A 72,089-nucleotide genomic window follows, 5' to 3' on the forward strand; every position below is an offset into this window, starting at 1 on the left:
AATTTTGCTTTCATATTAGGTCTTCAGTGTACACTGGCTTTATTTTGTATGTGTAATAGAGACCCAGTGGTTAGCCCATTGTCCCAGTTACTGGAATCTATAAAATTTGGGGAGGAAAAATGACATCTTTGTCACACTAAGTTTCTCTGGCCCCATGCACAAATCTAATCCGTCTGCTTCTTTAATTGAGTATTTTAAAGTATGTATTAATTATTTTGGTAAGTTTCTTTCTAGACATCTTTTTAGTTACCGTGTGCAGAGTGTATCATTTCAAAATAAATTTACATTTTCTAAGTTTGGCGCTGAAACTTAAAAATTATTTTTGTGGTGCAGTGACATAGGAGAAGCTGGGAAAGATTCTGGGTGCCAAAAGCACTGCCCTTGATCCCCGGGGGGGGGGCGTAAAACATGGTAAACAGTGAGCAGAAAAACGATGGGATATAAACAAACTAAGAAAGAATCCGGAACAGGCTCTTGACAGCCTTCTAATTCCTATACATAATATTGGGTGCCAGAAGTAGCACGAATTCTAATGGATCTTAATAATAAAAACTCAGGATCAGATATTGGGGTTAAGCTGAACATCAGAGAAGCAAAGCGGTCAGTCACTAGAGCGTTCTTACCTCTACCAAAGCTCAGACCAAAGGGGTGGTCCTGTCCTCAGACTGCAGCCTCAGACTGCTTAGACTGTACCGAGTACTCTTCTCCTCCCGCCTTAAGTTCCTCTCCATGCCCAACCACATCACTCCTGTCTCCACCTCCCTTGTTCTGGGATTAAAGGCATGGGATCCCAAGTGCTGGGATCACCTTTGTGTGAGCTGTTTCTCTTTTAGACAGATTCAGTCTGGTGTAGCCCAGGGCAGCCTTGAACTAACAGAAATCCGTTTGCCTCTGTCTCCCATGTGCTGGGATTAAAGGTGTGTGCCTGGCCCCTGTGGATAAGTAGTGTGACTGATCTTCAGGCAAGCTGTATTTGTTAGATCATAAACAAAATAGCACCCCTGTTTTCCAAAGCACTGAAGAATAAGCAGACAGACAATGGAGGGTGGCAAGTGGTATTGGAGGGTGGGAACAACAATAGAATGTCTCCCGTTGTAACACTACACCACAAACCAGCACCCAGCCCAAATAATGATGCTATATTATATGGCTCAAAATTCTTGTGGCCTTTCTGGCACTAGAAGGCAGGATGTAGGAGAGACATGATTAAAGTAACTGGAAAGTGAAGGGGAGATCTTGGGAAACAGAGAGCCAGAGAGTAAGATGCTCCCTGTTCTGTGCATGCTACACACATGCCATTGACCGAATGTATCTGTGGGAGTAATTCAGCATTTTTTAAAGTGTTTTCTCTGCAAAGATTTTTATCAGCTATTTAAAAAGAAAATCTCTGCTGAGTTTTTTGTACTAAGCTAATAATGGTGAGCTGCACTTGGATTTCAAACTCTTAGTAAAGCATCTCCGTAGCACACACACGCTGCATGCATTAAGGAACCTTTCGTTATCACCTTTTCCCTCATCTTCTGGTGCTGGTTTCCCGTATTACTTTTGCCCTCAGCACGTTACGCGGTGGTATCCCTTTGTATTTCTTCAGTTCACCTGCCTTTTGCTCAAATGGTTGTTTAGCTTTGGCTATCACATCTCACCTAATTTTCCCCCCCAGTATCTTCAATAGACTTGGGGCAATTAACCTATAAAGAGAAAGGGCTTATATAGCTTACGGCCATGGAGACTCTAATGAAGCTCAAGAAGTCTTATTCTTATTGCTCTGGGGATCTAATACGGGAACCAGATGTCAGTAGTGGCTGGCGATTCTGTGCCAAAGCACACTGTTCAGTAGATGAGACACAGCCATAATTGTCCTTTAGAAATGAAATTTTTTGAGACCAAGGGCCACAAGGTCATGAACAGCCCTTGATGTGGGAAGGAGAAACTTAGACAGAGAATGGTATCATTCCTTGGGTACCATTCACCTGTGTGTGTGTGTGTGTGTGTGTGTGTGTGTGTGTGTGTGTGATAGAGAAAGAGAGAAAGAGACAGAGAGAGACAGAGAGAGAGTCTTTCAGTAGCCTGGAATTTGGACTAGTAGGTTAGGCAGGCTGGCCAGTGTGCTCAGGAATCCACCTGTCTCCACCTTCCCAGCACTAGGATTTTAAATACTCTTTAGTATGATGGGCTTTTTCATGTGATCTATGGGGCCAACTTGGGTTCCTATGCCTGCCATTTAACTGTCTCCACCCAAACACTTTCATATAAAATGTTACTCAAACAGTGATGCCAAAATTTTGTGGCCATATCACGCACCTCTGATGATTTTAAATTACCCAAGAAGACTGCCTTATTCACCTTTATCTTTCTCTCCACCCTCCCACTCTACTGTGAGTTGTTCTATAAGGAGAATGAAATAAACATTTACTTGCATGAATAAACTGTGCTTCCTTCTGTCACAATCCTAGAGTTCATTTTTTTTTAAGTATGTGAGAGTTATGGTCCATGATGCCATTCATTTGTCTCCCTGTTATAATACGTCTTCTCTAAAATATTGCTAATAATAAAATTATCCTGATGTAAGATTAGCAACATGCCTATGCTTCCTTGGAGTGTCTAGCCAAATCCTTCTCTGATCATCTATTCCTGCTGGAATTCCATTGCCTCTATCATCAGGCTTCTTTCTGCATGGATTATTCGATTCATGCTGAGAATATATCAGTACTTCAGATTGTTCGCTGTTCAAAGTTCCTTAGGTACCTGCAAGATCTCTAAGCTACAACACTCCTGGGTTACAGGTTTTACCTTCATTGAAAACTGACTGCACATTTTATCATTAATCATGAGCATCAGGTGACTTTCTGCTGAAGGCATGGTTCCTATTAGGCTAAAGCCTTTCCGTCTACACAATTAGTGTTTCATGGCACACTAGGGAACCTTTATTAATTTCCATTTTACTTGTCTTTTGAAGGTTATGAGGGTTACAGGTTCTAAGTTAGAGTTATTGAAACTTTAAAGGGTGTAAATAGGTAAATATTATGGTCCTTGGAAAAGTGAGAAATTTTCTCCCTTTGAGCATGTGATTAATATTACTAATAAAAATGTCATCGGCCCTTTTCACCATCGTGACACAGCTAGAAACTCTGTGTGTGTGTGTGTGTGTGTGTGTGTGTGTGTGTGTGTGTGTGTTTCTTTCTATCTCTCATAGGACCTTTTGAGAGATTGCTCAATATAAGAAACTATCTTATCTAAGAAGGTCTTAGTGCTTTGTTGATTTTCCATAAAAAGTAAATCTTCCTATGAATTTGGTAAAGACTTGTCTTACACTAAAAATCCGTTATTTCTTTAGTTGTTTAGATGAGAGTTTGAGACACAGGTTTTTTTGTTTATTTGTTTGTTTGTTTCATCCAGTAGAACTAACAAACAAACAAACAAGCAAATACCACTTCTATTAAGGGTTCAACTTTGGGAACATTGGAAAGCATATTCTTTTGTGGATAGAGCACTCATTTCTCTATTTTAATTTAGTTTTATTTATGCACTATTATGTAGCTTAAGTAACTACTTCCTTACAATATTAGTCATGGTACATAGAAACAGCCTCATTAAGACAATTTACTTCACCCAAGTAGAGTACAGGATTCAGTGCAATCAGCCTCATAACCTAATTTTGAAAACAAACATTTTTATCACCCTGAAGATAGAAACCATGTTCATTAGTAACCACTCCCAATTTTCTTCCTAATGCACCAGCCCTGTACCTCATTAACCGATTTTCTGCCCCTTAGATTAATCAGTGTTTAAAATTTTCATTTACTTTTTATTCATTATTTCTTTACTTATTTTTTTTTTTTTGGCATTCTGAGATAAGGTATGGTTACTTAACTTAGTCTGGCAGAGAAATCACAGTCTTTTTGCTCTATTCTGCTAAGTGCTGGGATTATAGGCCTGTGTCAGCGTGCACAGGATTACAGTACAACTTTAATTGTTTTACAGTCTTTGTGACTTATGGCCTTATGAGAATGAGTACATTCAACACCATGGTCAGATTATAGCATTTAAAAAAATCTTGTCAGGACTTTTCCCTTTCAAATGAAACACCTGATTGAAAACACTGGAGTTTATTAACTTGCAGTAATGCTATTCTTGCCTGTGCAATTCCTTTATTTGTTTCTCCATATTTATACTGACACAAATGCTGGGCTATTACTTTAGAAAGATGCCGAGTATTTGAACATTTAGCATGATCCACACTCAAAGGCTCAAAGCAAAATATCTCAGGCAACTGGATCACTCCTACTTTTTATTCAGATTCCCTCACCAATGAGAGGGAGAGATGGAGAGAGAGAGGAAGTCATTGTCATTATACATAGTGAATCTGTATTGTATATAAAAGCCATATAAGCCATACATGTTCAGTATAAATATATTTGTGTATATACAGTAAACATGCTATGTGTTTCTATTCCATGTAGATAGGATTTATTTCTACAAAACACTATTTCTACAAAATGTCACAAGACATTCTCTAGAGAGTCTAGAGGTTAGAGTCTAAACATGGAAAGCTGAAGTCTATAGACTTGTGTTCTAGGTAAGTGCTTAATTCTCCTGCTTTTATTTATGGCATTATTTGAAAAGCTAGGGGTCAGTTGTCCATTCACTCATTCATTCAACAAATATTTATTGATTAATGGCAATGTTAGGGCCTGGTTCAAGGGCCAGGGAAAAGCTCAGAGCTGTTTTATAGCTGCTTTGGAAAGTGTCTCCCAAATCCAGCACGTGAAAGGATGGGCTGTCTTCTTACAAGAAAAGAGCTTAAAAGGTCATGAATCGTCTCCTTTTTTTTTTTTTTTTTTTAACTGACTATATTTTTCAGGAAAATTCAGCATAATTGGTATATTCCCATCTTTTTTAGATGAATTAGGCCTTAACTGTCAGATAACCCATTTTGTTCTAAAATTCAACAAACACTCAGAAAAATCTTATTCCACACAATCATTTGGCTATGTAACTTGCCATTTGTAGTTGATGGCCTTAAGCAAGGAAAAAAACCGTAAGGTTGGGAAAAATATTAATGCAAGTTGATAACAAAGCCAAATTCTGTAAATATATAGCAGCTTACAGCAGTCACAAAAGCATGCAAAAGTCTTTCATCTGTTCAAAAATATGCAGTGCACAGAATGTCTGCTAAGGTGCATGACAAGTCAGAGTTAAATATATATTAATAAATGAATTAGCTTCATAAATAATAGCCATAATGACATTTTAGGAGACAATAAGTCTGAGGATTGTCAGAAAACGGTTGATGTATGAGCTTCACGTCTCAGTGGTTCTTCAAAATGAATAGGCTTTGCAAGATAGTTCAGACCCGCGACCAGCCTATTTCCTTGAATAATTTACTTGTTGTCAATTTGTACAGCCACATTACACATGCAAATTGTGCTGCCTGTGCAAACACCACTTGGAGATGATAAAAACAAATTTACGAAGGCTATAGAAGGAGGATTTATTTCACTTTCTCACCCAGGTCAAGCAATACATGTATCTGACGATTGTGTGTACCCAATTTTGTTGTAATTATATCAGCAAATTATTCCTTATAATCTTATTATTTTTAGCAGTCTCCTTGTGCTTGGGATAATTAGCTTTCTTCACTCAGTGTAAAAACAATTCAACTTGCCAGCCAGGCAGGGCATAGCTCCATTATCTGTTTTGGGTTTAAATTTATTCCCTATATTCTTGGACACTTTGTGTAAATTAAAAATTTCATAGTTCCTAATACTGTACACGCTGTTCATTCAGTGATGAATTAAGGCCCCTAAACCTCTCCGTTTGCTATTAGATATCTCACCCACTTTATATGTTAATCTGTGCTAATGAATTCCACAACCCCTAGCCACAGCGAGATGACTAAAATTATTACCACTTACAGAGATATGCCTTTTTCATTTAAAGTTCAATTCAAATTGCTCCCATAAACAGTCTGCCACACAAAGATACCTCCTATAAAGGAGAGTTACTTACCTATAAGTAGAGTTCTCTGAAGGTAGTATTATCTTCAGATGCACATTCCTAGGTCACGTGCCCTCAGGTCTGTAGCATGGTGAGGAGAGGATTCAGAGCTGATGGGTAGGTCTTTCTTTCCTTGGGGCTCTTCATTAGCTCTGTGGCCTGTATTCCTGGGGGTTACTGGTGCCACACCCCTTCACCGAGCCAATCCTGTTCTGTTCTGAGCATGGCAAGCACTGTGTTGATGACTAAAAAAAATAGAGTTGAAGGACTGGTTGTCTTGAGTAAATTGCATGTGAGCAAGAGGCACACTTACCGCCTTAAAGAAGTTACCTACAAAATTGTGTGCCTTGTCATCAAAAAATGAATGTGGGAAAAAAAAAATGAATGTGGGGGGTTTTTAACATATAGAATGACATTTGGCCTCTATATTACTTTTTATATGAATAACATTTTATTGTGTAAGTAATGCATCCTCCTTGTGGAAGAATTAGAATATATAAACATAAAAACAGATAAAAATCACACACAGTGATAGCTACAACTGCTGTCTGATACCTACTTTTATGTAGGAGTTTTCTCAGAATGACAAGAGACTGTTATTGGGACTTTTAGCAGTAATTCTGGCACTTAGGAGGCTGAGACAGGGGGATTGCTGAGAGTTCAAGGCTAACCTGGGCTATGCAGTGAGTTCCAGGTCAACATGGGATATACAGTAAGACTCTACACACACACACACACACACACACACACACACACACACACACACACACACTCACTAGTCTTATCATCTTATCACGTCCTTTTTCAACACATTCTAAGGAAGGCACACAGGAAGCCCATCCTGGTTGCTTTTAACTCTGTGACTTTGCCCACTTTCAGAATGGCGGCTGCGCCTTTCTCTTCGAGCCTATTGTGTTGAACCCTTAGATCCACTTACTCTTCTACCCTCAGCAGAACATTCAAGACCATTTTCATGTTGCTTTGGTACCAGTGTACTTGAAGCACAATCTGATGGGAAGGTCTTCGTGGTGATTTTATCAGATATTGGGTAGGCGGAGGGGTTGCTGGTACAGATGGTACTTCACATTTACTGTTGATCTTTCCATGCTTCTCAGGTTGGCTTTGTAGATGAGAACACTTAGGGTCAAGGGGATGATGTAATGTGCCCAGAGAAAAGAAGTAGTGCCTGGGTCTTTGCAAATCCTGGTGGGAAGACTCTATTTTAAATTCTTGCTCTTAATTGTCATTTGAGACTTTGGCACTGAGGGTGGAAGGGACACTGGAATGTTTTCAGTATTTCCCCTTAAAGGAAGATCATTTTCCAAGCTAAATCTTTGCAAACCTTTTTGGTTAGAAATTCAGAGCCTCGCACATAGTTTTATTTAGAAGCTCTTTAATTATTTATTACCTTGAGAAAGTGATTTACATAAAGCAAATATTTCACTTCAGGAGAGTTTATAATAGTCTACCTTTTATAGTATCCTCTGCTTAGAAGTCAAAACAACTTCTTGGGAATGATTTTTTTTTTTTAAATTTCTGTTCATGGTTGAAAAAATTAACCCCCAGATTAATTTCACGAAAGATCAAACTTGAGGGCAGAATGATGAGAACCTGCCCCAGACTTCCTGAATCTTTTCCTCGTGCCTTTGGGTCACTCATGGTGTTACATACCAACAGAGTTAAGATGGATATACATATGATGGATTATAGCCTGAGAGTAGGATCCAGTTAGAAGAACTGCCTAATATACCACATTCAACTATGAAGCCATCTTGCAGATGATAGATGGAACAGCTGCAATTAACCTGAGTTATTTGGCAGAGCCAGGTGGACAACTCTCAACACATAATCTCCCTCAGAGTGTGATGTGCTTTTAAGAAAGGATTAGGTGTGCTTCACCGTGGCTTCTTCTCTGGAACACAGTGTGTCTGTCTCATTTCCACTTATGGATCCCAAGTGTTTGATTCTCTCTAAAAAAACTAAGCTCAGAAGAATGTAAAGTAGGCAGAATGTAAAGTTCCTGTACATCAACAATGCTCAGGTCTGTCTCCTTATCTCTCTTTCCAGTCAACCCTGCCTCTTCTTGAGTGCCCTGTGACCATTAGTCCTCCATTACCTCATGCAAACCACTTTCCTGAAACAAGTTGGTCATTCAAACACGTTGTCATAAAAGTTGGCTAATAAATCTTAGTGTGCTTTCATCCCAGCGATATTTTAATTTTGGCAGGGATTAAATCCTAGTGCCAATGTTCGTGAGCCAGGAAAATGTTCATAATGACTGTCAAATGGAGCGACCTAGCTCAGAGTTCTCAAGCATTAGTGACATTGTAGAAATATTGCTTTGTCATGTGGAAGACTGTGTTGTTTCCTTGGTCCTTCATGTTACAGCTTACATTTTGGCCTGGTCTACTCATATAGAAAATGGGGATAATTAAGACACTCCCTCATATGATTGCTATGAGGGGTTACATCACTGTATGTATGTAAACACACGTAGATTAGCGCTGACATTTCTGAGGAACTCAGTCCATTTTGTAGTCTTCTTCCCCTTGTACTTCCTCCTCATTCTTTGAGGGAGATGGTGTGGTATGGAGGAACTTAACAAGAGCTTAGGAGCTAGGCATTCTGGGCACAAATCTGGACCACATGGCAGTGAGCACATAATATTTATGAACTTTCATTTCCTTTAGGGTAAAAAAAAGAAATGGTTGAAATATGTTTTGTTGTGAAAATTAAGAAGATAATGCCTACTTAGTAATGTGCTATATACCCAGTGGGTACATATTAATGAATTACGGTTATGATTCCAATATAGGCAAAATGCAGATATATAGGTTCAAAGGTACAATTTAACCAAATATAGATGTCAGTTTGATGACATAGGCTTCTGAGCCAGAATGTCATTTCCTTTACACAAATATCTTCCTGCAATCCAAGGCAAATAGACAAATAAAACAACAATGGTATTATTTGGAAAAAGTGTTCTGGGAATGTTCTGACAAGATGCTAGGGAATGGACTATCATGATAAAGAAAGGTTGAGTATTTGAAAAGTATGCTGGAAGACTTCAATAAACAAAAAAGTTGTAAAAAAAGAAAGAAAATATACAAATCCTTTAACTAAGTATAATTATAAAAATTTTATTTTTATATGTGTGTAACTGACTTTAAAAATTATTTTTATGACAGACAATGGTGGCACACACCTTTAATCTCAGCACTTGGGAGGCAGAGGCAGGCAGGTTTCTGTGAGTTCAAGGCCTACAAAGTGAGTCCCAGGAAAGCCAGAGAAACTGTCTCAGAAAACCAAAATTTTTATATAGTAATATATTTAATATTAATAATAGTAATTACTAGTAAATATGTTAAATATCTTAGTATATACATATATGCATGTTTATGTGCAGGTAAAACACAAACAAAAAAGTCTTTTTATTAATTAAATTTATTCATTTACTTTACATACTGATCAAAGTTCCCCCCCCCCAATTCTCTCTCCTCCCCTTCCCTCCCCACCATCCACGCCTCCTCTGTTTCTGTTCAGAAAGGGGCAGATCTCTCATGGGTGTCCACAAAGCATGGCATCATATCAAGTTGAGGTAGGAGTAAGATCCTCTTGTCATATTAAGGGTTGGTAAGGCAACACTGTATGAGGAATAAGCTCCCAAAAGCCTGCCAATGTGTCAGGGACAGAGCCTATTCCCACTGCTAGGAGTCCTACAAGTAGATCAAGCTGTACAATTGTCACACTTATGTAGAGGGTCTAGGTTGATCTCATCGGGGCTCCTTAGCTGTCCTTCCAGAGTCTCTGAGCTCCTGTGAAGCCAGGTTGGTTGTTTCTGTGGGTTCCCTTGTGTTGATCTTGAGTTTGACAATCCTTCCTCCCTCTCTTTAACGGGATTCCCAGAAGTAATAAGTAATCCACCATATAAACAACCTGAAAGGAAAAAAGTAAGTTTTTTATAAAAGAGATTCCATGAGAGAGGGGCTGGGGAGCTAGGTCTGTCAGTAGAGTGTTTGTTACCCAAGCATGAGGACATGAGTTTGTATGCCGAGTACCCATCTCAAAATGGATGTGGCACTAATCCCAGTGCTGGGTAATCAGGGGAGGATTTCTATGGCTTACTGAATTGCCATTCTATCTGAATTGGTGCACTACAGACTCAACAAAAGACTGTCTCTTATATTTTTTATTTGTGAGCCTAGCCTTTCATGGCTGATCCATCTCTCCAGTCCTAGAAAGTCCCAAAAAATAAAGAGGAGAGGGACTGAGGAAGACTCATGATGTTGACTTATTTCTCTCTCTCTCTTTCTCTCTCTCTCCCTCTCTCTCCCTCTCTCTCTCCCTCTCGCTCTTTCTCTCTCTCCCTCCCTCTCTCACAAACACACACATACACACACACAACTCCATGAGAATTGCATGGAAAGATGTGCCTCTGTATGCACTAGACGGCATTTCTACTTGTCATAGCCAAATAAGTTGCTTTCTGACCAACATCTGCAGAGATAACATTTGTACACTCTAGCAGAAGCAAAATAACTATGTGACAACATCAGTACTGGTTGACACAATAAAAGCAGGTGCATTTTGGAGAGGTCAGACTAGGATAGAGGATGGTAAGGTGTAAGTTCATAACTGTTGCTCGTTTTATTCGGAAGGTCAGCTGAAACCAGTGTGATGTAGGGGAGTTAGGCAGTGAGTAGAACTCTGGTCTTACTTGAAAAAGAGTTTGGCCCAATAACTATTGCTAGGAAGCACAGAAAAGAGTAGAATGTGATTGTAAATTTACTTACATGCCATAGCCTGACCTCTGGATTGAATATGAACTATGCAAGCAAAGGGCTGACTCTCAAAGAATTCAGCTAGGCAAACCCAGCAGAACTTAAATCTTCCCTGCCTCCTATTTCTGAAGAGATAGAGCTTATATTTGGTTCATTCAAGTTAACTCCCTGGTTTAAAGTGCTAATCAACTTCTTTTGGAGGAACATACATTAATCCAGAGTTTGTATGACCCAAGGTTCACAATTTCCAGGATAGAACTCAAAGTCATTTGCAGCGATAGTATGGGTTCTAGGGAATGAACTCGGGTTATCAGGCTTGACAATAAGTATCTTCACCTGTTGAGACATCTTGCTGGAACAAACCATTTTTAACATAAAAATCAATGAATAGTAATCGAGATTATCCAATGTTTGAATAAAAAATGAAAAATTTAAAATAATTGTGTTTTAGGGTGGAAAGGAAAATAAAACAATGAAAAGATAAGAAACCTCAGTTGAGAAATAGATCAGAAAATACAGAATAGAAAAAAACTAAATAGAAAGTACCAGTTCAACAATGCTGATATCAATTCTTCCCAAACTAATCTATGGATTTAATGTATATCTGATCAAATTCTCCACAATAACTTTTGTAGAATTTAAACAAAATCTCAAATTTGTATAAAAAGTAAATATAATCAAAACTATTTTGAAACAACAATAACAAATGGTTGTATTATAATACTGGTGTAACCAAGATGGTGTAATACTGGAGGAGAGACAGGCCAATAGAAGAGAATTCAGGGTCTAGAATATATATTCGCGTCTACATTATCAACTCAAGTTCCAATAAAGGTACACAACGACTTGAATGGAGGAGGTTAAAGAAATCTCTCTGGGACAACTGGACATCTGGGTGCCCAAAAAGACCCTCGATTTCTACTTAGCACCATATGTAGAACTGACAAAAATAGATCACTGTCCTAAAATCTAACAGCATAAAAATTCTATGAATAAAACAGAAAATATCCTTGTGACCTTGAATAAGGTAAAAACTTTTTAACACACACACACACCCTAATCCCACAAAAGAAAAAACAGTAAATATGAAATTTTCATTAAAAGAAACTCTGCTCTTTAAAATCCAGTGTGAAGAAAAATCAAAATCTCAAACCATAGAAGCCACAAAGCACTAGTGATATTAAAATCAACACCATACTTAGATATAACTGCATATCTCTGTAAACGGGTGCAAATGTTTTTGCCTGTCCCCAAACCATTGTTGATTACTGATGGGAATGTACAGTGGAATCATGTGAATGCACAGGTTTATGTTGGGAATGCAATTAGCAAACAGCTTGACAGTTCCCAAGCTTTAATGGACAGCTCAACAACCACCTACACAGGGATATTTACCCAAGAGAAGTTGAAACCTTTATCCACACACAACTTATGCAGGGTATCTTAGCATTTTTCACTGTTACTGCCAAAATTAAAAAAAAAAAAAACAGTTCAAATATCCTTCAACCGGTGAGTAGACAAGCTGTGTAGTCACTATTCAGGAAATGCTACATAGCAACAAAAGGTACAAACTTCTGTTACATGTGGCAACTTTGATGATCCTTCCCCATGTTAAGCTAAATAAAATAAGCCAGACCTAATAATCTACCCACTATTCAATTTTATTTATATGAATTCATTCAGGGGATGTTAAAAGTATAAAGTATTTGAGCTATTTATAGGAGCTGGAGGGTAGGAGTTCTTTACTACAAAGAAGCCATGGAGAATAACTACTCGTGTACTGATTGTCATGGTGGTAAGAGATTATTGAGACTCTGGCCACGCCCTTTCCTTTTGTTCCCTAGGCCTCCATGAGAGCTAATGCCATGCCATACCACAGCACAACAGGACCAACACATGGCCCGAGACCCCTAAAACTATGATCCACTGAAAAAATTTTACCCACATTCCCCAGAACTTTTATAAATTATATCAGATATTTTCTTATGACAAGAAACTAACATAGAAAACAATGTGAACTTTCTAAGACAGAGCACCGTAAGAGTAAGGTCATATGAGGCAGATCATTCAGGAGACCCTCAATTTAGCACATATGGTTTCTTCAGTAGATGCAGTTATCTGGGTGACCTGATTGTAGGCATTGCAAAACAACGCCATATCACAATAGAGCTAAAAACCTTGAGCAAGACATGATTTTCCTTTCCTTCCTCTGCTGCTTTCAATAGTGGAGACACTGAAAGCGTTTCTGAAGGGGTCTTCTGAAGGGGTCTTCTGGTCACACACAAGTCCCCCCCATTTTAAATTTACAACTTTTCTTTACAGGTACTTCTCTTACCACCATGATTGTCAAATATAGTTGGGATACCAGGTAGTGGTATTTCATGAATCATATTAACAGATGATGGAGAAGTGACACTAGACATACCTGATAGGCAGAGGTTTCCAGATGGTGTGTCTGCACTTAGCTGATCCCCTCCTGTAAGGAAGCAATTAGCTGACAATCGCTGTGGACTGCAAAAATGCAAGGAGACTTGGAGAGTAATTTTTAGATCTTTCTTTTTTCTATAGCTAAGGGAAAATGTATTGGCCCGGTCCCCAAAAGTACTACCAGGAGACTACTTGCATGATCATTAGTCATCTTACATAGCTTTATTGTGGTTTAGAACAGACCAGGGATATGGTACCGTGGGGAGCCAGTGAAACCTTAAGTAAATTTACAAGGAGTGGATAACGTCTTGAGTGAATGTGTATTGTTTGACATGGGCACAGCCATATCAAAAACCAAATTTAAGGCCATGGAAAATCATCAAAATCATACTAGGGTCCCAGTACAAGTGTCTCTGAATAACTGTCCAGTGTATACAAGTGTTTATGACTGACCAATATATGCAAAATTAACAACTTCCTCCTCCTGGATTTTTTCAGCCTAAGATGTGGTCTACAGAGACTCCCCTACCAAGACTAGCTAAGTCTTCCCCTCTGTGCTATAGAAAACAAGGATGCTGGGGTAGCTGGAACCACTCCATGAGAGTGCACGTAGACTACCTGACCCCAGCGTTTCTGTGTCCCTGTGTGATTTCTGTCATTTCCCTCGTCTCCCATTACCTTTAGTCAGGTCGACCAGACACCAAGCCATGCAAGTTATCAGATGGTACAGAAGGTAGAAAGCAGCTCAGATCTGGTGAACAACTGATGGGCTAGGGTGTTTTAAAGTCACATTTAACTAATGATGCTGTATGGGTATTTACAGTGAAGGAGGTAGCCTCCACGGCCAGGCTGAATTCATAAAACTGAAACAGCATGAGCAAAAGAAAGGAGTGTTCAATTACAACGTAGTGCAAAGAAGAACGGAAAGTAATAATAAAAAAATGAATGGGGAAATACTTAAATTGATGTTCAAAATTGCCCCTTACCCTTTATTCCCATTGACGTGTCCAGATGCTAATCATTCTTCTGTAGTGATCTAGCTATGCATGTTGCTCCACATAGCTCCAAGTCTACCTTTCAAATGCACCACGCTGTTGAGCACCTAAATCATTATATTGTTTTCTTGACCAGAATCCTATAAATCCTTCCATTGGATCAAGTAGACTGTCAGCGTTTGTCTTAGGAGATTCTCCAAGTCTGGCCCAAGAATATTTTTTTGAGATAGGGTCTCAACTATTCATCCCAAGATGATCTTGAACTTGCAATGCTTCTTCCTCCACCTTCCAGGTTCTAGTACAGGTGTGTATCACCATCCTAGTTCTAAGCCAATTTCTTATGTTTTTGTTAAATCATGCTTTTCCTGGTACTCATTGCTTGTTCACTTGATGTTCTTAAGCCACGCTCCCCATTTCTCTTTGTCTAATTCACTTTCATTTTTACCCCTGCCAAGCCTAACAAGTCTGTTCATGTGCTTCTGTATCCTCACACCTTAGACAGAGATGGCACCGGACATAAAGTAAAGATGATTCACTATATGGTGATAGGGAAGGAGAGAGAAAAAACACCAAAACCTCTCTTTTCATGACATCCTACTGGTTATGGCATTTCGCTGGCCATCACAGATGTCTTCTCTGACTGTTCTGCCCTGGAATTATTAAGGAACCTCTCCCATGAGTCAGTATGCAACATGGCGGGTGGGGGGTGGGGGAGCAGTAACTCAGTGTCCAGTGAGTCCGTTGTGCTTATCTGTTAGCTTTGTATGCCTTGTCCTGGTTCTGCACATCCTGGGTGTGTGGCATTAGACAAGTGGGTTCAACTCTTATCTATAAAGGCGATGCACCCATACCTACCTCATAGGATTGCATAAGATACTAGAGGCAAAATATAAACGTGCACACATGCTCCATAAATGCCCCTCTTCTGTTTTCTTTCCCCATCAGACCTGAAGAATTTGAAAGTACTAGACATGGACAAAAAGGAAAGGTGCTTCTCTTCACCAATTCCCTATGTTGTGGAAAATTTCTTTCCTCAAATGTCAATTCTTGCTCATGTCACAGTGTTAATTGTTGGTTGTTAAGTATATTTTTGGAAGACTTAACATTTTTGATATATGTTCAACTCTAAAATGTAAAAAAGAAGTTCATATAAGTTATAATTTCCCAATCATGATGGATAGCAACACAATTATGAAATTCAGAACTCCCTGGTTTCAATTTCTCTACCTAAGTCACTAGACCACATTTTTGCAATTTCAAAAAAGAAGTACATTGTATAGAAGGATATTAATTATTCTTTCTCAGTTTCAGCAAGAAGTACATTTATTACATACTCAACAAAGTTGTATTCACTTTATCCAAATGAGAAATAGTTGAGAGACTTCATTATATTTGGAGAACATTTCCATCAATCAGAGATTTAACAGCCACCAAAAAGAATTCCACAATTAATCTTTTATATCATGTATGTGACTTATAATTTCTACACTAAAATATTAAATATGAGGGAGAACTGTTCATAAACTTTAGGGTTCCTTAGCAAAGAAAAACAGCTTTGTCTTTTTGAAGATATGAAGAATTTAAATGAAACTTACATGCTCGAAATCAGTGCCAGATGCATTACAATTCCAGCACAACTCACTAGCTGCATGGTATATTTCACTATGATTTACTAAAAAGTATCCAACAATTCTATGTTTCACTGAAATCTCAAAAATACAAGTATTTCATTCACAAAACACATGGCTTGGCAGGCTTCCAGGTTGGGATTTTCTGAAGCAAAGATAAATTTATTGATTAAGATAAATCAAATAACTGACATTTTTCCTTAGAAAACTTGCAAAACATAAAATGCAGAAGTTGACAGTCTTACTGTCTGAAGCAGAACACAACTCTGAGATATGACTTATGATTATTATCAAGCTTCATTAGTGTCATAAGTAGATTTTAAGAATTTCATGTTAATATTGGGAAAATGTAACTATATACATATATAAATGTATATAAGCTAACAGGCATAAATCTTTGGAGTTTTTATCTATTTCTACCCAATGTACAATAATATGCAGTAATTAATGAACATTTGTGAATGGAATGTGTGTAGAGGTAATTCAGGTACTTAAACATGCACCATAATTTCTTTCCACCCCATGCTATGGCTTTTCTCCTGGTCTCTCTCTTCTGGCCATACTTCTGCCTTTAGCAGTTGTTATGGGTTAGATAGTTGTGTGCTTTCCCCAAATTCACATCTAAGACTTACGCTACAACACAGTTACATCCGTACATGGGGCCTCTAGCAAAGTAAGTAAAATAAGACCAAAAGGTTGGGTACCTGACCTGATACTGTTAGTGTCCTCATGAGGACTCTAGAGAGCTCTCCTAAACTGTGTTCCAAAGAGGCCGAGTGAGCACACAGAGATAGTAGCTGCCTACAAGCCAAGAGGAGACACCATGCGAGCAGACTTTACAGTATCTAGAGTGAGAGGAATGCATTGATTATTTAAGCCACTCAGTCTAGCTACTTAAGCAACTCACAGCAGAATAGCACAATTAGGCCTCTCAATGATGACAACTATAAAATTTCTATCATGAAAAATAAGAGGAACAAGAGACTGGTATTGGGGTTCAAACTTCAAGCTGAAGTTTAGAAAAGCAAAGTAGCAGGCCACTAGCTCTTACCACTACCTCAGGCTGAATGGGCTGACCCTGCCGCCTTTCCTCAGCATGGCTGGAGAATCCTGAGACTTTTAAAGTCTCCTGTCTTCCTGTCCTCAATGAGTCTGGAGAATGAATGTCTTCGTATCCTCAAGGTGGCTGGAGAATGAATCTCTCCTATCTTCAATGTGGCTGGAGGATCAATGTTTCCTATTCAATACTGAAGACCCTGATTGTATCTTCTATGCCCCTCTAGTTCTGGGATTAGAAGCATGTGATCTGTCACTCTTTTAGACTGATTCAATCCTGTGTATCCTAGGCTGGTCTTGAATAGAGATCCATTTAACTCTTAACCCCGAGTCCTAGGATTAAAGGTGTGTGCCTGGATTCCACGGCTTGTGGCTGACTTTGCTGTCTGAATCCTCAGGCAAGCTTTAGTAAATCATAAATAATATATCACCACACAAAACAGTTTCATATACTTTCTTATCTTAACATTTTAAGGATTCAAGTAGAAGGAACCCCCATTTAAAAGCTGGACAGTCTTGGCATTGAGGAGTTTCATGTGAACCCTTGAATTATTCATCTTTGCTTTTCTCTAGGTCAAAGAATGCTTGAGGGGGAATCTCCATCATGCAAATTATCAAGTTAGGACATGTCACTGCCACATAAACTTGGCCTGTCTTCCAGAAATTATTGGAGGTTGCATGGCTGTACTAGGTGTTTAAGTATTAGGATTAACTATCTCATGATGCTAAATCCAATCACACTATTAAATACAAACAAAAAAATTGTGTATCAGAACATTTTTAAAAGGCATGTGTTGATAATGTTAATATGTGAAAATTGCTGGGTGGTGGTGGCCCATACCTTTAATCCCAGCACTTGGGGGGGGGATTGATCTCTGTGAGTTTGAGGCCAGCCTGGTCTACAGCATGAGTTCCAGGACAGGCTCCAAAGCTACAGAGAAACTCTGTGTCAGAAAACCAAAAAATAAAAAATAAATGAAAATTATTTTAGGTTAAGCAGTGTGTACACTGTTTGGCCCACAACCAACTCCTTGCTTTGAATAACTAAATACCTTGTATTACAGCCTAACTTAAGAGTATATTAGTAGTCTTACAATGTGTTGCTGAGTCTTAGTCAAATGATAGTAGCTGACTTTTATCCAGTCATTGTGACAGCTGGTCAGACCATATTTATCTAAGTTAAATGCCCAAATATGACCAACCATGCTATATATCAGATGAGAGATGTCATTTTGTAATATGTTTTTCTTATTGGTTAATGAATAAAGCACTGTTGGCCAATAGGAAAGCAAGGTAGGCGGGTCTAAGAGACAAGGAGGAGAGAGGAAGTAGTAGGGGGGAGATCCAAGATGGAGGAATGCAGGGTAGAATGCCAGCCCCTCTCTCCGGTAATTCACGTAGAAATACTTAGATTAATAGAAATGGGTTAATATTTAAGACAGAGCTATCCAATAAGCAATGATAACAGGCCAACAGCTTTGTATCTAATACAGCGTCTCTGTGTGTTATTTGGGGCTGGTGTGGCGGTAGGACCTGACCAGATGGCAGAGAAAAACCTGCTCATAACGTATATCCGTTTCTTTTATTTATTTATTTATTTTTTTACCTGCAAAGCTTGCTTGCTCACTGCTAGAAGTCCGAACTTTGACTGGATCATAGCACTACTCCATTCGTGAAACAGCTGTTTCAAATAAAGTCTTCAAAGTTTAATTTGTCATAGGTATTTTAGCTTGTTAAAGGCTTTGTACTTTGTGTGTGCTTATGCCCACAAACATGTCCCAGTGTATAGTGTTCGGAAGACAACTCCAAAGCATAATTCCTCTGGGGCTATTCACCTGTCTTTTGTGCTCACTGACTTGGTGCTTGCCCAGCAGGATAGTCTGGCTGGCCAAGGAGCCCCAAGAGTCTGCCCATCTGCCTCCTCAGTGCTGGGAGTACATGCATAGGTTAATACTCCTGGCTATTTACATATGGATTCTGGGGATGGAATGAACTCTAGTCTTCCCACTTGCTCCGCAAGCTTTTCACTGATTGAGCTATTTCCCTAGCCCTGTATTTTCTCACTTAACCACCACAGAAAATAAGAACATACACTTAATACTTCAGAAAACGGAAGCACTTCTGACTTAGTCCTGTACTTGTCTCGGTCTCCCTGCCTGGTTTTATTGTTGTCACATGGTGGTATTTTCTGATCGTGTCATCATTTACACGCCCCCAGGCGCCTCATCAGGACCTATGCTCTGTGCCAACCTAGTAAACAAACTTCTGACCAAGGGTGCTTAAGCCGGATTCGGTCATCTAGATGGCAGATGGCGAGTGCCTGGAGAACAGGAATCAGATTAAAAATTGCTTGAGGCCTGGAACACAGTGGGCACTCAAATATACGTATGAAGAAAGAAAGGAAGGAAGGAAGGAGGGAGGGAGGAAGGAAGGAAGGAGGGAGAGAGGGAGGGAGGGAGGAAAGAGAAAGAAAGAAAGGAAGGAAAGACAGGAAAAGAAAAAAAGAATCGAAGAAGGAAATGGGACTGATGAATGAAAACGTTCCGTGAAGAAAGCTTCTACAACGATTCTTGACCAAACTCAGGTAAAGCATCTTTCCTCAGCCAGATGCACCAGCACAGGCAAAGAGTGAGAAAAAAAAAACAAAGCTTAAAAACAAAAACAAAACCCAAAACCGAAACCGAAACTCGCTGGGTCAAAGGAGACAAACAGTGAGAAAGGGAGGGAAAACAAACAAACAAACAAGCAAACAAACAATCGCGCGCAAGCATCCTCCCGGCGGATAGAAGAGCCTAGGCAAGCCGGGCCGTTGCCTTGGCGACCGCAGAGCCAGAACGGCGGTCGCTGATTGGCTGAGACGCCTGAGCCAATGAGGAGGCGCGATGTTGACGGGTTCTAAGATGGCTGCTGGGCCGCCGCTTCCCGGCCGGTAAGTTCGGCTTCGCGCGGCTCGAGTTGGCGGCGCTCCGGCCGGGCTTGGGTTCCGGGCAGGGGAGGGAGGACAGCGGAGGAGTGTGGGCGGCCGGGGCCTCACGGCTGCTCCGCGGCGTGGCGGGAGCGGCCGGGCAGCCGGGGGCGCCGGAGTCGGGGAAGGCGACTTCGGCCGAAGGGGGTGAGGCTAGCTAGGCCTTGGGCGTCCCGGCGGGGACCCGGGGGTGGCGCGCACCCGCCCCCAAGGCCCCGGAACCGCGGAGTTCCAGGTCGTCAGCCGCCCGGTCGCAGCCCTCAACTCTGTAAGTATTCGCACAGTGGCGTGCATCGCATAGTTTGTAAATGTTAGCATACGAGGTGGAGGGGCTCCGGGTTGGGGAGCGGGGGAGGAGTAGTTACCGGGCCTCGGCTGTAAACAAACATTGTCTTAATTCCAAATCACCCGCTCTTGCAAACAAACACAAAATAAAAAGGAATCCCGCCAAGTAAACAGTTTAGCCGAAACAAATCCGAACGCACAGGCCTATGCGCGCCCGTGTGTTCTCTTGTGCAGTTTTGAGAAAAAGGAACCCGTTTTCTAACAATAAATAAGACATTTACGTTAATGTTGATATTTTAAGCCCCAGAGTATGGTAGTTAGCTGACTTCAAAGTTCGTGAAGTAATTAAGTACTTTATTATGGTCTTATAGATTAGAGGATGGTGGTTATAATTATTATTATTATTATTATTTTTACAAATAAGATTGAATTTGGGTGTCTGACTTAAAACGAATACAAAATTCGTGATAAAATATGGTCATTTGATGAACATGCAGTTTAAATTCTGTCATATTAGAGACAGGAAATGCTGATCCGTTGAGATGGTCAGATTTTTAATCTTTGGGTATTGCTTGTAAGCTGTTGGGTGGTCCAGAAAATACATTTCTTGGACTAACACTTGTGACTCTCAGCATGTTACTTAGTGTAATATCTTGTCTGGTTTAACACATGTAAAAACTGCAGGAAAAAATGACTACTAATTTTAGCAGTCTTATAATTATTACGTCCTAGAATCATTGTTTTGGCACTTCTACCAAATCTTTGTCTCCAAGAATGCTTCACTAACTTTGCCTTCTAAAAGTACATAATTGAAAGCCGTCAGGCTCTGCCTTTGTGGAATAAGTGGACCACAATGATTTAGGCCAGTTGTAAAAGGGTTGACGTTAATGTCTAATGAGTGTGTTGTGATGAGGATTACTGCCTGCCTCTCTGGTTTGTATGCCATGTGTGACATGGCCTGCTTTGTTTTTCTCGTTGCTTTTGTGTCTTTTGTGGTGACTGGGTTTCCTGTCCTTTTTCAGTAGCCTGGGTGCAGAGCCTCTAGAAGCTGGTAATCTTGACTGGATTGTGAGGTATGGGAAGAAAAGTGCATTTCCTGGGCTTTAATCAGGACTGCATGACTAGGGTAGAATAGGATCTTACATCAAAGAGTGAGGCAGTTCTGGGCATTTGGCACACTGACAGCATTGAGATTATAAACATTTTAAGATGGGAGACATCTTAGTGGTAACTGATGATGCTGATTTTAAAGCGTAGTAAGGAAATGCAATGACCTGCCCTCTCAGGGCTGGAAGTCATCTGAATTCCAAGCCTGTTTTTTGCTCCTGTAACTAGTGGTCTCCAATCCTGACACAAGCCAAAACTTTTATTATTGAGATTTGGCCATAATCTACATAGAAGAATTAATTTTCTGTCTGTTACTCCACATCTTTTGAGACTGGCTGAGTGAATTTCCTCAGTTAAGGGACTGATTTAGGGTTTTTCTCCCTTAAGATAGACATACATCCTGAAAGGAATGAAAGGGACTCTTCAAAAAAACAATTTCCCTTCAGAGAAGTCCAAACAGAAGTAATGGGGCCAGTTGGGCACGCATTGATAGGAATAGAAAGGCAATGCCTTCAGACAGGAGCCCATGGCAGAAATCACTCAGCAGCCTCTCTGTAGGCTGGTGTGCAGTTGAGCTGCTTTTTCGATGGACGGGTCGGTCTTGCAGGCTTATTACCAGCAGTTACCTGGGTTTATCAGCAGAGACCAGAATCTCCCTTCTATCTGTTTTTATGTTTCCTTTTTCTTTTGTACCCCACTCCCACCTCCCAGTATCACAGGAGACTGGCTTGTGGCTAAAGATTTTAAAGGACTGAGTTAAAAAATACACTTTATTTGAATTTTGTATTATGGATTTGGAGGTTCTTTTAACTTTTCTTCTTCAGGTACATTTAAGAAACTATCAAGCTAGAAAAATACCATATTGAGGACAGTTTTGGATACCATATCAGCAGTAGATAAAAGTAATTTTGAAAAAGTCCAGAAAGCCATGAAAACTGGATCGCAGCCTGAAGACAGATGAGGAAAAGCATAACTTGTGTAGGGTAACTGAGACTATTTTCTCTGGGGAAGATTGTGAAACTCCAGACGTACCGAAGCAGAGGTCTGCTTGTAGGGGGCACGTGCTATTGAAGGTCCAGGCTGAATGACATCTCCTTGCCCTGTGTACACAGATGTTTTGTGTACTTTTGTTCCCAACCTCTTAAAGAATATCTAGCTGACAGTGAAAAATGCCATGGGCATACTTTGTACAGTAGGCCCCAAGCATGCTTACAAAATTTCTGAAATGTGTTACAGTTTTAGTATCCTCGGATGCATAATGAGCCTAAAGATGTTTTGGAGGCTGTTACTACTCTGCTGTCCCTGTTGGCATATTTTACTGAATATCTCAAGAGTTCCTTTTTCCCAACTTTGAAAACCTACAGACCAAGTGTAGGGGTAGATGCAGGTTCTATAAGGCTGAACACATATAATTTGGGGACTTTACTTTGAGTACAACATAAATTCTGGATAGAAAATTACACACAATGATTAGAGAAGTCCTGTATAAATAAGGAGCATTAATATTCGAGTTCCATTAATGGTCTGGTAATCTGCCTCTTGTTTTATTGCCCACTTTGGAGGCCAAATATGGGGTTATTTGTAGAAGCTTCATGTCAGGCTGTGGAGATGAGGGAGGAACATAATTTGTATCATTTGATAAATGAAAATGAAGCACCACAAATATCAGAAACTTCAAAGGTACCTTGCAGGCCCTTCTATCCATATTAGGGGTGATAAAAATGCACTCCATGGCCACAGAAATAATAGCAAGAGCCACTGAATGTTTGTTTTTTTTTTTTTTTTTTTTGATGTGCAGTTCAAGTTTATTGAGCCCCTAGAACCTCCTGTACACTCTTTAAGTGTCTCATTTCATCCTCAGACTAACCAGTGTGAGTCTCCTGTGCTACAGATGAAGAAACTGAGGGTCAGAGTTGTTAAGTGATTTCCTTCTGCCTCTAGTGGAACTGGAGTCGGGAGTCTAGAGGGGTCCTTTTAAAAAGCCAAGAGAATGTTTCAGAAAATCAGGTCTGGTGGACGCAAAAAAAAACCTGTTTCTTTACATCTGAGAGGCAGTCCTTAAGAGAAAGCAGAAATATGTAATTCAAAGTGATGCAAAGATCCTTGATACCTGTGACCTAAAGAAAATGGGGGTTGGTTTCCTTGCTAGCTTTACTGAGAAATAGGGCAGGACACTCAACAAGACAGCTTTTTGTTCTTCTGTTCCTTCTTCCTGATGGTGAATCTGGAGAGCTGTAACTGTTTGGATTCAGTTCTGTAAAGAAATAGTCCTTACTGTGGAAAACAAATGAAATCTTCATAATCTTGGAAATGCTTACACTAATTCTAAAAGTCATTTTCATGAAACGTCATGACTATACCAGTAGGCCATACAGATAATGTCAGATCCCGTACTGAATTTCTTGTTTCCAAAATACATAGTATTGTTATTCAAGAAAGCCATGTGCTTGCTACATTTTAGAATTCTATTTCTTTTGGTTTATTTTAGCAAACTGTAAAATGTAAAACTAGGATATCTTTTCCACCTGCCACACCTTTTCTTTTACTGTTAGTGTTTTTACACTTATTTATTTTGTGTATGGGTGTGCTTGCATACCCACAGGTGGAAGTCATAGGACATCTTACAGAGGTTGTTTTTCACGTAGCATGTATGGATGGAACTCAGGTCAGGTCGTCATGTTTGGTGGCAAATGCCTTTATTTGCTGAGCCATCTTGTTGCCTGTACTACTTTATTACACCCTTTAAAACATGTATACAACTTAAAGTTCTTTTCTTTAATGTTAACCTACCTGCTCCTTAAACAATAAGCCCTTTGAAAGTTATGTGTGCTTCATTTAGGTGATGCCTTCACCCACCTTTATTTCATCCTTTAGTAGGTATGACATGAAGCACGGTATTGTAAGCTTTAAACTAGCTGTGGTGTTTCTTGCATACAGTTGCAGCACTTAGGAGGCTGGAGCAAGAGGATATTCAGGAGTTTAGGGCCAGACTGGGCTCCAGAGTAAGACCCTGTCTCAATAAAATTTTAAAAATACATTGTTTTAAATTCCTACAGAGCGTATTGTTAAGTGTTTGGCATTCTTGAGCTGTGAGAGCTTTACTAAGTTTCATTTAGACAGAATAATCCCTACTTTAGAAAATCAATAGTCAGTTTTATTTGGAGGCATGTGTTGTTGACGTACTTAAACTGTTAGATTACTTTTAAACTATTTTTCTTTTAACTTAACACAACTGATTGTAGCTATTTTCTATGGAGGGTTCATCTCATTTTAGATTATAAAGTTTAAATTGGCTGTTCCTAGATCATTGGTAGACATATTGGTCTTCTGGGATAGCTGTTAGTGGTTTTGAAATAGTTTCTGTGGTTACAATTTGAGTTTGAAGTCATCTTTCCCTTTCTCCTTCTAGAAGAAAAGATGTGGAGTGGGCTGTTACCTCCTGGATTAAATGAAAGCGATGTTGAGTCAGATCCTGAAGATGAAGCCACACTAGAGAATCCAGGACTTACAGAACGTAATTCACAGGAAGATGGAAAGACTGACAGCACTCAGTCAGATTTCCCAGCAGGCAGTCCAAACCCTGAAGCTGAGGCTGATGCAGATGCAGATGCATATGAAAAATGTCCCTCTGGGATTCCCCTGGACATGTGGAATGTAGGTTTTCTCTGCGTTGTTGGAAAGTCTGTGCATGAGCCCTCTGTTTCTGTGCGGTGGGCAGAATATGTTGGAATATAACAGATAGCAGAGGGGCTCATAATAATTTTCACTGTTCTTTTAGCTGTTTGGATACTTTGATTCTAGTTTTGTTTTACAAAAATAGAAGAAAAACTTTTATCTGTTTACTTTGCCTAACATGATAAGTGAGCTTATTTCTTTTTGTCTCATTTAGCCATGAGTCCCTGAGCTTCATTCTGTTATCACACAGCTTAAATCATAACCAGCGAATATCACAGTTCAGCTGAGAGCTGTGAGGACTGGAGTGTCTCAGGGTCAGAAATCCTTAGTGGAGCACAAGGTTTTTACTGAGCATATCTGTTCGTTGTTAAAATGTATGTTACCTCCAGCACACACATACACACATGCTTTTTCTTCTTTTTTTTTTTTACATAGAAATTCCAAGAATTGCATAAAAAACACTCTGAACAGAAAAATTCAGCATCAAGATTCAGACAGAAAAAGAGAAAACGCCACAGAAAAGGTGTTTATTTTTAAATTTAGATTTTTAGTTGTACTGACTTGACTCTAAATTGACTGAATTAATTTCTTAAAACTTGATTTTGAAATAACAGTTGAATAATTAAGTATTCTAAATTCCTTTTAGGCAAATTGAAGAATGAAAAAGAATCTCACAGGTAGGTGAAATTTAAAATAGTTACTATTCAGCAGTGTTGTCGAACCTTCTAGATTGTTGTACTACTTAGCTTGATAATGATCAGGTATGAGAAGTAGTCATTGAAGTGTACTTATTGCAAGCAGTTAAAAACAGTTAAAGAAAGTCATAGTTTGTGTACACAGACTTAATTTGTCTTCTTGCAGCAGTGAGCAGTCCTCAAGTGAAACCCAATGGGAGGAGCTTACTCAGTATTTTGGAGCCAATGATAGATTTGAACCCCCTGTTAAGCAGAAAAAAGTTGAGAAGGTAAGAACCATCTATTATTTTTATATTATTCCATTATATATTGGCTAACAGGATGTATTTGTGATTAGCCTTGCCTAAGATACTGGTTCATTGATTTATTTATATAATCATATATAAGTAGAACAAAATATCTTGCTGTGTTCCAAAAAGATGCTTTATAAACATGTAGATACTTAGTGTACAGCTCAATCAGAAGTTGTGAAGGCATTATTGTGAGGGCCTCACTCTTTTTGCCTTGGGTGGTGACAGAAAGTTGTTCTTATAAGAGGCCGACTCACTGAGGCCTGGAGGGTGGTGAAAGGCTATTTACATAAGTAATGGTCACTCACAGGCTGCTGAAACACAGGTGAAGACCCTAAAGGAGGACCCTCTGTCCTGTGACAGCTTCCAAATAATCACTTGGAGGATTTTATTAATTATTAATGCTCTACCAATAGCTCAGGCTCATTAATAGCTAACTCTTAAATTAACCCATATTTCTGTCTATGTTTTGCCACCTGGCTCAAGACTTTGTACCTCATTTTCAACACATTCTGCTTGTTTGATAGCTGGCTGGCAATCTCTCTTGACTCCGCCCATCATCAGAGTTCTTAGTTTAATTGTTCCACCTTATCCTGCTGGGCTGTTGTCAGACAGCTTTTATTATTATCCAGTGAGGGGAATATGTATTCACAGCATGCAGAAAGATCACCCCACAGCAGGGGTTAATGTGGGACTTTCTTGTGTTTTAGTGAGAAGGGTTGGCTGGCTGGAATTGGAGGAACAGGGTAGCTCAGACTTAAGGTAATCTTATAGAACTGCCAAAACTGGGTGACTTCAGAGCCAGTAAGAAACGGACTTCATTTGCGGTGCACTTGGCTTTTAAGAGAGTCACATGATCTAACTTAACGTTTTAAAGACTTCCTGGCTGTTCGGGGATAAAGCAGCAGACTGGGCACAAGGTGATGGTCTGTTGACTGACAGTGGTGTTGATGAAGGTGGGGTGCTTTGAGGGATTAACGGGAAAGTGGAATTGGTAGTCTTTGCTTTTGCATCATTTCTCAGGTTTTTCCTCAAGTGCGTTAGAAAGTAAAGTTAGGAAAAGATTGAGAGTAGAACCTATTCAGAATTCAGTTTGGGGCATAAGTGTTAATCAGAGCACTAGGAAAGAGTAAACAATTGCTGTATATGAGGTGGGGCTCAGAGCAGCATCCGATCATGAGGTATGCATTTGTAGTTGTTACTCTTCAGAAATTAGAAAGGCCTTGAAGGAACCGCATATATGCACGGTAGGGTAGGGAGTGGTGTTGGTGGAGTCTAAGAGTGTGAGGCTCCTATGTTCCGTGGTTGGCTGGAATCCTGTGTATCCTGTGCTGCTTTAGACGTACCATTTACATGGCTCACTGCTGAGGACTGCTCAGTATACCTAAAGACCTTTGCCATTTTCTGATCAGTTGGTATTTTTTTGTGAAACACCTCTCATTAAATCCATAATTAGTTGGTGATATCTCACTGTGTAAATTAAGGGCCTTTTACAAGAGAATTTTGTATGTGTTTTAGAGTTTTGTTGTATTTGAGATGATGTCTGGTTGTATTTATTGCCCGGGCTTGTATTGAACTCCTCATCTCAATCAAGTTGTCCTATTCATTCAGCCCGTGACTGGGATTATAGTCACAGCACACTCGTTCTCTACTGTTGTACAAAGACTTATTAAAATTCCAGAATGGCTCCTATAAAACCGGGTACTTGGCCTGGGGTCATTTTTTGTACCTACTACTGAGCAGATATAGAAGTAATACATTTTCCACAAAATCCATTGGTAGCATTGCAAGTAAATTCTGAGTCTTAAGACACCATGCTGATGTTCCCTGGGCTCACTGTGGAAGGTGATGCATTTCCGAACATGTTTTTGTCATGATTTTCACCCTTGTGATTCATGTGTGCTGGGAGCAGGTCATGTAACTTTGACTTAGACTGCTCTGTCCTGAAGCAGGAAGGAAGACCTTGGTGACTGACCTGAGCCATGAGCTATCTCTGGTAGACTTATTATGGAGTTCCAGCCACTGACTAGATCAGTGGTTCTTAACCTGGGAGTCCAATGATCCTTTCACAGGGGTTGCCTAAGACTTCCAGAAAACACAGGTATTTACATTACAATTCATAGCAGTAGCAAAATTGCAGTCATGAAGTAGCAATGAAGATAATTTTATGGCTTGGGGTCACCACAACATAAAGAATTGTATTAAAGGGTTGAGAACCACTGGACTAAATCCTTCAGGGCATGAATGATTTAAGTATTTGTTCAACTCTCTTTTTTTTTTTTTTTTTTTTTTTTTTAAACCTGTGAGTTAAATGGCCTTTGATTTTTCAGTTATTTGCAATATTTATTATCTTTTGTCATAACAGTATTGACTTCAGAGTATCTAATTGAGACATTAAAGCCATGAAATGAACTTTGTAGACATTCTAAAATACAGAGATTTAGAGAATAATTTTTTTTACAACCTACTAGAATCGTGTTGTTAGTTACCCTATTGTTTGAAGTTGTACAGTGTTAATTTTGACTAGATACAACTAGCTCTTGTAGAGTTATAAGGATTCCTCATAGTATCATTTGAAGAACTTCATCTTAGGACCTAGCACCTTTTCTCATGTGCATTACATGTACTCTAGAAAAGTCAAAATAGCAGTTAAAAGTGTGAACTCTGGTATTGTGATGCAATAGTGTGTGCATCCATTTTGTAGGTTTGGGCTCTTTTCCTGCAGATATTCATCCCCCTGCATAAAAGACGCCTGGTGAAGAAAGCTATGGGTCTTCTAACCAAGGAGACTGTTTTTGACCAGGCTTATATTTTGCCAACAGTAACTATTCTGCAAGTAAATGGGAGCATGAAAGGAAAGGAAGGCTTTATTTAGTAAAGCTGAATTTTTTCAGTTTCTCTTGGGAGTTGAGTGTAATTGCCTGCTGGCAGTTCTGAATTCATTGTCTAGGTTGGGATCATGGTTTTTACATGATGTTTCTTTCTTTTGCTGACTTGCGGGGGTCTTTACTGTGAGTCTAGCAAGGTAAATAAACAAAACAAACAAACAAACAAAAAGGCAAAACCAAAATGTCCACATTGGAGACACCATGATAAAAGCAATGAATAACTGTAAGTCCAACAGGAATCTGGTGGCACTATGCAGCCATGAGATACAGTGTAAACAAGGGTGAATTTCCAGTCTAGCATTTTATCCTCTGGAGCAGAGGCCGATCTGTTTCAATATCAGACAGTCTTTTTTGTTTTGTTTTCACTCAACCCCAAGACTTCTTAATCTTATGTCTATCATACACCACCACCACCCTTTTGGAGTCCTTTAAAGTGGAAACTGTTGCACAGCCCAGAACACTGCTGTCACCTGCCTGCCACACCCTAACCCTAACCCTAACAGAGACACGTATATAATTTTTAAAATACAGTCTTTCTAATATCGAAGGTGTTCTTTCTGTTAAATGCAGCTATAATTGTGTTTCTGGTTGCAGTTAATGGGGCTTACTAATCATTTTGTAATCATAATTTATATCTCTGAATTTCTGTAGAATAAATTTTGCTCATTAATTTCACTATAAATGTCTCAAATATTGTCTAGTTGACTCAGTCGTTATTGAAGTAGTAGTCCCCAGTATGTCAAATGGATACTTTTGGTGTGAAGACTATCGGTACTTCTATTATTCTTTTAGAATTACTCTCTTTGATGTTTGTTTAAAGTTCTTCATAAAGTTTTTCAACTGCTGTTGCATAGAATAGCTTTCTCAAACATTCTTTTGGTTTTGTGTGTGTTTTTTTTTTTTTTTTTTTTTTTTGGTTTTTCAAGACAGGGTTTCTCTGTGGCTTTGGAGGCTGTCCTGAAACTAGATCTTGTAGACCAGGCTGGTTTCGAACTCACAGAGATCCACCTGCATTTGCCTCTGCCTCCCGAGTGCTGGGACTAAAGGCATGCATCACCACTGCCCAACTAACTTGTTCTTTTTTTGTGGTAGAATACTTTTTCCATCTAGATCTTTATGTGGAACTCCAGTATATAGATCACATCAAAACCTGGCTGCCTTGAGTGCATTGGGAGGGAGGTGCAGAGGTTTGGGAAGAACTAGGGTACCACTAAGTTCTCCTGATAGCAGTCACGATGTTTTCTTATGATCCCCATGGTGCTCTCTGTATGGAGATCCAGTGTTAATCTGCTGATAGATGATGGAACAGCTTAGTGTATTTGCCTTAAAAAACAAACAGCAGTTAAGATGTAAGACTTTAAACTCAAGTCATTTGGTCCTCAGTCTGACTTTTTCTAAAGTAATAGATAAGTTTAGTATTTAACTTCTTAATTTTGGTATGATTTATGTTATAAAAATAACAAAATCATCACATATGACTTGTATAATATATATCTTATATTTGTATTTAAATGTTGTTCCTTCCTGCTCTTTATGGAGAAATTGTCCCATTTTGCTCCTAGATATTTAAATTCAGTCATAATTAGGCAAATTTCAATAGATAGCTTATTTTTATTATCCTTTAAAGATTGAGTATGTTATCCAAGTAAACATTTAGCATTGAGATTTTGGTAGAAATACATTGTGATGCTGTGTGACTTAAAGTGCTTTAGTCACAGAGTTTTCGTGTACACATGTGTGTGGAGTCACTAACATTAAGCGAGTGCCCATGTAGTCCTACACACCTGTTTTCTGTGCCTTCTTGATATCTGTAGGATAGCTTTATGGACTAGAGGTCAATTGTTTTCTTATGGGAACCTGTTACATAGTGTCCTTAGCTAATTGCCATTCCTATAAATACCCATCCTCTGAGATATATTTTATGCTTAATTCTCACTCAAGTAAAAATTGAAGCGTACACAAGGCACTGTAGCTTTCAGCCATAGTCTGCAGCTCCTGCTGGTCCTCTGGTGTGGAAGATCATGGGTAAATCAGAAACTTCTTGAAAATCATAAAAAGCAGCCAGGCGGTGGTAGCGCATTTCTTTAGTTGCAGCACTTGGTAGACAGAGGCAGGTGGATCTCTGTGAGTTTGAGGCCAGCTTGGTCTACAAGAGCAAGTTCCAGGACAGGTTCCAAAACTACAAAGAAACCCTGTCTCTAACCCCCCCCCCCACAAAAATTTTTTTTTTTTTTAAAAGCTTGGATACTTAAATCTTGCTTGATGAGACAATTTACTGACCCAGAGTTGAATTCTTAATACTGGGATCTAAGCCCCTGAAGAAGTATGGTGAAGTCTGTAACCTTACCTGGAAGTTGTCTGATATTAGAGATTAAAAAAAAACAATTAAATATACTAGGTGGTTACTGTATTCTCTTAATATTGGCTGGATAGTTTACATGCATTTCCCTGACCCTGATCATCACATTGTAGATAGCATGGTTTTATATTTACTTGACTTCAATGAAAGAACTGCAAGCAGTTTGGAGAACATCTACAGATTGCTCAGCTCCTGAAGTGTTTTTGGCAGAATGCTGTGAACTTGTCTTCTTACAGTGATTGGAGTATTTATAATATATGAATGTTGAATATATTTAGAATGCTAATATGTTCTTAATAAATACAGAATAGATTAAAGTTTTCAGAGCTAGGCATCTTACATAGATTATGCCTGTAAATTCACTATTCTGGATGCTGAGGCATGAGGAAAGCCATAATTTCCCAGCCAGCTTGGGCTACAGTGTGAGACCGTGTCTCAAAACAAAACTGAAAAAGAAAAAAAAGAAGAAAAAGACAAGAGTATTGTATGAAAGGAGAAAACAAACCTCACTGTGTAGACCACCGTGGCCTTGAAACTCACAGATCTGCCCACCTCTGCCTCCCTTTGCTGGGATTAAAGGCATGCACCGGTCTTCAAGGATGCTGAACTTCTAATCCTGTATCCACCTCCCAAATGCTGGGATTACAGGCATGTGTCACCACTGTGCCAGACTTAATGCAATGCTAGGGATCAAACCCAGGGTTTCCTGTATTTGAGGCAGTACTACTAGCTTAAGAAATGTTCCCCATTCTGATTTAAGTTTAAAGTGAAACCACCTTTATTTAAGCTCAGCAGCTCATAGGCATTTCTGGGATAGGGGAGTTTTCCCATCCCCCTGTGACATTCAGTGCTAGCTCTATGTATCAGAGGGGCAATAACAACTCAATAGAATGGCTTAATACATGGATTTACCCAGGTCTGAGAATCTGTGGGTTACTCTGGGCATTGTGTACAGGAAGGCAGTACCCAGATCTTTAAAATCTCAAGAAGCCTAGGTAAGTGGAAGGGAGCACAGCTACTGTGCATAATATTCATGTCTTAAGGGAGGATTAGTGGGCAGGTTACTTAGGTGAAAAGAGCGGAGCTGTCTAGGTGATTGCTTGGGTAAATACTGAATTGAGGTATCTGACTACCTCAGACTTTGTGATATAAGAAAATTGAATTTGATGTTAATATTTACTCCATCTGTCTCAGAGGCATTTGAGGAAATCTTTGTTCTGCAAAGGGAGTAAAAGCTATTGTGTTAGCGTTTTTGTAAATAAATAGCTTCATTTCCATTATAGATTAAATATGAAGTTTGAAATGGAGAATGTATAAAGTTCTAATTATACTACACACTGGGAGCTCAAGATAAAGATACCCTTGAGCCCTGAAGAAATACAGAAGCCAGAGGAAGTGTCAAATCCTCTGGAACTGGGGTTCCAGATGGTTGTGAGCTGCCCGATGTTGGTACTGGGCTCTGAACTTGGGTCCACTGGAAGTTCAGCAGTGTTTTAACTGCTGAGCCATTGGTCTAGCCCCAAGAAATACATTTTTTATTTGTTGCAGATAAATTTGTATAAGTAAGCATGGCAGTATGTTATCCCTTTTTGACTGGAAGGGCATCCTTACCTCAATGTTACTGTTGTGTAATTCTTATCAGGGGCTGCCAGTGTAGGTGGGTTCCTTCAGACATGGACTATTGCTCTGCAGCTTTCAGTGCAGTAAAGGCTGAGTGAGTGCCTGCTGTGTGGGATGGACTGAAAGGGTTTTGGGATACTCTAAGCCAGTGGCTGTGCATGGAGTTTGCCTTTATTGAGCCTGGACCCCAAGAGGAGAAAGACAGGTGTTAGGTGAACTGGTGCTAAGGGAGACGTGAAGTTTAGTGATGCAGCCAGGAGAGCAGTTTGGTGTGGGATGTGAGAACAGGTGGCATGGTTAGACGGTAGTGCAACGGAGTAGGGTAGTGCCCGATGGGAGCTTGAAAGGATGGGGATGGCATTCTTTTTGTTTGTTAAGGGAAGTATGTCAGAGGCACTAGGAACATTAATAAGATGGCGCTTGTGGCCAAAGATTAGGAAGTATAGCACTGCTAAAGGTGAGACTAAGAAAGCCTCATCTAGATAAAACTCGTAGCCAGGTGGTTGATCTGCATTCTGGCTCAAGAACCTTAGCTTAGCTTTGCATGAACCCAGTAATACATTTTTGCTAAGTATATGATGAGCCCTACCTAATTTGCTAATTCCGCAATTTAAAATTTCGATTTCTTGAAGTAAATTTAGCAAATTAAAACATTTCCATAGTAGATTTGTACTATTTATTGACAGGTAAGAGCTGGTACGTACATAGACCTCAGTTGGAGGGGCGCAGGCTGAGAGTAGACAGAGTTAGAGCCTCCTGAAAATGCAAATGGTTGGGAGTCCTCCCAGTACTTGCACCAGCCTGAGAGGAATTCTGCAGACACACAAGACAAGAGTAGAAAATGAGCTTTAGAGTCTTATATCCTAGGACCAGAAGGGCAGATAGTTGAATGAAGTCTCCTGCTACAATGGGAATCAAGTTGACTACTCTAGTCCTGATATGGGATTGTGATAAGGAGTCTTCTTATACCAGACATCAAGTGAAGTGCCCAGTGGCCTCTGCTTCAAGTTTGTTTGTTTGTTTTGGGTGGATTATGTTGTATTTAATAAAGTCTTCATCTCAACATTAGTTCAGGAACAAAATCTCCCTCTGTTGACTGCTATGATCAAGTTGGTAGAAGAGTTTTTATTTTATTTTATTAAAACACTTTGCTGCTATATAAGGAGGAGGAAGTTTGTGTGAGGTCCAAGATTCATTATGTTGAAATAAAGGGATAGGAGGCAGTCATTAGAATAAAATTATCTTGCAAGAAACACATATTATACTACTTAAATCTTTTATATTCTGTAGTAACTATTCACAACTAGACCTTGTTTATGTCAGGGTGTCTTTTTGATAGGTGCATAATGAGCCCTACCTATTGTGATAATTCCAAGACAGTTAAAATTTTGACTTCTTGAAGTAATTTTAGTAAATTAAAATATTTCTGTAGGAAGATAAAATAATTATTTGTTGCTTTTTTTCTCTGTATAGTCAGTGTAAGAGCCCTAACTGAAGGTGGTGAAAGGCTTGAGTGAAAGTACTGCGCTGTGGGGATGGCTGTAGATAAGAATTCAGACTTTGTGCAAAGCCTTACAACTCATAGACTGATGTCAGCCAAGTTGACTAAATTATGGCTATTTCTACCTCTTACAAATAAACTGCCATCAGCCAAGTTTCCGTAGTGTAGGGGTTATCACATTCGCCTAACAAATAAGCTACCATTTTTCATGGAGCTGTTACAAGGATGCAGGTGATAGCTTTAGTAGTATAAGCCCCCAAGTTCTACCATATGGTGAGCACTCCATAATTGTGAACCATTGCTGTAATTAATTACTATTGCTGTTATTAGGGAATAGCAATCTTTGGTTTACCCCCACCCCCACCCCAGTCAGTGTTTGCATCTCCTTTTTACTGTTAACTTGAGAAAATCTGGGAACCTTAACTAGCCACCGAATGTTTCAGAAATGCCTTATTGATAATTGGTAATAGATGGAAGTCTTTATAGGGCTATTGAGAGGACTGAATGATGTTGCATTTGCTATATGCAATAGTCTTAGTTGTTTGCTATATGACATAGTCTTAGTTATTTAGCAAGTGATTGACTTCTTTTCCTACCCATAATTTGTTTTGTTTTGTTTTCTTTCCAGTCAGGCCTTGAAAAGAGGATAGACCAAGCTGTGGAGGAATGGGATGTTGAGAAGGCTGAAGAGCTCAGCAACCAGCTAGCTACTCGAGAGGTAAGTCAGACTGATTTTGATTTTCTTTTTGCCCTTACTTTTCTCTCCTTTCTACTGTTTCTTTTGAAAGGATGGGTTTTTGTGCTGACTTTAGTGCTTTAATTTTATTCTGGTCTAAAACTCAGGCTGAAAATTATGCATAATTGATATTTGATCCTTGTTTTACCTGACTTCAGCAGGTTTATTTTGCTTTATTTTGTTTGAGGTTGGTATTGCTTTTCAGGTGTGATTAGAAGGGTGCCTTCATTTTGAGTCTAGCTCAGTTGATTCTCACTGAGGGCAGCTGTGTGTTCTATAGTCACACCCTGCAGCCCTCTCCTTAGTCTTTGTTTACAGCCTTTTATTGTCGATTCTGCTCATTCCTATGTGTTTTCACCTAATTTTCCCATATTTTTAATGTGTTTCCAACTGTGGAAGGTCACAAGATGCTTCTGACTTTGGAGGTGTAGGGGTCCTATCTATTATTACTCAAATTTTGCATGTTCTCCTGTTCTATAGTTTCTTTCTCTTTATAGACTAAAAAACTTGAAAATCTGTATCCTAGTTTTTATTTTTAGTACCTGATTTCCTTTCTTCTTAACCTGTAAGACTCCTTGGTGTTAAGTCACATAAAACCCATCATAGTTCATTTATGAAATTTGCTGGCTTTTTCTAGTGTTCTAACTCACTTGTAGGATTTTGTTTTGTTTGTTTTTTTCCTCAGTCTGAAATTAGAAAGTTCTATTCCCATAGATTATTCCATGGAAGTACTGTTGCATTCTTCCATAACAGTTGTCTAAAAACCCCATTATTTGTGGCCATTGTGGGTTTTTGTGTGTGTGAATTTTTGTCTGCAGGCCTTAAAAAAATCTTTTGGAGTTTTATGTATGGAGTAAACAAATTCAAAAGACAAACTGAAGGATGATTCCATAATCATCCAAGAGATAAGAATTTCAAAATTGTCTTTTTTAAGTCTTTAAAAATAATTGGTCACATAAAATATTGCTGTGTGTAATGTTTATACAGGTGTATTAGTGGCTAAAAGAAATTACAGAGCCATGGGTGTTAAGGGCATTGGCTAGAAATAGCATGATGACAATTATATGACTTTGAAAAAACAAAACAAAACAAAATGATATTTTAATCTGGGTGTGGTGGTTCATACTTGTAATCCCAACACTTGGGAAGCTGAGGCAAGAAGATTACTATGACTTCAAGGCCAGCATGTGTTACAGAGTAAGACCCTATTTCAAACAAAACAAACTCTGACATTTCATGAATTGTTCTATTGTGGTAAAATACAGTAGAATTTATGCTTGTAGCCACTTTGAGTGTGTAACTGTGTTGTAATAAACATACTCATTGCTATGCAGAGTCTCCCATTGCCCATCTCCAGGATTTTTTGCAAAACCAAAATTCTGCAACTTTAAGTTATTCTGCAGGTTTCTCTTCACCCTACTTTGAGAACACACTACTTTGCTTCTGCATTTAGTTTCTGTAGATGCTTCATATTAAGTCATATGTTTATGCTTTTGTGTCTAGTGTATTTTGTTTGGCATACCATCTTTAGAGATCATTGTGTTGTAGTGTATGTCAGAATTTTCTTCTATTTCAAGACTGATTGGTACTCTCTCATTTGGGGTGTTTGTGCCATTGTTTGTACATTTAATTGCTGTTTGACTATTGTGAACCATGCTACTGTGAACATGAGTGTAGTAGCGTCTGTTTGAATCCCTATTTGAAATTCCTTTGTATCTGTACCCAGAAATAGAATTGCTACGTTATTTAAGAAAAAATAAATGCATGTCAGGCATTTGTTACGTTTTTAATTTGTGAGGAAGCTATGACTCAGCATAGCCATCAAAGCTTTGACGTGGTTATCTTGTAGCCAAACTATGAAATACACTTGTGTTTGCTTTTTTCTTATAAGATATTCTACCCTTTCATCTTCTAATGCTCCTTATTCTTACAATTTGACAATTGCTCTGTTTTTATAAAAGGGGGGCATATTTTGATTAAATATAGCTTTTGTAATAGTGTTTCATCACAATTTTGAAGGGGAAAGATGAAGTTCAAGGTATGTTAAATTGTACCCCAAGTTCAGTAGGATTTCCTGTTAGCTGTTGTTTATCTATGGCTTCTTCAGTGTAAGACCAGTCAAGAAACGTGTGTGTGTGTGTGTGTGTGTGTGTGTGTGTGTGTGTGTGTGTGTGTGTGTCGGGGGTGGGGGTGTCCTTGGAACTCAGCCATAGGTGTGCTGTTAGAAGAAGTGGCTTTGTTTCTTAAAGGTATAGTTAACTGCTGAGATAACAAGATTATACCCATTAGTAAATGTCATCTGCAGACTCTGACAGGGTGGCCATGGCAACATGAGGGCATGGTGAGGAGGAGCAGTGCTGTGGACTTGGACAGCACCTCAGGTTTACATGTCTGCTTTGGCTCCAAGGATTCATCTGGGTGGGACTAGGGAAGAGTAGGATCTAGAGAGGCTTTCCAGAACTGGAAAGCACACGCTGGTAGCCAATCAGTGGGTTGCACCCTTCCCAAGTTGTGAGAGTAGAAGCTAGTGGCAGCCTAGTGTGGATCAGCAATGAAACCTTAGAGGGAGCTGGTGCTTACCTGTATCTCTACTGAGGAAGTCTCTTACCCCGGTGCTACTTGTTCACCAGGTGTCTCTTGAATGGCCTGGAAGCTCCCAGTGCTGTTTTGTATTGGTTTGGGATGCTGGTCTGGGATTGTTGGATGATTGTAGTAAAGCCCAAGACACAACTTAAGAAAACCCAGCAAGACTAGTGTGTGATTGCACTCTTCAGGGGTATAGGACTCAAACTGGTGCTCTCTTGCCTTTTCATCCATTGTTCCTTTGGAGGAATCAAACATTGTGTACTGTGATCTCTTCCTACTACAAAGGCAGCTGCCACAGCAGAACCTTCCATCTGTCGGTTGTCTCTGTTTGCCTTGCTGAGGAAGAAAGGATAGGCAGAGCATAGTTTATTAGCTCTTCCACCTGAAACTAGGGGACATTTGCAGTAGAGCCTCTGTTTCATTTCAGGCTCTGAGTTCCTTTTAGCAGAGTTAATCATTTCATTTGCTGTTGAGGCCAGGGAGATGATGTTGTGGGTAATGGTGCTTACTGCACAAGAGTAGCAGCCAGAGCTTGATCACAGGAATCCATGTGAAGGTGGGAAAAAACACCAGCTTTACAAAGTTGTCTTCTGATCTTCACACACTGAATGGCCCTGTACTAAAAAAGTTTAAAACAAAACAAAACAAAAAACAAGTTGCCTCAGTTGGAGACCTGCGTTAGATCCCTGTTGGTAGAAGGGGGATGATGCGGGTGTGCACATACGTACACAAAGAAATTTAATTTTTTAAAAAAGGAAGTTGGAAAATTTATGACATTTTTCTTTAACCCATACACTTTATTTAGATTTGCATTTACTCCATTAATTTCCACACTAGCAAAGCGTTAATTTCCTGTTCTCTAACACAGCGCTCTGTTACAGTGTTTCTTGTAACACAGCACTCTGGTACAGTGTTTCTTGTAACACAGCGCTCTGTTACAGTGTTTCTTCTAACACAGCGCTCTGGTACAGTGTTCCTTGGATCTAGAATGACTGCTCTGTCCTCATTTTCGAGGAGAAGCCAGTTAGTGCCTACCCCTCAATTTTGTTTTGTCTAGGCTCTCCAGAGGCACATCTTATCTCTTTGTGCCACTTTTTGATGGTTTTACTTTGATAAGGGCGATACCCCTGAGTTTCTTCACTGTACAATTACTCTTTTCCCTCTTGTGATGAATAAATACTTAGAGGAGAGGTAGTTACACTTTTCGCCTATTTCAGCATCTGTTGTTGGTTCTTTTCTTGTGTAGGGAAGTTATTATTGTGATTACCAAATGACTTTAGATCTTTAAAGCAACATTTGACTTTAAAAAATATTTGTTTTAGTTTTAATTGTGTGTGTGTGTGTGTGTGTGTGTGTGTGTGTGTGTGTGTGTTAACTTGCTCAGGAACATATATATGAGTGTAGGTGCCCAAGGAAGCCAGAAGAGGTGTCAGATCTCCTGAAGCTGGAATTAAAAGTACTTGTGAGCTGCCTGATGTGGGTGTTGGGAACTGAATTCTAGTCCTCTGCATGAGCAGCAAGTGCTCTTAACTTGGAGCCATCCCTCCAGTTGCACTTGACAGTACTTTCTTACATGCCAAAGGAAGACTAAAATTTAGTTTGTGTGTGAGAGACTAGAAGTTGTTTTCTGAATCCATATCAGATCTCGTGAACCTGGACAATTTCCCAAATGGTGTGATGGGTTAGGAAGGTGTTCCATGTATGCTCTGTTCCATGTATGTTGTGCTCCAGCCTTGCTGTATTAATTCCACACTCACCCTGTGAGCTGCCTTGCTGTGTACATGTTTGACTGCCTGTAAAATCATCCAGAGCTGTACCTCCATTGTTTTAGAAATAAGGATTTCTTCTTTGAGGACACTGCTATTATAGTTTGGTGTCTTCTCATCTTGCTGTTTTAAATGTTGGAATTTTATAATACTGACTAGGAGTTTTATTTCAAGATCTGTTCTTTCCTGCCATACGCCTTGATAAATGGGATTGCTTTAGGAATACTGTTTTTAGCACTTGTGAAAAAAATAGCATTTTTCTCAGTTGTCCTTTTTCTTTGATACATATGTAAAGCTGTGTTCTGGTAAATTCAAATGATTTAATGTGAGTTTAATGAGTTCTGATTAAAAGAAAAACCAGTAATTTATATCCTGGATAATTGAAAGAACACCTGGGTCATGTTTGCTATTCTGACGTGGACTCAGAACCACAGCCAGTGCTGTGCCCACCCTTTGAGCACCTGTGAGGAATTTCCCAGTGAAGAAGAGCTTTGGCAGAGAATGGTGCAAACTTTAGATTCTCATATTCACCCTTCAGTGTCAGTCACTGTGATGATGAGATGGGATTTTAGAGAAGTATAAGTTTGGGGCAGAGACCTTTTATGAATAGAGTATGTATATGTGCATGGTAGGTGTCCTTTTGAAACTCAGGTAGATTGGTTTTTAATAACAGCGCCGTTTGCTTTTCTCAAGGAGCAGTGACTGGGACCTGCTGATAAAGCTTTGCTCAGAGGCACAGACCCAGAGTTCTTAAAGCCCTTTCCAGCCATAGGTGAAGCGAGTAGGGCAGCATCAGTTTTGAGAAAAAGGAAGTTAAAAGTAGAACCAATGTCTGTGAATAGACCTTGAAAACAGCCCTCAAAGAGAGTATGCCAAAATGAGACTGTTGCTGTGTTCTCATTGTGAGGCAGCAACCACATGATTTCACAGAAGCATGTCCCTCAGATTTGTGATGACTGAGTTGTGTGGACTCTGGTTTGGGGAAGGGGGTGACTTAAAGTCTGTGTCTAAGCCCAAACTGTGCTGTTGTCGTAGGGTTTGCTGTGCAGCTGCAGACTGCTTTGAGAGTGCCCCTCCTGCCCCTCCAGGGCTTTCACGGTTTCTAAGGAGAAATGACACATAGACTTAGACTGGTGTTACACTGATGAAACTTCCCACCTGAAAAAAAATGTTTCTTTATGCTCTTGTATGGGGCATGTCTGCTGAAGTGACCTCGGGCGGGGCGGGGCGGGGCGGGGCGGGGCATTCTGCTCCTCTTTCACCCTTCGTCTTCAGCTGCTGTCTTCTCACTCCTCATCTTCATCGTAAGGCCACTTCAGTCTCAAGAGATCTGTGGAAACAAATGAGTCCATAAATTCCTCAGGTGGACTTCAGCCCCACTTGTCCCGCATCAGGGCCGATGGCCCGCTTCCTGTTTTCATGAGTACTGTTTGGAAAGAAACGTCAAGCTTTTTAGCTAAAACTGCTCAGATACAGTGCTGAACAGTGTATTGCAGTTAGCCATTATGAACTCATTGCTGGAGGAACATCTATCCCTGCTGAAGAAGGGTGGATTCTTTTTGTAGTTATAAATACTGTGATTTCTGTCATCTGAAGAGTGGGTAAAATAGTGAAATTATAGTACAGATACACACACGTATACAAACTAATATATAAAGTATATATAATAATACATATATATACATATGTTAAAAGTAAATGTCATATCTTTATTCCAACCAGTATTTAATGTTTATGGAAAGGAGATGTTACAGTTAGCAGGAGTGTGTTTGACAAATGCTGTCAACCGTGAGTTTTTTATGTGGATATCTGCAGACTGACAATATATATTCAGTCTCTTAATACTGTCCTGCCTTCCAGTCCTGATGTCTTCTTGCTTGACTTATTTCTCTTTCTAGTAGTAAGTACCGGTTAGCACCGTTTTCTTTTTGTTATATTTTACTGGTGAATTGGCAGTAGGAAGGAGAATAGGGTACTGGGAAGGGAAAGCCCCCTCGGGCATGGGCTGTTCTGCTAGGCAGCTCCACCAGCTCCTAGAGGAGACAAGAGCTCTCTCCTTGGGGCCATTCGTGTCTGCTGAGGATCGTCTGGGACTGACTGAACTGACTCCTTTTCATCAGCTTTGGTCATCTCTCTGCTGTTTAATTCAGACATTTCTCCGTTATTCTTGTTGTCTGCAAAAAGCGGTGGGAGTTTTAACATGGTAGCTTTAGTTTTTAAAGCCTTATTCTGCTTAACTCTAACAACTGACTCAGTTGTTTGTCCCATGTAGAGGAACTTAGCACAGTACAAGGATTAAGCGTGTCTGACACTGTGGGAGAAGGCCTGGATGAACTCCTTTACACCTGGTTTAAAGACATTTTTCTTCCCATAAAAACCTGCAGCTTCGAAGTCGGAGCATGTTGGCCTCAGAAAAGTGAAATTGGTATTTAGCGAAGGGCATCTCTCTGTGGTTTTCAGGTGTGCTCATTCAAATCTCATTGCATTGCGAGCTTTCTTTTAACCTCTGGGGGTCTGGCTGGGTGCTCACCTCAAATGGCATTCCTTATGCGCTGTCTTAATTATGTTTATCTGTGCTTTTAACTAACCTTAAAAAAGATTTCAGATGTTACAAGTCTAATTAAAGAGACAGACAAAGCACAGTTTATACTGTAGATTTTTTTCTGCAGTTCAATTAATCAGCATGTTTTCTCTTTTAATTAAAACCATTTTAGTAAATTAAAGCCCACAGCAAAACACATATATAATTTGTTTGTAATTAGCTCTTAATTGGTGGTAGTTGAAGCTTAGCACCCTTGGTTTCTTTCTTCATGATTGCCATTTTATTAGCAGCCAGTCATTAATTAATCTTTTTCTAATTAGCTTATAAAACTGTTGATGGCACATTATTGTAAATGTGATTTTAAGTTCAAAGCTTGTTAATAGGCTTTCTTACTTAGAAGAACAGAGATAAAGAAATTGCTGAAAACAGTACTACAGTTCTTTCAGAAAATGTCTTTCTTATGGGGGCTGTGTAAAGCATCTAACAGCTTATAGATAATTTTTTAATGCCTTTTTCCCGTTTAAGAATGGAATAAGTTATTTGAATGTAAATGTCAATATCCAGGAGTAATTTCAACAGTGTAACATCTTTTCCTTCTGCTTTTGGAATATTGTAATGTATGTATAATTCGAAGTTATTAAAACAGGCGTTACATAAACTATCTCATTTCACTATTAAATCAGAGTTGAGTGTATGGATTATATTGTATATGTAAGTATATATGTATATTTGCATCTCTGTTTCTAATGTGTTTTAAACCAGGATTTATTGGCTATGCTTTGAAATAAACTGGCAAGAGTTATAGGTATGTGTAAGTATGTATCTGGTTGTACATCTAGACACTAATGTGAAGTACAAACATAGGCAAACATGTCAGCCTGTGTATGACATTGAAACAAGATGCCGGTGATTCAAAGAAAAGAACTTGGTTGAAAAGTCTTAATGATGAGCTCTGCCGTAGCTTGGACTGTTGTCAGAACACTGGCATCCCAGGTGTAACCATGGAGAGAAAGGCCAGTGCAACATTGACTGCAGCAGATACCACCTTAAGCTGGGGTTTGTGTGAACCCTGTTAGCCTTGAAATACACTGTCATCCTGAGTTGTTTTTAAAAATCAATTATTGAAAAGTTTGAAACTTAATTTTAAAACCCAGTAGAACTAGCCATTGGAAATGCTTGTTCTTTGCTCTTGAACTTTGTGTGTTATTTCAACTTGGACTGTGTCTCTGGTTGTTTTCAGAAGGCATTTTATGATGGCATGCGAGAGACACTAGAAAGGGATAGCTGACAAGGAAAAAATTAAAAATTGGATAAAAAGTAAATGAATAATGTCATATTACTAAAAAGATGAGAGGCTAATTTGTGCCGACTTTTTGCTAATTTTGTTCAAGCTTCAAAATGAGGAGCTGTCACCGTTCTGTGTAGCGCTGATGACAGTGCCAATGATCCATGAAATAAGCTGCCGCTGGCTTTGTTCTGATAAGAATGAACAAATCTGCACAATGTTCGGCTCCCAGAATCTCATTTTCATACTTGCATGCAGGCTAAAAGAAATAAGCTGTTTGCAGGCTTGATTAATCAGACATTGGAGGGTTTTTTGTCTCTTTGATCTCTTTCGTCTCCTAGGTAACTTGCTTGACATTAATGTTGAGCTTGAGTAAAGACAATCAGGAATTGTCGACCAAACTGATATAAAAATTAAAGACCTTAACACTTTAAGTACTCCAGTAATGGTTCCGCTTTACTTCAGAAAACATCTGTTTTCATTTAATTAAAGAACAAAAGAGAATGGCATAAATATTTTTCATAGAGACCTATTATTCTATAAAAAGTTAAAAGTATGATAATTGGTATTTTTAAATAAGTGCCTTAAAGTGTTCAAAGGGAGGCAAACTTCATAACTCTGTTACAAGCTAGTAATTTTGAGAGGACTAAAATATTTTATAAAATGGATAAGCAGTTTGTAGTTGTGCTAGATTAAGCTGTTGGAATCAGATGCTTCAAATGATTATCAGGAAACTTTATGACAACATTTGCAAGAGGCACTAACTTTATTTTGAAGTTTTTTAATCTGCACTGTTTATAAGCATGTGCCATTATATCTATTTTACGACCCAATATGATTTACACGCACTGAACCTATAAAATTGAAAGGAATTAAAAAAATGTCGTGGTGCATTTGCTTGAGGTTGTGCAGGCGCTTTTACAAATCTTCCAAGTGGCTGTAAAGATGAATGCCTCAAGGGTCCAGCCAGGGCCCTGCTTTTCCAACCAGCTAAAGCCCTTATCTTAAATCCAAGCAAAGTACCATTAATCTTTTTGAAAGACCTTTTATGGCTTTTAATATATCCCAAATTAGAACATTTTACACCCTTGGTTCCTGAAATATGGTGATAAAAAGCCTTTAGAGCTTAATTTTTCTTACCGCATGCTCTGACCAATTTGCAGTTCTTTGTGATAATGTTTAGACACCTTAATTAAAATGCAGCAAAATATTGGATGTTCTATATGGAAAATGCTGATACTCTGGCTACACATACAAGAAATTCCGTATATATTTTTATTCATTAAAAATGTCTTCTCACATTGTGTTACTATAGTTATCTGATGACCCCAAACTGTTTTTTTTTTTTTAATTTATTTTTCTTATTTAATATAAAAGCCATTGACCAAGCTTTTGGGATGTTTACATTGGGTAGGAAGATGCATTTTTTTTTTTATGTATAGACATGAAAGGGTGATTCTTGTCTGCCTATTTTATTTGTTTGTCATAGAGAAATACAGCACAATAGTCTTTTATATTCTGAAACTCAGGTTTGTCATCTTGACTGAAAAAAAATACATTATTTCTCAATTTCCTCTTCATTGAAGGCCTTATTATCCTTTGGTATTTCCAGATACCTTTGTTCTATTTCTTTCTCCACAGAAATAAGTGAAACATTCATTTAAGCATTCAACAGTCAAAAACTACTAAGAATTTTCATCATCATTACAAATAAGTTTTTTCTTTAAAAAAAAAAAAAAGTTCCACATACATAGAACAGCCTTGTTTTAATGTTTATTGGTTGAAGAACCATTCCATCTAACCCGACTCAGGGTCTAAAATAAGTAGATAAGTACACTCTCATAGGAGCATTGTCTGAAAGTGCTCCTGTGAACCTGGTAGTTTATTAACATAGTTCACAAAGTGATGGCATCCCCTGTGCAGTGTAAAGAATTCTTAAAAGATTATAGTGTGTATTGATAGTGGTCTCTGTAACTTTGCCATGGTACTGGTGGTTCTAGGCTTGGTTTTATTTTTAGCTTTGCAGGAACATTGGAAGCACTTCTATTTGGCTGTGGTTGGGGGGAGAGTCAGTCCATTGGAGCACCAAGGTGCTCGTTGTCTTGTCTGTTTTATTTCTGGGGAACTCAGATGAGAAACTTCATTTACAACAGTTTGGGGAAACAACTTTCATGGTGATGGCATAAACCAAATGTGTTCACATTATATTGTTTTTCATCCAAAGTAGAGGCTGAGTTTAAATATAATAAAAAGTAGCTGAGAGGTAAATAGGGATTTGATCTGGGGAAGTTAGTAACTGTGTCATATATCATTCTTTTATTTGGGTTGTAATGCATCAGAATGGAATTAACAGAGAAATACAGATATTCGGGGAATGGGGCAGGGAAGAGATTAAGTCATCCACGTGAATGTTGGCATCTTGCTGTGCATCTTAAACTTAGGTCACAAGTGGCTTTTTGTGACAGAAGACAGCTTCTTAGGCTCAAATAGTGCTCCCCATGTGTCCAGTCGTCACCCCCCCCCACACACACACATTCTCTTCCCAGTCCCCAGCGTTTAGCTGGAGCTATATGATTAACTCTGATCAGAAACAATGTCTGTATGTCTGTGTTGCTTTATGAGCCAGTGAGGGACCCTCTAGTTCTGCCTCATAAGGAGATCCTGCTACAATATGTGTGGGGCTCTGCTTGCCTGAATTTACTGGGGGGGGGGGTCCCAGGTATTTGAACTCAGGTCCTTTACACTTGTATAGAATCTCCCTGTCTAGTTCTTAGCCTTGGGGGAGGCATCAGAGAGGTTAACTTAGGTGACCTTTTCTGTGATAAAGACCTAGAAAAGCAGAGAGTTAACAGAACAGAACCAATGTGGAGGCAGCCATACTTCTCACCCATTGTGTGAAAGGGTGGCCTCTATGGCTTGGTGCTACGTTTCTTGTGACTGGCAGAAGCAAGCATCTGTGCCTTCATAAAGGTTCTGGAGGAAATGTTCTGGTGCAGTTGTGCAGCTAGCATTGGTTTGGATTTTGAGAAGATACTGAGGTTGCTTTATCAAGTGGGTTTTGGTCCTACTTGGTCCTTTCAGTGGCTTTACTGCTATTAACCATGTCAGCACCTTGGTTTGATCCTTTTTTCCAGAGGGAGGGCAGGGAAGGAGGGGGAGGGGGGCTGTTTCCTGAACTGAAAACTCAGGTCTGTTTTTCTCTAACTTGTAAATTCCAAACAAGTCTTGTCTGTTTTGCCCTAGAGGAGGTGTTGCCCAAGATCAGCTGAGAAATGTGTCAGGCATTACAGGCTGCATCTTCCTAAGTTGACTTCTTTCACATGAGCTCTTTACTTCCAACCATGCCTTCCTAGGCTGACAGCCAAGCAAATCTGTAAACCTCCGATTTTGATAGGCTGATTTGAATAGCTTCCTATGCTTCCTGTCCACCAGTCTGCCTGTCTAATATGTGTTTAGTTGAATGAAGAAGTAGAAATGCCAAGAAACATCAGAAAGGTTGACCACCTTTGTTGATTTAAAGCTTGCTTTGTTTTCCAGTGTCTAGCAATGCAGCCCTGAGTGGCATGGTGTTCATTATCACAGCACAGCTTTGTTTCCCTGGGCAGTATCCCTTTGCTGGGATTCCAGGTGTTCCCGCCCTACCCCTGACTTCAACTCAGTTCTTAATGGATCTGAGTCATACACATGGATGGATAGTTTACATTAAAGACCTCCTGAAACTTATGTACCAGCATTGCTGCTCTGGAGATGCTTCTTGGATGGGGTTGTGTTAAATGGGTCTTGTAGGGCCAGCAGTGAGCAGCCAGGGAAGCATGAGCAGAGCTGCTGCCTAGGGGACAGCTGAGTCCTGGCATCCAGCTTCTTTACTTTCTGACTCCCCTCATATTCTTTTCTCTCTCAGAGACTTAAAAGCTGTTGCCCATCACGCAGAGTGCATTTATGAAGCAGTAATTAGCTTCCCCATGTTTCATTAATCCCATCTGTGACTGCCAATCAGAACTTCTGATCAGCATGAGATAACTGGTGTGACCATACTGAGTTGCTGTAATTCTAGCCCAGAGCAAAGAAAGTTGATGTCTCTGTCAGTCGGTTTGCAGCCTTATCAGGGCAAATTCCTGTTCGGTCTATAGAATTGCTGAGATAGCTTGAAGGGCCTCATTACCACCTTTGTGGACCTCAAAGGGTCTGAGTTTGGGAAGGATTTCCATCCAAGAGATGGTGCAGCTGGGGTAGAGGACCTTTGAGTAGTGGAGGGAAATACAGGCAGTATCTATGTATTTGTTATGCTTTGTTCAAGGGGCCTGAACAAGTGATTTCTTATTTTTTAGACACAGCTACTGAACCATGTGCTCCCAATTTTTTTTGTACTATTATAATTCTTGCATTAGCTAGAATATTTCTTTTCACATATTTTTCCTTTTTTTTTTTTTTTTCTTCCATAATTCTTAGCTTGGTGTAAAAATTGCCAAAGCAATTGCCTGCCACAAGTTCGTTAAAGCCAAAAAGGAGGCTGAAAACTCACAGGCTGCTCGAAAGAAGAAGAAACTGGCGTGGGGGTAAGTTCTCTGTCCTGGGATGGAAGAGATGGCCCAACTTTTAGAAAGACTGGCGTTCAATTCCAAGCACAACTTGATGCTCACAACTGTGTGATTCCAGGGGATTTGATGCCCTCTTCTGGTTTCTGTGGGGACCACCAGGCATGCATATGGTAAACAGATATACTTGCAGGCAAAACACTCAGACACATAAAATAATAATGCTTAAAAATTGGGGGGGGGGGAAGAGTCATGATCCTAATTACTTGGTAGGAATTGCAAAAAGTGTGCTTATTCATTGAATCTAGTGTGTAGGTCACTTATCTAATGTTCTGTGTCTCAATGGAATGGTTTTGAGGCTGTAAGTATGGAGGCATGTCTTCAGCCTGTGGTGTTTGTGAAATTTATAGCATATTGGTCACTTACTAAGTACGTTATTTTAGTAGAGTATTTTATTTTAGGAATAAATTGAGATTTTTATGCTCTTTGTTTTAGGTTTGAAGCAAAGAAGAGATGGGAAACTAAAAGCAACATGGGATACATGTAGCCTTACAGAGTTCTTCAGGACATTTATTGATAGACTGCCATGCTTCATTTTCCAAAGAGTTTCCTGCCTAGGCAAAAAGTGTCAGAAAATTGATAAGGGTGGGAAAGATAACCCTGAAACTTGGGGGCTGATCACTAACTCTTCTCAGTCTTTTTCCTAAGAAGTTTGTGAAGTCAATGAACATTTTTATATTCGTGTGAAACTTTAAGCATATGTATAAGATAAAAGGATAGGGTTTTATTTATTTGTATAAGCCTGCAGTTTAAAATCAATTTTGTGTTTCATCTGTTTGGTCTATCATAGCCTGTGAGGTCCTTGTACTTGCTTATCTGTTCCTAGCATGGCTGTACTTTTTCTAGAATTGTGTTGTTCAGATTGGCTTTTGTTTATAATGGATTAGTCATAAATAGAAAAATTCTCAATTGTTACTGACTTTACAAATGGCTTTAATTACTTTAATGCTATAGAAATAATTATTGATTCTTTTTGGAGGCAGTAGAATTAGTGGTTTGCTGTCGCATAGTAAAAGCAATTGATTAATTTTGGGTAATGTTAATGGAAATAGTTACAGTAAAAAGTGGACATAATGTATCTGGAGAATGATTCAAATTGGGCTTTGCTTGAAAACATCTTTCTAAATATCTCTCAACCATGTCATTGTTTAAATTATGATTGTTTTCTGAAAAGGAAATGGTCTGATTGTGCTAATAGATAGTTATAACTCAGGATATCATAACTTTGGATTGTCTAACAGCTCATTTGTTTTTACCTCTTCCCCCACTACTTTTTAAATAGAATGAACTAATACCTGGGAAGTCATTGTCTTAGGTATGTGTTTTACAGTCCTAATGGGAAGAGGGTTTGAAAAGTCATTTGATAACTGGCAAGACTAAATGTGGACACTATGAAAAATGAGTCATGATTATAATTACATTATTTTTAGACTTAGCAGTAACAGTTTTATTAATTTATGGTGATATGTAAATTTTTTATATAAAGAATAAGTGAATAATTTGTTGCCAAGTGTCATTGTCCAAGTGTTGCTAGGTGTTGCACACCTTTAATACCAATACTTGGAGGCCGAGGCAGGTGAATCTTTGTGAGTTTGAGGCCAGCCTGGTCTCCAGAGTGAGTTCCAGGGCAGCCTGTCTCAAAACCCTGTCTCAAAAACAAACAAATAAAACAAACAAAAAAGGAGTTAAAATGTCATTTAGTTGAGAAAAACCATTGTACAAAGAAGCAAGATCTAAGAGATTGGATAACCACTGACTTGTCTTCATACCTTTAAAATGTTCCCGAGTACTGTGTGTGCACTTACAGGACCTGCTTCAGATTCCTAGTGAGTGAGTATGCTTGGCTGTATAGAAGTACTTTCTCCACCCACTACAGATAAGATGTGTCATCTTTGAGAAGGTTCCTAGAATGGATAGTCTCGTATGTAAGGCCTCAGAACACGCATTCTCCTTGGGCCTCTGCCTTAATTTTCTGTTTCCTAACACTGGCATAGGTCTGATGATTCCTGTTGGCATGTTTCCCTTCTCAGGTCTCGGCATCTTGTTTTCCATTTGGGTTAAATTGTGGACCCTCTCACTCAGTCTGATCAACAAAGCCCTCCTCATCCACACCAGAGCCAGCAGTTTACCTCTCGGGGCCTTCCTGGCTGTTTTTGATTTTTGTTCTTACGTCTATGGGGGCATTTTAACTGAGTGGAGGACAATCAGGAGGGAGGGTGGTCAGAGAAGAGGACTCATTTGGCGAGAGAAGTTACATCTCCCAACTCCCTACTCTTATGGCCATGGGGTGTTGAGAGTTTTAAAATTCACTGCTGTGGCCAGAAAGTAGGAGGGAAGGACTGGATGAGGAAGCAGAACAGTGCTTTTGCTTGTATCTGCTGCTCTCTATTTGGTATTGGTTTTGTTTGGGATCTTTAATTTAACTTAGATAACTTTATTCATTAGAACAATAAAATGGTAGCATTATTCCTAGAGTATCGGAGTTGCCCAAGGGGTGTAGTCACAGCCACATTGAAAGAAGAGTTCTTTGTGGACCAGTAAGTAATAATGGTGGTTCCTGAATCTTCAACTTGTTCATTTTCTACCTCCAGAATGCTTGAGTTAGGTTAGGGATGTGATTGTCAGTTACCGTTTAGTGAGATTAATATGTTTGAGGCCATTGGTATGACATTAATGTAACATGATTTATTGTCTAAGTACTTGAGGCCAGAACAGCTTACTAAAGAACAGTAATTTTGAGCTTTTACTGCACTGATTTTGAGGAGTAAAGTTGGTAGTGCATTCTTGTTTAGGAGCCCTCAGGATGTTTCTGATTTCAGCAGAGCATTCTATTTCTTTCACCAAAAGGAGAGTTTGAATGTGTAATCTCAAGCTTGCTATAATTAGTTCTGATGACAGTCAAATACCTCAGCCAAGACTATAAATCAGCAGTTAAATTCTTGATTTTTTGCAACTGATCGTAAATCTCAAGCTCTGTATTTTGGGGGCTGGCAGAGAAAGGAGGGGCAGGACTTGGACAGAAATAAAATGTCATTGGAACTATGGTAACAGCTGTAAACCTCACACTTAAAATCTGATTCCTCTTACACCTTTTGTCTAAACTATCTTTGAAGTCCTTTAGTAACTTAGATTATTAACAACCGATGAGAAAGTAAGTCCTTGTGTGCGTGCGTGCGTGCGTGCGTGCGTGCGTGCGTGCGGTGTACTACTGCACACCTGGGTGTTCTTTGGCGCTTTGCACCTCATTATGAACCTTGAGTGAGGCTGGAACCCATCAAGCCTCGCTCTCGTCTTTGCACCCCAGCACAGAGGTGATAGCCCTGCACATAGTCATGTTCCACTTCCTATTTGAGTTTTGCGGGTCCAAGCGCAGGTCCTCCTGCTGTGCAGCAAGTACTGTAAACCCTGAATCATCTATCTCCCCAGCCCAAGAAATTAAAATGCTTAAAATATGAATATATTACTTTCAAAATGTCTATACTCACTTTGTTAGGAAAAAATTGATGCAGGGAAAAATTAATATTGTGCATTTGGAAATCTATCTTAATAACTAAATAAATTATACAAGGCTGATTTTCAATCAGATGGCAAATGTATGGGTTTTTGTTGTTGTTTTGTTTTTGCTTTTGTTTTTTAAAACAGTAGAAAAGTTAGGGAAAATAAATTAATGTTATGTCCAGTGCCGTTTTGAGATGTGGTCATCGAATTCAGAACTTTTTGATACAATTCAAGTTTTTTTATGTGTTGGCAGAAGTTGTCTTTAGTTTTAGACTTTGGCAGGATTGTAAAAACAGTTTGCATGTCAATTTAATATTTTTTAAAGCCAGCTGTTTACTTGTTGGCTTAAAATTTACCCTCTAGTAAAGTCTTAGCTCTGACTTTGATAAAAATAAATAGCACTATTTAGACAAAATGTACACATGAACATCTTTATCCAAAGAAACAATGTAAATTGGTGTTTGTGGCTTTGGTGCCTTCTAATCTGGTAACAGGCCTGACAGTGTGCTATAAAGTTGGGGTCTTTACAGACTCAGGGCAACACATTTTATGTGCTTTACTGTTTGTGTTTGTGTATGTATGTGTGCGCACGTGTATATTCGTGTGTGTGTGTGTGTGAGTGTGCGTGCGTGTTCAGTTAGTCAGCTTGACTGAGGGTCTGTCGTTACTTCCTGAGTGCTCGATTACTGAAGGCTACCCTGGCTGCCTGACTTTTACATGCATTCTTGGGATCTGAACTGCAGGCTTCTAACTTGCAACACTGAACCGTATCTCCTAGGGTCACTTGATATACTTTCATTATGAATTAATCAGAACATGTCTTTAGTTTTCAAACTTAAATTAACTTTATGCTGGCAAGCACAGTGCTCTTAAGTTTCAGTGATATATCCGGTCATTTTATTAATGTGTATGTGTACCCTTCTGTGGTTTTAAGATTATTTTTGTTCTTTGACAGTTTCATATGTGTATACAACATATCTTGATCATATCTACCCCATCTCTCTCCTTCCATTCTCCAGCATGTCCCCCTCACCTTCATATTCATAAATATGATGATGATGATGATGATGATGATGACCTACTGAGTCTTATTAGTGCTGCCTAAACACATATGGGTATGATTCCTTCCATCAAAGCTTGGGTAACCCACAAATGTTCACTGCCCCCAAAGAAATGTCCTCATCCAGCAGCAATCACCTGCCAAAAGCTCTTCAGCTAGGGGTGGGACCTAATGAATTCCCATCTATGCTGAAATGTTGACTGGCTTGATCTTGTGCAGGCCTCATGGGTTCATATGTGCACTGGCCTTCAAGTCTAGAAGACAGCATGTTACAGCACTGCTGCCATTCCTCTTGACCTCATAAGATACTAAAGTAATCAACCATTTGCCACCTTGGACACTGAGTACTTCATAGGTTTTGATAAATATACAGAGCTGCATTCTTTAGTCTGTATCATGATATTTCTTCTCCACACCACCCACCTTGAAAGGAAAAACTCGTCACATACATGTCAGAAGTCAGCAGAGCGACTAGGGGAAGGATCCTGGACCTCAGTGACAATCAAGACAGTGTGGCAGGTTGTAGAGGCCGTGGAGAGACGCAGGAGCCGCTGCTCTTTGCTCTGGGGTTGGAATGAGGTTTGTTGCCTCTTTGCTACACTCCCGTCTGCTCACAGGTGAATGTTCTGCAGGTGGGTGTTGCTCTTGCCAGGGCGTCTAGAGCTACAGCAGTGCCCTCTTGAGTAGCTTTTTGCCTGCTGGCTTTGACGAATCTGTTCTCTAGAATCCAGCTACTGGCTCTGGTGGGGCAGTTTATGAAATGCCACAAAGTACCTTATGTTTCCAGAACTGCTTGTAAAATTAAGAATTAACGGAGACATAATTACATTTTACTGGTATTAGTAATCCCTTTTTAAATTCAAGAAAAAGCAGTAAAGTTTTCCAAGTGAGATGACATTTTCAAGCACTGGGTGGTTAGTGTGTGTCTTTTTTCCATTCAGATCAGCCTTCTCAGGGTGGTAATATTCAGGAATGAAAGGGAGGTTCAGGGGCAGTGCTTCCGCTTTTAAATGGTCCTGTGCCAGGTTTCTCTGTGTGTCTGGTACCACCTGAGCAATTGCCATCCGCCTCCTCCTGAGTTTGTGGGCCACCTCTTGTTAAATTGCCGTGAGGGGCTTGCTCAGTTACAGGTCTGGAATGAGGTAATCCGTCCCCACCTCTCATTCCTCAGGGTGTGTCTGTCCAGTTATTACTTGTTCATTGAACCTGGAGCTTCAGAAACCAACTACGGTACAAGCTGTAATTATTGATGTCTGTTTCATTTTCATCTGTAAGCTCTGGCATTTGATCAAGAAGTTAATATATCACTTTATCTCCAGGCTAAACGTCTCAGCTCTCGAGGTTTTATTATTTGATGGATAGCGTACAATTATGGCTGCCCAGAAAAAAGGAATTGTATTTATTTGTAAGGTGGATGATAATAGAAGTAGTTATGAATGTCACAGGCAGTGGCGGAACGATGAAGCTTTGAGTTCCTTTGAATTCCTACCCTATAACACCTGAGAAACATTTCCTGAGCACCTCCTCTCTTAGCTTTTGAAGTGATTCTGGTACAAACGCAACCTATCAGAAAATACTATAGACTAAATCTTAGCTAACTTAGCATTAGTGACTCAATGGCTTTGCTGAACACAGACAAATAGTCATGTGTGATAACTTAAGTGACCCAGGCCTTCAGATTATAGTTACTGGTTATCTGTCACATGTCCCCATTCCTAGCTGGGCAAGTGGCTGTAGTTTCTGTCTAGCTTTAATGACTGGTAGATCCGCTAGTGTTCATGGAGAATAGGTGTGTTGATCTTTCTCAGCTTCCTGTGCTCCATGTATTGGTGGATGTGACTGAGGAATGAACATGCTTCTTTGTACATTCCTTCATCATCTTAAGCTGGGAGTTTCTCTTTGATGGTATCAGCATGTTCCCTACATTAGAAAGGTTGTCTCGGTGCCTGTCCCTGTTAGGTATTGTCAGGAATGTGTTGTCCAAAAAACAGTAACTCAGGCACAGTAGGAATTGGCTTCTTGTTCACCTGAGGGACAAAGGCTGATTCTGCAACCAGGAACCTCTGCCCCGTGCAGTCCTTCAAAGATCAGTCTGCCAGCAACTTTCCTTCCACCTTTGCATAGGAGACCAAAGTGTCACCCCCTTAATCATTTGCAAGTTACAGGCCTGGCTGGGAAACAAATCCAGCTAATTCTGCTCACTCTTCCCTGGCTGCAATTTCATTACGGTACCACACCCATAGCAAGAAAGGCTGAGAAAATCAGACTGCTGTTTGCAGGAAGGAGAGGAAATAACTGTAGTAAGTAGCTAGCAGAATCTGCTGCACTGCCTCTGTCACATGACCTTGCTGTGGTGAGGGTAGGCTTTGATGACTGTTCCTTGTGGCTTGATAGAGTCATTTCCACTTGGATATGTTGACAAAGCCAAGTCAAAATAGCCGACTGTAACAATGTAACAGTGTGGTGGCAGGGCAGAGCAAATTCTGAAGGGACATCAGTGTGCTCGGGGAGTGAGGACCTCGTCATGAAGGACTATTGGAACTGTACCAGGCAGGAGCAGGAGACACGCTTGAGGAGCAACAAGAGACAGAACAGAGGACGAGCAAAACCGTGAAGCTGCAGGGTTGGCCTGAACCAGCTCCCTGCCGTCTGGATGCACAACCTGGTTGGAATGTGGTTTTTCTAGGCATCCTGATGAGTGAGTGACAAGGGGAGGTAGAAGGATGCAGGCTTCTAAATGATATCAAAGGGATAGCAGTCACAATTTAGAGTTGCTACATCAAGGTTCCCAGGGAACGTGCTGGAAATGTCAAGTGTACAGCTAAAGAGATACGGGGGGTCATAAGGCTGCTGCAGAAGAAGGTTGAGGTGAAGTCTCTGAAAGGTGACATGCTATCATCAATAGATGCCGCTGTGGTGTTCAGCCACAGGACAGTGAGGAGGTGGCTGTTGTTTGCATCAGACGGCCGGCGTGGAAGTCCGTGGTGCCTTCAGTGGGTTTCTACAAAGGGTGTCACAAGTCTCTTCTGAAAGTGATGTAGACAGGTAAGTACTTGGGAAGACTAAGAGAGCGAACAGAGCTGACAAGATCGAAGTGGCTAAAGAGATGAGTGCTGGTGCCCAAGGCAGAGGGCCACAAGAACCCTCCATTTGCCACTTCATGCTAGAATCATGCGGTCAGTGCCTTAGGAAAGTCGGCTTCTGATCTGGAGGTCTTCTTGGTGAAGGGCGGCTCTTAGAACACGAGCTGGTGAATTTGACAAGCAGGACAGCATTGGGGAATGTACACAGTGAGGTAGCTATCTGGCATGTCTGAAGATCGTCTCCCTGAAGAGGGGAAATGCTCATGTGTGCAGGAAATGCCTGGATGTGGGTAGTGAGACAGCATCTATTTAGACAAAGCAACCTGCTTTGTCCTGAAATCAGAAGGGTTTAGATAATGCCCTGTCTACTTGGTGACCAGGATTAAGTGAGGAATAGATACACTGGGGTAGATGGAAGCCTGCTGGTTCTGAAACTAAAGCGTGACTAACTCAAAATACATGAAACTCGGTTTCAAATCCCCTTAGTTCGCTAGATTTTGCTTGGCATTTAACATGGTGCTCACATCCCCTGACCCCAATCCAGATAGACCCACCAAGTCAAACAATTTATTGCCATGCCTTTTTAGCGTAAGAATCTCCACAAATGTTGTGGAAGTGGCAGATTAGCAACGGGTAACTCTTCACTCGTTGCACACAGAGCTCTTCACCATCCTTCTAAGCAAACATTTGCTGTGTAGATGAGGAAGTTGAGGTGCTAGGAGCTCTAAGACAATACAACTAGCATGAGGGGGGCCAGAATTAGAATCTAGGCCAGGCCTTTGGGCTGTGCCCTATTGTGGTGTTCTGTGTGCCCCCTGACTTAATCACTGACTATGGTATTTGGAGAAGCCAATGAGAGTTAGGTCTGTCTGTTGTCATTCATGGCTTTATAAGAAGAGAGGCCAAGCTAGCAGGTGTGCTGTATCTTACTGTGATACAGTAAGGAGGCCATCACCAGATGCTGAGCAGACATCAGTGTTGTGTTCTTGGGCTTCTGAGCCTCCAGAACAGTGTCCCAAATAACCTGCTTCATAATATACTTGGTCCCTGGTGTCATCGGCTCCCACCTGTCACGGGATGAATCTCTGCACCTTGGAAGACTTTTTATGAAATTAACACATTACCGGAAGTAGCAGGAACCATTCTTGCATTCGGAAGCCTTGTAAAGCATTGGGTCCTTTAGAAGCAGCCTGCCAGCTGCCACCTGCAAGATTCTTGCTTAGTCCCCTTTATTTCTCCACCCTTGAGGGGGGTGGGGTGAGGAAGACTACCCAAGGCTCTCACTGCCAGGATGCCATTAGAGGATATTGCAAAGCTGAGGTCAGATAACAGTCTCTGGAAGAATACTTTTGTCCATTTTCTTGATTCAGTAAATATGTGATGGAAACCATAACAAACAAAACAATCACATGCTTCATAGAGCTCTTCTAGTAGGGAAAACAAACTCTACAGGACCACAGTGGTACCCAAGCAACCCTGGCCATCAATGTGAGTATCAGCTGATAAAGGGTCTAGATTAGACACTGTTGAAACAAGACTCACTGGGATTCCGATGCACATTCAAGGATGAGAATGTACCAAAGAATTATAGACAAAAAGGGTCATGTTGCTGGCATGCATATGTTATAATAGTGAAGCAGCTCTGGTCCACAGGGCAACTATATTCGGATCTCAGCTCTGCCACTTGAGGACACGTAACCCACACATCAGTGATCTTTCTCTGTGTTAGGTTCGTCTGGGGAAATAATAATAATGGGGGTGGGAGTAACACCCAGGTGAGCTACTGCTGACTGAGCATGAAAGTACTTCCAGAACCAGCACAGGGCAGCTAAGATGTTATTTTAGAAGAGTTGTACTTTGGCATCTTACACAGCGTACCCCTTTGTTCTGTCTCCATGAGGATGGGCAACCAGGGAGAAAGGTAATCTGTCCATCTTGACCAATGATCAACCAGCCATGAACACTTCCCTTGCATTTATCCCCTAAGCTCAAAAGTTGCTGACCTCCAGTGAAAGCACAGTGTACAGACAGATACCTTCCCACTCTCTTAGACGCACTCGCATTGGGAGAACTGCCAAGACTATCAGTACTATGGCTCTCATAAATTGCTTTGTTCTGTCTTACTCAGGAGTCTGGTGCCTTACTGGCACCCACGAACAGGCTAAGTTGGTAACTTAAAAAGTTGAGATCAGATTCAAGATCCTTCCCCATTCTTGGTGTGTGTGTGTGTGAGGGGGAGTCTTCAAATGTTTTATAGCATGATTAGTTTTTTACTCCACTCTGCAGATTCTTCTGGAAGAAACAACAGTGGATATAGTGATTTCTATTTTCAAAGAATTCCCAGATGAGGCAGAGGTAGATTTCATAAAATTGACATTGAAAGAGGTTGGGATATAGCTCAATTGGCACAGTAGTTGCCTGGCATGTATGGAGCCCTGGGTTCAATCCCTGGAACCACAGTAGGTGGGTGTGGCAGAGTGTGGATGCAATCCCTGTATCCGTGAGGTGAAGGCAAAAGGATTTGAAAATCAAGTTTGTCCTTTGCTGTGTAATAAGTTCAAAACTGCCTTCTTGGGGTACATGAGCCCCTGTCTTTAAAATATGGTGTGAATGAAAGCATGATGATAGGAAAGCTCAGGCTTTAGAATAAAGTGAGCATGACTTCAGGTTCTGTTCACCAACTAGCTGCAGACCTGTGTGGTGTGTCTGGCCTCTGTGAGGTTCCTGAGCTTGCAATGTAGAGTTGATGAGAATAGCATGCAGAGTTTAGCACAGGACCAGGCAAAAATAAGCACTCAATTACCAGTTCGGATTCTCCATTCCTTTTAAGACATGGACATGCACATAGGAACTTCTGGGATCTTCAGGATCATAAGGCCCTCATGACTCTCTTACATCTCAGGTAGAAGTTGTTTCTTTGGCATTATCTGACCCACCCCTCAGACTTTGCCACAAAGAATTCCACAGTGCTAAGTCCCTATGATGAACTAAGAAAAGGACTCCTTTACATGATATTTCATATGGTTGTATACATTAAGTTTATATGGTTTGTGCAGATTTTACAAATGTGCACAAATACAGTATTCGATATGTGCTCAGTGTAAGTTCTTTGCCCAAGGCTATGTATGACCCATGGTCTAACAGGTCTTTTACTTTTTATGCCACATCCACATGACCTTTCCCAGTGTCTCATGTACATTGCTTTCTTTCTCTTTCTGGGCTACTAATCAGCTCTCAAATCATGGCATGGAGGCTCCTTGTTAGTTATAAATGCTCAGCCTAGCTTAGGGTCATTTCTGGCTAGCTATTTTAACCTGTTTCTCTACCTTTTGCCTCGGGGATTTTTACTTTTCTACTGTGTATCTTCCTTTCACTGCTTCTGGCTGGCTGCTGGCTGCCTGGCTTCTTGCCCCAAGTATGTCCAGCCTAGATTTCTCCTCCTACTTACTCTCCCTGCCTGCCAGCACCTCCTGTCCCTCTCTGGCCCAGCTTTTGGCCATTCAGCTTTTTATTAGACCAATCAGATGCCTCAGGCAAGGCGAACCAAATGTAACACATCTTCACATAATTAAACAAAATGTAACACACCTTTACACAGTTAAAGTAACATTCTACAGCATAAACAAATGGAACACATCCAACACCTGATGGAATTAATGAACCAAGGAACAGATTCTTTAATTTCACCTGTCCTGAGATACGTCTGCACTAACTTGTCCTTCAGATAGCTCCCTGAAAGCAAGAGATTATTCAGAACACTGTTTCATCATCTCCTCTGTGTTGCTGACTTTTAAGCTGCAGGCTGTAGACCTTTTCTGTAGAGAGACGTGATGTGGTGTAAACATTAGTCTGCACAGCTAGTCCTCACATACCCTCTGCGTTTCTCACATCTCTGCAAACAATTGTTCAAGCACACCTGGGTTGTCTAGCTAAACGGTAGCTGTCAGTTTGGCTTCTGTGTACTTGCCTCTGCTCAGCCAGCCATCCCAGACTTGAAACTGTATTCTAGTTGAGGGCATGTAAGACCCACTTCCCGTCATACTGGGACTTAAGGACAGCAAAGGTAGAATAGTTTGGGTGTTTTGAGGCTCATTATGATCCAGACAAACTAATATGAATGTTATAAGAATGGTTACACTCCCCCCCATCCCTCCACTACCCCCACCCAGGCTGAGAGTGGGGTAGCTGGCTCTGCCCTTTGCTAGCTTTGGCACTGTCGATCTGGCCCTGCCCCTCAACATGGCAGTGCTGGAGAGCTGGCCCTGATGGTGTGAGCCGTGAACATGGGAGAGCTGGTCCCACTGCTTGCCAGACAGCTGTTGCAGGTGGGAGAGCTAGTCCTGCCCTTTACCTGGGCAAAGCAGGAGAACTGGCCCTCATGGCATGTATGCAGGAAAGCAGTCTGGCTAACCGACTCATACCACCCAGGGCCAGGGCTTTTGAATTGGCCTACCCCAACAACTACCCCATCTAAGAGCTGCTGGAGCATGTGAAGGGGCTGGTCCCGAAGAGCCAAAGTTGCAGGCTCTCCATTACACAGGATAACAGGATATCTAAGAGGAGTCCTGGTGAGGATCTGGGTCCAGTATTGATAGTGTAGCAGAAGCCAGAGACCTTGATTCAGACCAATGACTAATTGCAACGAATATTTGCAAGTAAAGCTGTTGGGACAGAGGGGTATACTATGTGACACTCACACACACACCACAACTACCATGGTGAGATTTGTTTTACTATATGTATTTTTTAATTTTTTTGTTTTCTTTTGGTGGGGAGGTTGAAAGGACAGAGAGCAGATATGGAAGGACAGGGAGATGCATGGGATTGGGGTACATGAAGTAAAATTCACAAAGAATAAAAAGTTTTTTTTTTTTAAAAAAAAAAAAAAGTTCTTATTGTCTATGTTTACAGCCTTGACAATTCTCAGTGTACTTTTCTCTACATTTTTCCTTTCTACTTGTAAGAAAATCCACCTGTCAGAGAATTATGATTTTCTTCTACCCTTAAGGAACCGAGAGCAGTATAGACTTTCCTGGAAGGAAGGCAAACAACCACATCAATGCCCTTATTTGACCTCCAAAAATACCTAACCAGGATTGGTCATTGATCAACAGGAAGAGTAAACCAAAGGGGTGGGGAGAAGGATGTACACCCTTAAGTAGTGCCATCCAAAGAAAGATCTGGAAAGTTCACTCAGGGTTCTGGAAAGATGTGAGCATTAGAATATTTTGGAATTAGGCTGTGAGTTTTCTCCATCTGGGGTTGAAAAAGGAAGAAGTCACAAGACAAAGGATGGAATTATTTGGGCCCAGAGGGAATTATCATGCATTGTACGCTGTCCAGGGGGGCTGCAGAAGGATTACAGCCACCATTGTGACTTCTTTAGAGTGAGGCAGCAAACAATGTCTAGTGGTTGCTTAGCAACCATTAGCCCATCGCTGCCCTTTTCCATTAAACATTATCTGCCTCCTTAGATTGTTTTAATTTACTTTTTTAAACAGGGAAGGTAATGCATCAGAATTACCAGTGAAACTAATGATGAAAATGTGAAGATTTTGTAAAGGTTAGATCACTCTTGAGTAGGATAGTTGGCAGTAGGTAGTGACAGTTGACTGAAGTCTTAAAACCTATCACCTGTCCTCGTATTGGAAAAAGAACACACACACACACACACACACACACACACTGTGGGGGAGGGGGTGAGTAGGGTCTCTGATATTTCGAAATTCAAGCCTGAGATCCAGTTTGAATAATACCTATCCTCTACGTTGCCCTGCTCCTGAGACAGCAGTGTCTCCTTCACTACAGAATGGTTGACGGTAGCTAACATGGCATTCTGGCTCTCTTAGCTCTGTAGACACCTAAAACCATAGCACCCACAGATCTGAGAAGAATGTAGAATTTACACCTGTCTGTATAAGGAATGCTTTCTGGCACGTGGAGAGTAAAAGTACCAGTTAGGAAAAGAAGCAATGATATTTAGGAACCTCTTTGCATTCTAATTTTAGAAAGACATTAGCCACCTATGTAGCGGTAAACGGGGGGTGACCAGCAAAATTGTACATACAATCAGAATTAGGAAAGAGTTCCTCCTAGTCTGTTATGTACCTTGCTCATAAGCTTTTAAATATCAGTGGGTTCACCATTTTGCTTATGGGACCTTTCTTGGAAGGGATTCTGGGCAAGGATTTTGCATTCTTCACCTGTAAGTGAGAATAATAATATTTTGTCAGGACTGTCCTGAGAATTTAGCAACAGACATAGATGGTGATCACTATTAGCATGATTATTACCTGGTCGTCGCTGTTTCTGTATCTGATTAGAATTCAGGTCGCCCTTTCAGATGTCTCTTCCCAAGATGCCATCCGAAGAGGAAGAGGGGGATATATGCCATTCTGGAAGGGCTCTTTAACAGAGAGGGCCCTGCCCTGTGGAGTAATTGATGTCCTGTAGACAATGGTGAGTCAATATGTTAATGCCTGCAAGGGCACCAGGCCCTGTCAGAATAGGTGACAACACTGTGGATCAGGTTCTCCGGTGTGCTGAGACAGACACCATTACTATTGTGTCTTCTGCACCCACCCCCTCCTTCGCCTTCTCTCCCTCCCCTCCCCTTCCTCCTTTTCCTCTCCTTCCTCCTCCTCTTCTTCCTTTCCTCCCTTCTTCCTCCTTTTTCTTCTTCTATTTCCTCTTTTTTCTCTTCCTCCACCTTTTTTTCTTCTTCTCCTTCTTCTTTCTCCTTCATTTAATGTGACCAAGACAGTGCTAGGCTTTTCATATGCATTATCTTCCCTAATCTTAAAAGTCTGTGAAGTAGTAGCGTAGCTACAATTATCCTTATTCTACACCTAAAGAAACGTATGCACAAGAAAGTCGTAGAACTTTTCAAGACTAAACTCATGTAAATGCCAAAGCCAAGACTAGGGCTGTTCTATTGTCCAATCCCTGGCCTTGGCCAACTAGGCCTTCTGGGAATAAGGAAAAAGAAGGTCTGTGCAAATCACGTATCTGCATAAAATATAAGGTCCTTGTCATCTCCTGATGTGTCAATAAGGCATAAGACTGTAAGACCCCACCAGGAAAAATGATGACAACATTATGTGGCTAGATTACCATGATCCCCAGTTAGCAGGTGTGACATCAATGGAGACATGATGTGCATTTGAAGCTCCGTGGGAGACTAGATGCCAAGGATGATTGGTTGGTTGATGTGGAGTGGTCAGGAGAAGTAGGCAAATCAGAAGCAGAGGATTTTGGTGTCTTTGTTCCGCAAAATCAGACGAAATTTTTAGGGATCTGTTCATTCAACACACCCTTAGTCTTACATACCGGTTTTCTAGGCACCAGACTGCCATAGGATAGAGTGCAGCCTTTCTTCTTGCAGTTGTTTTCCTTCTGCAGCTTGCAGTCTAGTGCAGAAGAATGATTTCACCAAAGGGTCACTCACAGAGATTTGAAAAAGAAAGCTGTTGGTGCTTCTGGAAGGGACTGCAGTGGAGATGTGACCTAACTAGGAAGGAGCTGGGACTTCACTGAGGAAATGAGAATGAAATTCGACTCTGGAATGTGAAGAGGAGGAGTGAGCTAGAAGAGGAGTCTACACAGAGGCAAAGGACTTGTGGTGAGAGGGAGGAGGGGCCTACGTTGAAAAACAACTCCAACCCTTCTGTATTGCATCTCTAAAGGCTACATGGCATTGAGGCTCAGAAATCACAAGATTGCTCAGAGATGTGGCCTAACATAGATCGCCACGTCTCTGCTCTCCATGGTTGTTAGCTTTGCCGTGCCATCATCCTCTGAAGACACTACTTGTGGCATTGCCTGGTGCCTCTCTGTACATCTGTCATCTAATCTTGGCCAAGTGACTGAGTCACAGCTTTCGTTTTCCTCTATTGTTGTTGGAGCTTTTCTATCTGTTAGGATAATGCATCTTGAAAGAGACGAATCAGGTTGAGAAATTGGGCCCCAGGAACAGCACCCTGAAACTTCTGGACCCAAAGATGCTTCCCTTTCCTTCCCAGAAGGCAGAGTTGCTATCTCTGTAAAAAGATGTTGCCCCTCTACCTCCAGAGCCCTTTGGGTGTTCTTTGGGGGCATGAATGCAGCTGAGTGGAAAACTGCCCCTATGATCGTCATCATCATCCGTTTATATTTATAACCACTCTTTACTTAAAAGGACAAATGGTAGACAACCTCTGAGTCTACCTATGTTCCTCTGTTTGGTAATGTTAACTGAGTAATTAAAAATGCCAGCTAAAACTGCTCAGAAGTTTTGTGTCATTCAGAGTTCTGGAGTTTTACGTAATGCATGGTTGGTGGCTGTCACTCTGGATTGGGAGTGGTGTTTCCATACTCCAAAGCAGTGGTTCTCAATTTAATAGGGTCATGACCCCCTTTGAGATCATAAATATTAGATATTTATGATTCGTAAAAGTAGCAAAATTATAAAGTATCAACAAAGTAACTTTATGGTTGGGAGTCACCACAATATACGGAATCATATTAAAGGGTTTGGTAGCAGTGAAAACCACTGCTGTAGAGGGACTAAGCAGGTAACACAAAGGAAAAATAAGGATGGAACAGGGATTAGCATAGTATTCATGGGGCCACTAAGACCAGATGTTCTATACTAAGAAGCCGTGAATTTAAAAGGGAAAAAAAGAGTATATTTGAAGTTTGGAGGGAGGAAAGGGGGAAATGATGTAATTGTAATCTCAAAAAATAAAAGAAATCACCTAAAAAGAAACTCAAAACATCTAGGTATGTATGAAAGTTCTCATTTTTGAAATTTTGCCATGGCTGGCTACTAGGTTGAAGATAATGTCCCATAACTTTTTAGGGGACTACTGTTTTCCATTTGCTGCCATACTCAGAGAATCAGAAAAGTTGTTTATTGTATTTATTCTGTGGTTTCTATCTGTATCTGTTATTTGCCTATACTACTTGCTGTCAGTGTTACCCATTAAACCATGAAAACCACAAGCTGACTGTGATGACAACATAGTTTTCAGGTTTTAACAAACCACATTAAAAGCACAAAGATAATGAAACCACTTGCTAGTCAAAGCATGAACTTTAGCATTCGAGGTTCTGGGGGAAACCACTAGTTTTAGCACATGAACATTGTCAGCATCTATGCTGGAAAAAACAGTAAGGCATCTGATGGACCAGCCAAAACCTCCAAGTGTCCACAACTATGCTCAGGAAAGCAAAGCTAGACAACCCAAAGACAACACAATCCACAGGACTCCCTTCAGGACAAGGCCCAGTGGAGGAGTCAAGTTTAGTAGGATAGAGACACCTGGGATGAAGGAAGGAAAGGTCCACATCCATATGAAAGTAATCCATGGGAATTGAGCTGGGAAATCACAGGCAGAAACCAAAGGATGCTGGGGAGGGAGGCTGAAATCAAGTGAGGTCTCACAGGAGCCAAGGACTGATTTTGCAGCAGGGTCGGGAGAAGGGAGGGCTGTTTCTGTCTTTTTTGCACTCAGCATGACTTTGAGATTTATCCATTTTGTTGCTTCTAGTATCCATTGTGCCCTTATGCCACATTGCTTATGCACTGCCCCTTTGAAGGACATCTAGTTGTTTCCAGTTTTATACTGTTTATGACTAACAACACTGTGTTAGTCGTCTGTTTTCTGTTCAGTAACGGATACCTGAAAATCAAAAGTTAAAAGGAGGCAAGGTTTGTTTGGGCTTATAGTTCCAGAAGATTTGGTCCAGGCACATTTGAGTCATCACTTTGCACCTCTGGTGAGGCAGAGCAAAGACGGCCATAGCTCGAAGAGGGGGGTGAAGGAGAAGATTGCAATATATCCTCCAAAGATGTGCCTGTAATCACCTACTTCCTCTGAGTAGATTCCTGTGTCCTGAAGTTTCTGCCTCCTCATGATATAACACTGGTCTACAGCATGGCCTTTGGGGACATAAAGGATTCCAGATCACAACAAGCTGTTAAGAACATCCTCTCATTCCAGAAAGGCCATCTCCCATCTTTGTACATCAAATACCTTATAAGCATGACTGGTGTGGAAGAAAAGTCATTTCTTCCTTGAACTTCAGTCTGGCCATGTGTCACTTTTCCTTGCATATTTCATTTCATACCTGTGGTAGAATCGGTGCTTTAGAGGGAGGTTATACTCTTTGTTCTTCCAAATTAATGTGTGGGTGCCTTCACGTTTCTGGGTGTGGCACTCACACAGAAGAATGCACTTTAGCCTTTGCCACTGAGATGAGGCGTGGGACACTGAACAATCTAGGGCACCAAAGTGTAATAGCATTTAGAATAATACTAAGCCATTTGTATAGATACGCTTCAGAAATGACTTACTAATCTCTTGTGCTTTCTTAACCAGAATGAAACATCATTTGAATCTTTTGCTATGGCAGGATGACCATTGAAATCATCATTTAAAGGTTTTTACTGTAGTCATTGGCTGTCCAAGGGATTGTTGTGGGTGCAGGGTTTCCCTTTCTTCCTCTACAGCCTCCCTACCATCACACACACAGCTGCACTGTTAGACTTGTTTTCAGTTCTCCATTGGGCTGTGATGGGAGATGTCATTCTGTAAATATGTTTCTCATACTGGTTAATGAATAAAGCACTGTTGGCCAATAGGAAAGCAAGATAGGCGGGACTAGGAGACAAGGAGAATTCGAGGAAGTAGTAGGGAGGAGATTCAAGATGGAAGATGGAGAGAGCAGAACACCGGTGGCCTCTCTCTCCGGTAAGATAAGACCACGTGGAAGTACTTAGATTAATAGAAATGGGCTGATAATTAAGACAGAGCTAGCCGATAAGAAACTAGTACCTGGCCAACAAAATTATATCTATTACAGCGTCTCTGTTTGTTATTTGGGGCTGGCGCGGCGGTGGGACAAGACCGGCGGTGGGGAAAACCTACTCCTTACAAGGCTAGAAGTTGTAGATGGACTTTTTTTTTTTCCACCAGCAAGTTCCCAAATAACCACCCAGAACGTAATATTAATTATAAAAGCCTATAGATTAGGCTTGAATCTAGCCAGGGCCTATAACTTTCCTATTAACTTATGTGCTGCTCCAAGACTCCTTTACCTCATTTAACATTTTCCCACATTGCTTCTTCTGAGTCTGGCTCATGACTCCTCAGACTCTGCCCTTCTTCTTCTCAGTGTCCTCCTAGTCTGGCTCTCTTGCCCAGTCTCTTCCTGCCCAGCTGCAGGCCAGACAGCTTTTTCTTAGCCAACAGGAGAAATACATATTTACAGTGTACAAGGATTGATCCACAGCAGTAAATTTCTATTTCAAGGTGCCCAGATGCTGCCCTTTTTCATAAACAGCAGTGCCACGGTCAGCAGAATAGAGATGATGAGTTTCGTTCAACCACGCATTTGTGTCAGATTCTTCAACATGGGACTCATACCATTTTCCATACAATTATAGGTACACTGAAGAAATAGTTAAGGAGAGCTGTTTGTTAGTTCTGTGTGTTATATCCGAGACAGAGAGAAGAGGACTCAGAAAGAAGCCTATGGGTGTTAGTTGGGAACAAAACTCATTTTGTGATGCCAGGACAACTAATATAGAATCTCCCAGCTTAAGACTATTGGATACACTTCTGGCTGATGCGATGTAAAAATGCTTGTCAGGGCAAACTTTGTAAGAGTGTTGGAATATTAGGAGGTCTTCAATTCATTTTGAAATGTCTCTAAAGTTAATAAAATGGACTAACAGATAGCAAGAGGGGTGGACAGCAATGAATGTTTAATAAAGCAAGTAGGAAAATGGCAGAGTCTAGATGTCAGGATTACTACTGTTTCCTTCCAAACAATTTTGATTTTGGTACATGTTTAAAATATTCCCAAAATAAGATGCTGAGAAATGAAGTACTCCTAGGAAGAAGGCTTTTGCCCTTCATCTTTCTTCTCTTGAGTGTTTGAGACAAATATAGATGTTACTATGGCCATCTTGTGATGATAGTTTGGTCTCATACTAGACAGGAAAACCAGGAGGATAAAGGGTGTGAAAATCCTTGATGTATTCTTTGAACAGTTACATTAGGACTCCCCGTCTAGACTTCATTTTGTATGAAGTAAACCAAGCTTCCTGAAGTGGAGACAACTTTGATTGCATTTTCGGATGCTTTTGGATACTCTAGAAAAAGACCATGTTTTAAAGATGAAGAATATAGCAGAGGAGGCAGCCCCCAAAGGTCTTCTCTCTGTGACCTTTTTGCAATGCAATCATTGTACTGTCTCCTTGGGGATCCAGAGTCTTTAATCCTTCCTCACTGGGTGGATTTCTCAACTAGTGGTTTGAGTTTGCACACTTAAGCAGATGAGAGCAACATGGAGAAGTGCATTTGAAGGCTCAGAGATCTGATTCCTCACTTGAAGAGGCAGCCCCAGTCAGAGAAGAGTCACTACTATAGACAAGGACTATGGACAAGGATGCACGGGCTCCATATAGTCAGTCCAGAAGCATACAAGTTGAAGCAGTGTCAGAAGCTAACCTTGCGAGTCAGGGATTTCTAAAATATGGTGTTAATCCAGGAAGATTTAAGGCCACCAGAAGGGGCAGTAACCCAGCATTCTATTGACATGTCATTATTATTTGTGTGTGTGGTGGTACATGTATACATGCCCACTATATTACTTATGCTACCTTGTTTCTTAAGACAGGGTCCCTCACTTGTCTGGAACTTGCCAAGTAGGCTAGGTGGGCTGGCCAGCAAGCTGGAAGGATCTGCTGGTATTTGTTTGTTTACTTGTTTATATATTTATTTTTGTGTGTGGGCATGGGTGTGGTAGAATATTATTTTAAGGCGTGTGGCTTTTGTTTATGCTGCACTTGTTTAACTCCATGAAGCTGTGTTACTGTGCCTGTCTAAAACACCTGGTGGTCCTAATAAAGAGCTGAACAACCAATAGCGAGGCAGGAACAAGGTTAGGCGGGGCTGGCAGGCAGAGAGGATAAACAGAAGGAGAAAGGAGGACATCAGGGACCAGGCCCCTGGCCACCCAGCCACCCATGGAGTAAGAAGTAAAGGGACATATACAGAAGAGAGATAAAAGCCTAGAGGGAAAAGGTAGACGGGTTAGTTATAGTTAAGCAAAGCTGGCTAGAAACAAGCTAAGATAAGGCCGGACATTCATAACTATGAATAAGCCTCCATGTGTGATTTACTTGGGAGCTGGGTGGCAGCCCCTTGCCTCCCAAAAGCTGAAAGAGTAAAGCACATTTTATACATTGTAAAGGTGTGAATCCGTGGGTACTTTTGTGCCACAGCACATGTGTGGGGGCAACTTACGGGAGTCAGTTCTTACTTCACTCCTTGTTGAAGCAGGGTCTTGTGTTTTGGGGATCAAACTCAGACCTTCAAGCTTGTAAATGAGGCACTTTCCTGACAGAGCCATCTCCTCTCTGCCTCATGGTGTGAAGATAGCTGTTGTTGGACTACTAAACTTTAAAAATGAAATTTCCAGAGTGTGGTCTAATGGAACAACCACAACTCTGGTTGTAGAAAAATAATTCTAGTAAGGGTTATCCTATTTTGGTCATGGACTGTTTTATTTTTTTTTTATTTTGTTTTTGTTTTGTTTTCTTTCTGTGTGTATGTATTAAGATTTTGGTACATATTCTAGAAATAGTTCAGCAAAGCATGTCTACTCTCTTCCCACATCAGGTCAGGTTTTCCCATCTGCTCTCACCTCAGCTCTGTGTCTCCTGAGACTAGACTCACCCCAAGGAAAAGGTGGCAGTGTCTGCGGCTATTTATACCTAAATGGGGCTGACAACATTTCTTTCCCTCTGATCTGCCCAGCTCTGTGGCACACACTTTTCAAAGGGAAATCTCTAGCCAAGATGTAAGAAAAAGATCTTTCAAGAGTTTGAAGGTCCCTGGAAGCTGAATAAATCTGACTTGGTTCTGCACCTGCTAGGGAACAAGCTTCCTCCACCAAGACCTCCTGGGCTCGTCACTGTGTTTGGATCAAAGTATTGCAGTGGGTCCTGATACCTTGGAAGACTAGCATTGAGTATCTGCTGGTTGTTCTTAACCTTGGTACCACTCCATGAGTATCTGGAGTATAGAGCCTTCAGGGTTGGTAGCTGTTGTCTTGCTGTCTATATGAGCCTCTAAGAATGGCTCTGGGCACTAGTCACAAAGCTCTTAACCACCCAGGGTTTCCAGTGGGAAAGGGTGGAGAGCGCCCGGCCATATTCCTGGTGTAATAGAGTTCTCTAAAAGATCATAACTGATAGAATGAATAGGCTAGGGTTAGGGTATGAAAAGAAGTTTATTAGATAAGAAGCAAGTAGTCCAACAGCACATTAGAAAGGTTGAGAAACCCATAACTTCAGTATATGAGGCTAGATCCTCTATGGTCCCAACCTGGTGCTGAAGGCATGGGGGATTGCTGGAGAAACACTGGTCTTCAGTTCACACTGGAGCAGCAAAAGCTAGATTCCGGCTTCAGCTAAAGTTGGCAGCACCAGTGGGTGGCAACAACAGTGTAGATGCACGCATCAGCATTAAGTGAGGGTAGGCGGGGTGGGAAGCACTGCTTTTCCCTAGGATACCTTTACATCTGTGCTGCCACCAAAAGTGCTGTCTGGATGTGTAGACCATAGAGGTACACCAGCAGCCTTCTGATCATGATCCTGCCTATGAACCCCATGGAGAGAAAGCCTGGCCTCCAAACACAGGCTGAACGCTACCTATAGGGCCAGGATGACTCTCCCCCTGTGAAGCCTTCCTGCCTAGGGAGCTTTTCCTAATCCATCTACTCTGGATTTTAATGCCTAGATCATTGTCATTAGCCCGGGCCTTATTTCTCTTGCTCAGGCCGTTATCACATTGCCTACGATACCCTTACTTTGCTCCCCTCTTAGCCAGAGATCCAGGATTGGGTGTGTGTGTCTAAATCATATACATCTTTCAAGTAGTTGCCCATCCTCCAGATGCCCTCTCTGCCTCTATATCTTAGCTGGGTAGCCCTCTCCTATGTAGCTGCATTATCCCATACCTCATCTCAAAAACCTTTAATTCCTTGCTATGTGTCTGTCTCCCTTGGTAGACCTTAAACTCCAGGGAGTTTTTCTTTGTCTCACCAGCCAGTTCCCAAATCTTGACATGGAGACGAATTAGTGATTATGAAAACTCAGCTGATAGTTTAGGCTTGTTCATAACTAGTTCTTATAACTTAAATGAACCCACCCATTTCTATTAATTTACTTTCTGCCTCATGGCTTTATTACCTCATCTCCGTATTGCCCATCCTGCTTGTTTTGCATCTGGCTGACAACTTCCCCTCCTTCCCAACATCCTCTGTGCCTGGAAATCCTGCCTAGCTATTGGCCATTCATCTTTTTATTAAACCAATGAGTGTGAGACATCTTCACAGTGTACAAAAAGATTATTCCACAACACCAGTCCATATGCTCTTTTTTGTTTTGTTTTGTTTTGGTTTTTTTTTTGTTTGTTTGTTTTTGCCTGCTGCTCCCCAGCCCCAAGCTCAGGGCAGGGCTCCTAAGTGTTGCTTCATGGCTACCCGCTCAGTATGATGGAGGGGTGTGGTGCACAGTAGTTCTCATGGCAGTTCACATGCTGCCTAACTCACCAGCAGGCTTCAAAAGCACATCCAACAAGCAAAATATGAGATAATTTGACCAACACTTCAATAACATTCCCAAGGGAATCGTGACTTTGGCTGGGACTGTGCTTTTTTGGGGGGTGGGGTGGGAGGAGTTAATACATTAATTTAAAACCAAACTCTAAGAAGTGCTGTTGGAATTCCCGCACAGGCAACGGGGAAACCTCAGAGTCTTGTTTCCCTCTCCTGTACTTTTAGGCTAGAGTTTTTCTAATAGTTGTTCTCAGGTGTCACACTCCATTAATTCCTTAGTGCCCTATTAGTCAGTCATCCCTATTCATTGTAGAAGAAACTATGGCGGGGAGTAAGAGTCAATGGGGCCACTCTGGAGACTGGCTCTATCACTGTCTAGCGGTAGGAGTTTTCCAGCAGACAACAGTCACTAATGTTTTTCCTGTGCTTTTTTCTCCCTTTATGGCTACTATGGAAAGTACTCACATGTATTCATTCACTCAAGCTTTCCAACCACTCTGTGAGCTGGGTACCATTATCCCCATTTTAGAGATGAGAAAACTGAGGTGCTGAGAGTTTAAGCCATGGCCAAGCATGTGTCATTCAGTTAGTGGGAGGAAACCATCACTGCAATTCAGTTAGTCCATCTTTACAAGCTGTACTCATCAGCACTGTATTGTTCTGTCTTTAAGTCATAATAAATTCTGCTCCCATGGCCGTTGTGCAGTTGCTTGTGGGAGTAAGAAAGGAAATATCAAAGATAAAAGGGAGCTAGTGTAGTAGCAGAGATGGTTTATTTGCTGCTAAGAATAGAGTGTTCCGGAATCTGGAAGCCCGTGCTGTGCTAGAGATCACAGTGTGCATAGAGCTTGTAGCTCCCTTCTCTAGTGGTTGCAGGCTTCCTGCTTCCCGCTGTTGCCAGAAATGCCCTCAGGATGACTTCTGACCGCCCCTTAGATGCCACCACTGTGCTTTCTCCGGGGTTTCCACACTTCCCTGGAGAAGAATACAGTTTAATTTTCCCTTTAAGGAAACTTTTGAAACCAGTCTGTTGATAGGCTCTTGTTCTATACCACTA

General features: G+C 40.6%; 1 protein-coding gene across 1 annotated transcript; it reads left to right on the forward strand.

Annotated features, from left to right (window-relative positions):
- Window positions 1-19,753: 19,753 nt before the first annotated feature.
- On the forward strand, window positions 19,754-49,535 carry Fam204a (family with sequence similarity 204 member A). The gene is given in 9 exon segments (XM_051199752.1): window positions 19,754-19,775; window positions 19,778-19,813; window positions 24,651-24,895; window positions 25,352-25,439; window positions 25,563-25,593; window positions 25,781-25,880; window positions 34,898-34,987; window positions 47,634-47,740; window positions 48,215-49,535. Coding segments are annotated over 9 exon segments (771 nt in total). The 3' UTR covers window positions 48,267-49,535.
- Window positions 49,536-72,089: the final 22,554 nt, after the last annotated feature.

Source organism: Phodopus roborovskii, unplaced genomic scaffold, assembly GCF_943737965.1.
Source record: "Phodopus roborovskii unplaced genomic scaffold, PHOROB, whole genome shotgun sequence".
Classification (NCBI taxonomy): domain Eukaryota; kingdom Metazoa; phylum Chordata; class Mammalia; order Rodentia; family Cricetidae; genus Phodopus; species Phodopus roborovskii.